General features: G+C 31.9%; 1 pseudogene; it reads left to right on the top strand.

Annotated features, from left to right (window-relative positions):
* Positions 1 to 50180: 50180 nt before the first annotated feature.
* LOC149570573 (cyclin-U2-1 pseudogene) lies at positions 50181 to 54760 on the top strand (annotated as a pseudogene).
* The last annotated feature ends 17329 nt before the right edge of the window (positions 54761 to 72089 follow it).

Genomic DNA, 72089 nt, shown 5'->3' with positions numbered 1-72089 from the left:
CCTAGTGATTCTATGCAAACTAGAATACCGTCTCATGATGATGAGGAGACTAGCCCTACCTCTCAAGGTATCATCTTATTCTCATCCTTAGTCTATACAACCACTCAAGGCATATCTTTTTAATTTATCTCAAGGCATGGAGAAGGAACATATTTTAATTACTATGTTATCACTTGTTACATAACTTACAATGAGTTACCCTGATAGCCACTTTGGGCCTCAGCCCCCATTGCAAGCCACTCCCATAGACATGCACCTAGACTACCTTCACAAAAATCACAAACCACAATTGTGTCACATACCACAAGAGTAATATTGATGAAATTTGGTTCCTTAACAGACAACCCAAAAATAACATTGGTTCTCAAAACCCAAGTTCTCATTAATGCTCAATAGCATAAAACTCATAAAACATAAATTTCAATTTAAATCATAAAGTTCATCATGACATCCAATCAAATAATCATAAAAGAAATCTCAAAAATGCATCTAGTTTACATCCTAACTTGGCCAACTAAACAACCCACAAAGAAAAATTATCATGAAAATAACATCACAAGACTATAAATAGATGACTAGAAAACACAGAGTTTTCAGCCACATGGTTTGATTCCATCAATTTCTCTTGTTTAGTTTGGGTCATAAGGATGTGTTTAGAAGTAATAAGAATATACATATAAATATTTATGCCAATATACTTATTTAAATCGATAAATATTTAAATATTCAATTTCTTTGCATATAAAATATCATGCAATGTTATCATGTTATTAATTTAATTTATCTTAAATCATAAATGATTTAATCAATAACATAAATATATATTATTAGATTAAATATTAATATCAATTTCATTTCTAAAATATTAATTTGACTTCTATTTAAGTCGAATATTAACATTTACTTTTCCTTTGATTCATAATGCAGCTAGAGATAAAATTATAAATTTGATTGAATTATTTATAATTTCTCTCATAAAGTCAAATAGTTATTAACTAGATGATTACAAAGTGAACTCTACCACAACTTCTCTTAAAATATAATAAAATTATAAATATTATTTCATTCATATCATGGCAAGTGAACAACAGGGATACTGTCAATTTTGGTTTGATTCATGGAATGGGTTCCCCTTCCCCCCCAACTTGCCACTATTGATTCTTTAAAGGATTTCTCAAACATAATGATTCAAGCTTAGGGGACATATTTTTCTACTTATGTCTCAGCTATTTATAGATTCACAGGGCTAGTCATTTGGAAAGACCCCTCAATTCTTCCTATATCCCATAATCAGGCTACTTCTTTCAAACAAGTACTAGTTGAAAGGAATGAGGTAAATACTCTATTAAACTAGGATACTTAGCTCTCCAACACAACCAGTTTAATCAGACTACATATCGTGCTTTTGAGCTCAGTTCTGCCAAAAGCAGGATGCTTTGCATGGCTTGCATTAAAGAACCAAATTTTAATTGGTGACTATCTTCATAGATTGAAAATTTCTAGCCCCTTTAACTGTGTGTTCTATCTGTAAATTATAGAAACAAAAAATAACGTCCTCTTAAACTGCTCTTTTGCCCAAGATTGTTGGCATTTTGTCCTTAATAAGATTAATTTCTATACGCCATTACCTAATCCTCTATGGGATTAATTCCAAGCATGTCCAATCTTATACTCTAAATCAATGTTTTCTTGTCTTTGGAAGTGCATCCTTGCATCTATATTATGGGCAATTTGGTGGGAAAGAAACAAGAGAATTTGTAGACAGGCGTCATCTGCAATACCTCAATTTTTGGAAGGATTAGAGAGATCAATTGTTGAGCTTGTTAATGCTTCAGTTAGTAAATATAAGGGTAAACATGTTTTTTCTCCTTGGAATGGCTATATTATTTAATGGTGGAAGGGTTTACTTTTCCCTCATCTTCTTGCTTCATTTTTTCCATCCAAGATTCCTCTTATCCGAATGCAAACAAAGTTGATTCTTCCAAGTGAGGGTTATTTCAAACTCAATTTTGATGGGGCCTCTAGAGGAAATCCAAGCAACTTTGGCTATGGCATAGTCATTAGAGATTTTAAAGGTCATGTGGTTGTAGCAAAATCATCTTCTCTCCCTTAGTGTACTAATAACAAAGCTGAGGCCTTGGCCTTGCTTTTGGTTTCAAATTTGAAAAATCACTTCCTATATATAAGCTACATGTTGAAGGGGATTCATCAGTTATTATTAATGTGTGTATTAAATATCATGTATATAATTGGTCCATATAGTATATATTACATCAAGTATGGTCTCTTCTCGATTCATTCTTTGAATGTTACATCATGCATACTTATAGAGAAGGCAATCTTTTAGCTGATTGTCTGGCTAATTTGGGTACTAATGGGGTTTATATTAACTCTTTACTTTTCCCACTTAACCTCCTTGATCTCCCCAACTTGGTTAATATTATGACAAAGGATAACGTTTAGAATAAGGTTGAGTCCTCCTCATTTTTTATTTTATAGTAAACCATGACTTCTCTATGATTTCATATGTTTTTTCTTTTATGGATCTCACTTATTCTTTTGAGATATTATATGTAGAGCAAGGTCTTGGATTACACGTGCATCAGATGGCTTTCTAATATCATTGTCTTAATTGAAGTTTTGGATGTAGATTAGTGATGGTAATCTCTGTGACATTTTTCGCTGGGCTCTGGGTCTTGTCTTTGGCACCAATCAATGAATTGTATTTATATGAATTTTGGGCTATTTGTAATTACTGTACTCTTGATCTGAGAATCTCTAGGACAAGATTCATTAGTGTTGATAGATGCTCTCTCTTGATGTAGTATTTCTTCTTTTGCATTTCTTTTTTATATCAGGCAATGACTAGAGTTTTTATTTTCTGGTTCTTTTCTCCAGGAGCTCTTTTGAACTAGTTATTATTAATATAAATATAATGTTTCACAAAAAAAAAAAACTTCCTTATTGCATTTATAAACATGAAATTATATATATGCAACTAAGAGTTTAATTAGATTTAAAGAATCACTAATACTAACATTCACTTTATAACTAAATGGATAATATTTATTTAATTTTATAAATTAATAAATAATAATAATTTTATAAATTAATAAATAATAATAATTTTTTTCAAAATAACTTTTTAAATATTTTAATTTTTAAAAAAAAATAAATAATCATAAAAAATTTATTTAAAATAAAGATTTAAAAAATAAATTATCTTTCTATAAAATTAAAAATAAACCTGCAATTAGTATTTTCACATGTCTTTGATCTCTCAAATCATGCAAGCATTTGCAGTTAGTTTTCTATTTTTAACATATTTGTTTTCACATGCATGTAACCATACTATACTTAGTTTTCTAGTTTTAGCATATTTGTTTTCACATGTATGGATATGTTTAGTTACAACATGCTTTCCTCTCAACTAATCATCTGCTTTCCCAATAAATTTTACAATTAAATTATTTTAAATATAAGAATAATATTTTTCCTTATTTAGAAAAATCTTGATAATCACATAGATCTTAATACAAATTTAAAGTTGAAAACTTAATTGTTCAATTTATTGTTTTCTTCCAATTTTCTATAATTGAAATATTTTTCTATAAAATAAAAGGTTCCAAAAGAATACAATCATAATAATCGTCTATAGTTTTTCTATAATTTCTCTTAAACAAGTTTTATTGATGAATAAGTTTTCCTATTCAAAATCTACAATATAACTCTTTATCCAAAAATCAATATAATAAATTAATAAGCATTATGAAAACACCCAGGAAGACACGAAGTAGATAGATATTTCAATAAAATTCTATAATGGATTTTCAAACCCTACCTCAAAACAAAAACTAAAATTTGAGACAATCTGTGAATGTATGCAAAACCAAACCCTTTGAAACATTCAATACTTCTTTTGATCCAATTTTGAAATTTGCTCCCCAAAAACTTGTGTGTCTAGAAATGAGCTTGTAACTCTTAATAAACAGCTTAACTTTACTTTAGGTTTTCAATTTTTGAACATGCAAAGGACTCTCGTTAAAATAATCTTTTACTATTTAATCCTTTCATGCACACTTAAATAACTTTTTAAATAAAATATTCTTTTATATTTTCTTTTCCTCCATTTTATTAATTAGTGCAAGCACTAATTAAAGTGTAGTTTATTATTTAAATTAATAATAATAATCAAAGCTCATTGTTTAAATGCAACTCTAATTTAATTATTAAATTAAATAAATAATTATAATAAACCAATATTAAATCTTTAATATTTTAATATTTTAATTATATTTTTGTCTAACTTTTGAAATTAGACTTTTGAATTAAATCTTTTAACTGAAGTACATATTTAATTAATTGTAATTAATCAAATATAATCATATTCTAATTTCTCTTTAACCAGTTTTCCAAATTTAGACTTCTAAATTAAGACTTTTAAATTAAATCACATATTTCATTAGTTTTATAATCAATTAAATATTTTCATACTTTAATATTTTCTTTTTAATAAAATAATATTTAATTATATGATTAACCCAAATATTATAATTAAATTATTTACAAATAATTCACATAGCAAAATTCGCATAAAAGCAACCTTACCAAAATAGACCAAAATACAAAATCAAACAACACATACAAAGATAAACTCATAGGTTTTAAAAAGGGTGGAAAGTCCGTTACGAGTCCTCCTTGCAAGACAAGTATTTAGGCTATGGCTAGGATTGGATTTGAGCATTATCTCCCCATTCTTACAATTTAGTTATTGCAATAAGGCATGTTCATTGTGGCAATTCAGGGAAGTTGATTCTCGATACCTACAATTCTGCATAGAATCCAAACATATACACATGCATATATATCTAAACTAAGCAGACAATGGTTGGGAGTGGTACATCATGTAGATCCTGACTAGTAGGTGACTACAACTCCCTCCTTTAACCACATTAGATAGGTCAAGTAGAAAAATAAAATAAACATGCACACCATACACATACAAGTATGGGGTAAGTACTATAATAAGTCTTGACTACAAATCATCACATATTCAAACATGGAAAACTCATCATTGTGAATATAAAATATGCATCATTTGATATCTTCTAGAAAAACAATCATATTTAATAAGAACCATTAAAGCATCATTAATGCACTAGTAATCATAATCATCAATCAACATGTGACATATAATCAACTAAGTAATTCTTTATTGATATAATGCAATTCAAGACACGGAATAATGTCATAATTATAAATCTAATATCCTTGAAACTAACAGATACATACAATAGGCATAAAAAAAGTTTAGTAAATATAATGGAAAAGCAAACTATATGTGGGCACTACAAAGTTCGTCCTCTCAGTGCCTCTCGAGTTGGGTTGTAATTTTTTACTATTTTAATCAATGGCTTTGGGCTCTCGCTTATCAAAATAATAATAATAATCTATCATATAAATTAAATATTTTACACTAAAATCAATTAAAAGCTAATTAGAGATTAAATATTTTCTTTCTCAAATGAGTAAGTAGCAACATTAGTAAGTAGAATATCTTACTTTTAGTGTAATATTCTATCATTCTAGATTAGATCTTTTAATTTTTTTATAGAGGTAAATTAATTATCCTATGCTGGAACAAATAAATAACAAGACCCCTTACATCATCTCTAGTTGACAAACCCTTCTCATTTAAACTCTTAAGACAAACCTTGCCTTAATTTCCAAACTTAAGTATTAGAAAAAAATTATGCATTCCTCCTATGATCCATGTTTTCTTTCATAGTATAGAATATTTTAATCTTTGCTAAAACTTATAGGAATTTTAAAATTATACACAATATTTTCCCTTACAAATCTTTTTACTAGAAATACTCTAACTATTTTGCAAAACTTCAATATCTCTTCTCATAAAGATGTCATCACTTTAATCTTTAATGTTCACCCTTGCAAGATAAGCTATTTATCTTGGACAAAAAATTGTTTTGGTAACAAACTAAACTCTAAACCTTTCATTATAGGATGTAACTCTTATTTAACAAGGTTTCTCCTTAGCCATGGCTTCCTTGCGGCTTTGCATACTGATTATTTTGACTTCATATTGATTTAGTTATATTCCCTATTATCCATGGGCATCCAACTCTCCAAATCATATATTTTGGTTGTCATATGAAACTATGATTTCAAATAGTAACATAAATATTTGGATAAGTGTAAGAAGTTGGGTCTCACTTTTGGGCAAAAAGTGGAACTATTTTTCCTATTTTTGAAATTTCTTGTCAATTGATATCAAAATTTGATGCATTTAGAGATTGAATACAAAAAACTTCAGAAATAAAAATTGTAGTGTTCGAAATCTAGATTTTGAATTTGTAATTTATTTTTGTACCCACATGGTAGATTTTTTTTTGTATGGATATTAAAAACCACTTTTCTAAAATGCCTATTTTAAGACCATACCACTTGTGTATGGACACCATAATTTGACACTAATAAATAAATTTTTGTAAATCCTTTTAAACAAAGTTACCTAACACACCAAAGATTGATGATAATATTTTTCCTTAGTTTTTTATTGAATAATTTTATTATTATTAATTTTTAATTGGCTATAAAGGTAAATTTTAAAACCTCTCATGTACAAACACCATAATTTGATCAAAATTTCACTTTTTTCATTTTTTTTTTATTAACTTCAAAAGAATTGAATGTAGATTGATGACATATAAATTAATTTAAGAAAAATCATAAAATACAAAAGTTATTAAAGTTTTAGTGAACATCATTATTTTACATTTAGCTACCATCTTTGATTAAAAAATAGTAAATAAAATCATAACACTATAAAATTTATATATCTGAAATCAAGACAGTGAGAGCTAAAATGGGTTTTTGTTTTGTGAAAAAATTGATAGTGGAAGACCCACTAATAAAAATTATGTCAAGGCATGAATTTGTCAGTTCAATGCCTTAGTGAAATCTTGAGAGGCCAAGGCATAGGCTTGTTCTCACTAAGCCTATTCCAAACCAAAATCTGAGGCAAGAAAAAAAAATCTCACCTCATGTTGTAAGAAACAAACGCCCGTTATTTAAAATTCAAAAAAGGGTTACTTATTTTGAAAAATTAAAAGCGACAATAAAATCCCGCCAAAAATAAAAAATTTGAATTTTTTAGAAATGGGTACCTATTTCTAAAAAAATCAAATTTTTTTCAAAAACATGTGCCCAGTTTTTGAAAATAAAAAATGGGTATTGAATTTTAAAAAAATGGGTGCTTGATTTTTAAAAACACGGCTACCCATTTTTTAAAATCGAGTACCCATTTCTAAGAAGTCTCATTCCACTGATTTGACTTCCGTGGAATTGCGACCCAACTTTGTGCATTCACCCATTTTCAACATCAACACTCCTTTAGGTTATTCTCTCTCTAACTACTTTAGGATTTGATAACATGAAAGAAAACATTGATTAGAGAAAAAAATCATTAAATGATATTTTATATCATGATAAGAATCATGGCATAGAGTATAAACTTATAAAATGTCCTCTAAGAAATCTATTAGTAATAAATGGAATATTTTGGTACTATAAATGTGAAGTCAAGAAGTCTTCCATTTGGTATAACAATTAGGTAATGAACTTGTATATTAGGAAAATAACTGAATGTTATTAACCTTTGTTAAATGGTAAAATAATAATGGAATTCTTACAAATAATTGAAAACTTTCTTGTCATATTTGTAAAAAGGTATGAAGGATTTGATAACGAAAAAATCCATAGATCCCTCAATATCCTACATGTAAATAACTTGCTGCAAGGAAGTAAGAAAGGAAGAGAGAGAAGGGTTCATTCAATAAATAAGAAGATTGTATTTACTTGTGCAAAATAGAATGAATAAATTTACAACTGATCAATCCTTATAAAGGAGATCAAGAACCTAAAAGGGAAACCTTAAGAGGTAAATGACATTTAATAATTACTAATTAATTATTAAATATAAATGCAAGTGCATAAAAGGAAATCTTAAGAAGGGAGTAAAGGTAATTTAATAAATTAAATTAAATTAACTTTTTACTCTAAAAACCCCCCTTAAGATGAGCAACAATGTTAACACCCCCACTTAAGATGAGCACCAATGTAGCTACAAACAATGTAGGAAAAGCAAGAAAACTACAATTCAATGTTGAAAGAAAACTTGGGTCCCAGTAACAAGTCTTGATTAGGTACCCAATCATAGACAAATATCTATGAAATAGAGAAACGTGGAAAATCACATGGGAAAAAACCTACTCCAAAAAGAGATGGAAAAGAAAAAAGTATAAATGATCTGTCTCAAGAGACCTTGTCAAGCCCATAAGTATAATGAAACTCCCCATGATAGAGACTTGAGACTCCATAGCCCCCCCTGAATGGCAGAACTCCTGTGTCAATGAACATACCAATGTGGCTCCAATCTGAAAGAAAAAAAGTTAGTGGACAAGAAGGGTGAAACACCTAAATTTAAGGTGAAGTTAGAAGTCCTAGCTAATGCTAAAAGGAGAATGCATGAGAATCCTAAAATGGAATCTCCAATAGAGATGGGATAACAAGTGTGTTGAATCTATCATCTGAGAGGAGATGTTTGTTCTTTGATATATCCTCAACAAATGCAGTAGGTGGCTCAATTACTAAAGATACAATGGTAGGAAATGTTGTAGAGAAATTATATATAATAGATGGAATTTGATTAGGAGGTGGAGGTGTAGAAGTCACAACACTGGTCTCAAGAACAACACATAAGTTTAAGTGACCTGATTTTACCTCAATAGTCTCTCATGAAGAAGTAGAGTGAGCCTCTAATAGTGGAGATAGTGGAACAAAATGAGAGAAAGTGTACATAGGTGGGAAGAGTGAGCAATAGTCCATACCAAAAAATTATTGCATGTCTCACTATATCTGATGTGCACTAAATCTTGTGTCAACTCAACGGTCTTCCATGTCCCACTATGTGTAATTTGATAGATAGAGAGAAGGTTAGAGGACAAAGATGGAACACAAAGTACATCATGAATGTAACATCATAAATTTCAATAGAACCTTTCTCACATATAGCCATAAAAATATTTTGCCCCATCAAAATGTGAGGAGTAGGAGAATCCTCAAAACAAAAGAACTAATCCTAAGAAGATGCCATATGGTGTGAAGCACCTAAATCCAGTAACTATCTAGAAGAGGGTGGAGTATTTGTTGCACATAGTGCATGACCCTTTCCTATATCTTTACCATCACACTGAAATAATGATAATGTAGAAGATCTACGAGAAGTAGAAAGAATATCAATGTTGCTCTTCTCAAGGAGAGTTGTCAAATTTGAAACCTATTTGGCATAGCCATCTAAATTCTTCTCATAGAAGCATGACTCATCATGATTGGTCTTATAAAAATAACAAAACTTTGGTATTTGGATTTGGTTTATCTTTCTTAGGAGGAGGTGGGCTTGATATAATGTGAGGGCTAGGATCAATCTGGGACTTTCTAGGATGTGACTTTTGTTTCTTCTCCTTCATCCCAAAAGATGGCTGAGATACCAATGCATAAGTTTATGAGCCTGTGAGAGAATCCAACTAAGAGAGCTTATCTTTCCCTTGAATCATCACAAAAAACCTCAAAAGACAACATGGTAAATCTATTACCCAAAGCATCTTTGGTCAAATAGAAGGTAGAAGTTAAAATCTAAAAGTTTCCATGAAGCTTAGAAAGAATCAGGTAAATGTAGTTAGTGTTAGTCTTGGTTTTCCCACAACCCTCCAATAAAGTTCTTTATTGTTTGAACTTCATCAAGAATTTCTCAATGGAAGGAAAAGAATTTGGTATAAGAGAGGTAAGCTCTGCCTCAATATTAAGTGCTTTGAACTTGTTGATGGTACCAAACAAGTCATTGAACTTGTCCCACATTTCTTGAGGAGTGGAACACTCATTAAGATGAAATTTTAAGCTATTTGAAACACTCAAAGAAATTAGACCCATGGCTTCATCTATCTTATTATTATGCTACAAAGTCTGATATTGACTCTAAAATATTGGCTATACTATATGTAAACAAGACCACAAACCCTTTGAATGGAGAAGTCATTGCATATGAGATTTCCATGTGTGATAGTTGTGTGGGTTTAGAAGTTCTAGACAAGAAGAGGTCTCAACCATTATTTTGAGAACATGTTTTGAAATTTTTTGATATGTTGATGTTGTAACAAAAAATAATGAAAAAAACCCACAATAATGCAAAAATTGAATCCCAGTTGAGCAATAGGAATATGCATACAAGAAAATAGAAAAAATGCTTTAGATTGAGAATCACATGCACCTTTGAGAAATAATGATGAAAATAATAGAGAATTTGGAAAGTTCTCAAGAAGATATTTTCAGCTCAAGTTTTCTAGATAAAAAAATGGAGATATAATGAACAAGTTACGCCCCCAAAAGATTGAAGACATCATCTGAATTTGACCAAAAAAATAAGTACCAAACTAAAAAAAAATCCAAAAATACTTGCACCATTGTCTTTATCTGTAAATCATCTTTATGACACTTCTTTTGGATCGAAAAAATACCCCAGTGTGCTCAAGTTAGTGAAAAAACACCTTTAAGGCCTCTAGAAGGCAAGAAAAAGATATATATTTTTAAAAAGTATATAAAAAATAGCATTGAGCGAGCTTAGGCAATGCGGCTTGGTGGCGGTAGCTCCTGGGTGACACTCTAGCTAATCATTGGTTGAGTGATGGCGAGGACAAGGGAGTCGATGGTGGTTGTGATGTGGTGGAGCTGCAACGATAGGATGGCAACAGTTTTGGTGGCTGTGGGGTGCGGAGGCTACTAGGGTTAGCAATGACCACAAGTGGTTCCAGTATGGTTTACAAACCTTAGAGGTGACCACTATGATTAGCATGACCATGATGTTTAAAAATACCCCATCTTTACAATTTTTTTTTTTGATTTTTTACCTTGAAGTGTGCACAAAGGTTGTATGGCCCTATTTTGCAAAATTATTTTTGCCTCCCTAGTCAATGTTGTCCAAAATTGTCAAATTTTATTTGAAAATGGGAGTTTTGATGCCTTCTAAAACCAATTGTGAGGTCTGTTTGGCCTCAAAGTGCTCTGAAAATTAGAAACCCCCTATTTTCAAAGGAAATACCCAAAAAATACCAGTTCTATTTTGTCAAACCATTGTTCTTCTTTTTCTTCAAATAGGAATAGGCAATCACATGCAAGGCTCTGATACTATGTAGGATTTGACAATGAAAACATCAACAAATCCTTGGATATCTTGCTTGCAAATAACTTGTTATAAGGAAGTAAGAAAGGCAGAGAGAGAGAAGAGTTTGCTCAATAAACAAGATGATTGTATTTACTTGTGCAAAATAGAATGAATAAATTTACAACTGATTAATCCCAATGAAGAAGATCAAAAACCTAAAAGGAAAACCCTAATAGGTAATTGATATTTAATAATTACTAATTAATTATAAAATGGAAATGCAAGTGCATAAAGGGAAATCTTAAGAAGGAAGTAAAGGTAATTTAATAAATGGAATTAAATTAATCTTTTACTCTAACAAGTAAAACACAACATATGCAAGAATTCTTACTAATGATTGAGTTTTAGTCACCTTTTTCGAAAGAAAAAACATAATGTATGTTGGAATTCTAATAAATGATTGATTTCTAAAAGTATTTATAAAGCTTTTATGAAAATAATCCTTCCTAATTAGTTGTAAGGGTCCGTGACTAGTTGTAATTAACATCAAGAATTGTTATAGAAGAGATTAAAACACTGAGAAAACATGTCGGTGAAAAATATTCTTATGGAAATAGTGATTAAAGTGATTAATTACCAATCTATCTTGTTGATAATCTAAAATAATTTATGTGCAAAATTTGAAGCCAACTAAAATAAAATAAAATTTGTATTGGTTAGAGGTAAGATATAAAATCCCAAGGTGATTATTGTTAGACCATGCATATTAGTTTCTCTAGGAATATTTTCATATGTGGCATTAAATAATTGCACACAATCTTAATAAGGTTCTCATGCATATTCTTATACATGATTGTTCACATATTCACACAAGAATGCCTACTTAAATTCAATTAATTGAGTTAAATCTAGTTTAGTCTAATCTAGTTGCACCTATAGTTTCTATATCTATCTCGAGTTTACCACTATTGATTTGAGTTAGATTTTACATACATTTACAAGAATCACTTTCTATGAAAGAAATTTATATCTTCATTATAGTGAATCTTTCAATCTTGTATTATTTTTTGCACATCATAAATATATAAATTCTTTCTTTCTACCCTTTTTTGTGGAATACTTTTTTGTATTGATGTTTGATCCTTTGGTATTTGTGTTGAAATCTTCAACATAATATCATGGCATCGATTAAGGAAAACCTTCTCAAGATTGAGGGATTCTTTTCTCAAGGGAATTACAAGGTCTCAAAATTTTCATCTTATGTGGATTTGGATTTAGGTAAATTTAATCAACTTTTTATTTTTTTAACTATTTTAGTTTTTCCAATAAATATTTCATTTATTTAGAATGGTTCTATTTCTAGAAAGTTTCCAATTTTAAAAGTTAACATTTTAAAAAAGTATCTATTTAAAAAAAAAAATCCATTTTTAAAAAAGAAGTATTTCAAGCCTTTTAAGTCCTAATTGACATACAATTGATTTTGTTGAAATGAAATTTTTGAAGTGGAGAAGATTGATGAAACTATCATGGAACAATCATTATTTTTTCATTGATGTCAAACCTAGTACTTGTTGGTGAGACAATTACTTACTTTCATCTAAATGTTATTATTTGTTTGATTGATGAAGAGGATTTGAAAAGAAAGGATAACAAGAGAAGCTAGATAAAGGTTGAGTTATTTGGTGTATAAAAGGAGCACTAAGACAAAAAAAAATACATTGATGATATTATGTATTGTTGATCTACTCAAGGCTAAATTGAATGGTTAATTTAGCTAAGCCTATAAGAAGTCTTTTCATAAAAAGTGTCTACCAAGCCTAGCTCATCAAATAGTGTAAGCCGAACAAACTTAGTTCAGACCGAGCATAATTCATTATGTGTCAAGTATCAGAAAAATTATATATGATGAGCATTAGAAAAATATAATTACTATCGAGCATTAGGGAAATGATAGTAATGAATGAGCAAGGAAGACTTAGTTGATGTCAAGCAACTCAATGTTAGCTGAGCATCAAAAGACTATTATTGCCAAGTGAACAATGTAGATGTTGAGTGATAGTAAATTTTGTAAGATAAAAAACTTAACGAATCTGAGCTAACAAAGTTGATTTTTTGAATTGTGTGAAGCATGTGGAAGATTTCTATGATGAGCTAGTGGCACAAAATTCAAGATAAATCATTTTGAGGAAAATTCAAAGAGGATTGTAGAAGAAGTTTTGAGAAGGGACTAAAATGGAAAAGTGGGTAGATTCATTGAATCTTACCTAACGCTAGAATGGACAATTGTGGTTAAGTGGAAAAAGACCTACATTCTCTATTTATAGAGATAGCAGGACAAAAGACATAGTTGTCATGTGTGAGAACCTAAGGAACACAAGAAGTCTAGGATGTTGCTATATATAGTGGCCAAATAGAAGAGTTTACAATTGGCATCAAGGTATTTTTTAGTGGATAATATTCATAAATTGGCTAATTTTAGATTTTTTTTGCTAGTTACTTGGCTAATAATTTAAGATTTAATGCAACCTAAGTCACCATATTTTTGTTAAATTTAGTTCTAAAATATTTACAATCACTCAATAATTTATTTTATTAAAAAATTTAAATTCAAATATTTGCGACAATATTTGATACATGATTAGAATTGATTCACCTAAATATTATATATTATCAAAGAAATTAAAACTACCAATGTTTATAATAATTATTAGTTAGGGATATATCACCAATATTTAGTTTCCACTATTGATTTAAAATATAATATAATTATCCTCATAATCTCCATGAGGATAATTAGTGAACTTCTTATTATTATTGATTAGCAAACTTCTTGTTATTATTGAGATTCGACAATATTTTCTACTCAAAATTTATGATTCCAAAATAGTTGCCAATGTAAATAATTTTTTTAATTTTTTTTTGAGAGATTCACTAATAAAAATAATTTGGTTATTCAAAATAATGAATGATTCACCAATATTTTATATCTTTTTCTAGAAGGGGGTTTCTTAAAGTTTACCCTGATTGGCATGCAAAGCATGAAGGATAAAGAGGATGAATTTTTGAAGGGTGAACAAGTTGTCAAAGATGAAGAGGATGAAAGTTAAGAAGAATGGAGGACTAAACTAGAGATCTATAATCTACAAGTGAGTTGTGTTTTATTATCAAATCAAGTCTTGTTGTTAATTTCTAACAATTTTATCAATTTGGATAAATTCTTTGGATTAAGGTTGACCTAACAATCATTAGTAAATCCTTTAATAGGGTGAATTCCAATGGAATGTTGTAAAGTCCTCTAACAAGGCTCACTTCTAATAGGGTCATTGAAATCCTATAACTAGGTCACAATTAGCACTGTGTTTTGTTACCTTTAATAGGGTTGGCTCCTCACGGAGCTCACTTCAAAAGAGTGAAAATTAGTAGCAAGTTACTGATGGTTTTTCCCAAATTGAGTTTCCACATAAAATCCTTATGTCAAAATGTGTGATTGATTTTTAAGTTTTCCATGTTTACATTTTTGCAAAGTTATTTTGACATAGGACAAAAATATGCATATGTTTAGTGTATTGAATGGTCAATGCATGCATAAGGATAAGTTTCAGTACTAAATTTTTTTATTTGTACATTTGAACCTTGGATAACTAATTCACCCCCCCTCTCAGTTATTCTAAAGTATTCCAAAAATTGGTATCAGAGTACCAAGTGCTTGTGAAGAGAAAGTTTGAAGGTACTTAAAGCTAAAGATCAAGATGTATAGAAAGGAGGTGCCCAAGTTAAGCAAATAAAACTTTCTTGCATTGCAAAGCTTGATGAATCTACATCTAGGAGGTCTTGGAGATTATGCACATTCAACTATCATCACTAAGAATGTTGATCTAGCCAGAGCCCCAACTACTAATTGATTGAAATAGAAGAAAGAACAAAATCGGGCAATGGTAGAGATTGAATCTTCCATAAGATACTTAGATTTTGATGAAATCAAAGGATGTGATATTGCTAAGAAGATGTAGGATTCCCTACAAATGATCTATGGAGGAGACAAGAATGTGCTGAGAGCCAAAGCTGAAATCTGTAGAGGAAAATTTGATGAAATGAGAATGCAAGAGGGTGAGACTATAGTCCAGTATTATGCAAGGATCAAAGATAATGTTAATTCTATTCGAGGATCTAATGGAAAGATTGAAGATGAGATTGTGATCAGAAAACTATTGAGAATCTATTGCCTCTGTTATACAAGAACTGAGGTGTACCCCTAGTAAGAATCTGACCCTTGAAGGAATGGTTGGTAGACTCACTGCTTTTGAACTTTCAAATTTTGATAATTTCAAATCTAAAAATGTTGAATCTACTTTTAAATCTAAGTTGACACTAAAAGATCCAAAATATAAGAAAAAAAAAAGCCCAAATATACTGCTAGTGGTAGTGATACAAATGATGAAAAGCCAGAAGAACTGGAAGCATTGTTGGCTAGGAAGTTTCACAGAGGTAAAGAAAATACAAAGGTAAGTTACCTATCATATTCTTTAAATTTCATGAGGTTGTTTATATTGAAACAAGATGTCCTAATAAGTAAAACAACATGAATGAAGACAAATTCAGAGGTAGAAAAGATGATAGTAACTAGGGCCATAAGGACAAGGGAAAGAAAGCTTGTTACAATGGTGAATAAGAATCTAATGATGAATCTGAAGATCATGATGATGAAGTTTTATATATTGCTATGAAGGATGATTTTGATGAAGATGAGGCAATCACATTGATATCTTATGTGAACAAAAGTGATATATGCATAATTGATAGTGGATGTTCACATCACATGACTGGAGACAAAAGTAAGTTCATTACCCTTGAGTATTATAATAGAAATAGTGTTAGATTTGGTAATGATGCACCTTGTCTTATTAAAGGAAAAGGATCAATAAGATTGAAAAATAAGATCATGTATTACAATGCATACTATGTGGAAAGACTTAACTCTAATCTATTATGTGTGTCATAATTAAATAGTTTAGGTTGTAAAGTTGATTTTGATAACAAAAATGCTAAGACCTATGACACTGAAGGAAAAATAATTGGAATTGGAGATTAGGCTAGAGGTAATCTATTTTATTTCAATATGAATGATGCAACTTGTCTTGTTGTATAATTTGAATATGTGTGGCTATGGAACAAGAGGTTATGTCATGTAAATTTTGATAATTTGGTCAGTATCAGTAAGATGAAAAGAGTTAGAGGTTTGAAAAAATTGAAGAAACTTGATAATGTAATTTGCAAAAAATGTCCATCAGGAAAGATGATAAAGTCTAGTTTTAAAAGTAAGACTCATACTTCAAAAGAAATTCTTGAACTAGTTCATACTGATTAATGTGGATCAATTGATGTGAAAGGCTACAAAGGTGACAAGTACATTATCCTATTTGTTGATGATTACTCAAGAGTGATGATAGTAATGTTCTTAAAAGAAAAATTTGATTCTTTTAAAGTGTTTAAATGGTATCAAGAAAGATTTGAAAAGAAAACTGGGAAAAGCTTGAAATTTTTGAGATTTGACAGATGTGAAGAGTTCACATCAAATGAGTTTGAAAACTTCTATAATGATAGAGGAATCAAGAGAAAAACTTATGAACCTAGGACCCCTCCACAAAATGGGATTGCTGAAAGGAGGAATAGATTGTGCTAGAACATTGATGATGGAGAGGAACATTGCTTTGAAATACTAGAGAGAAGTTGTCAATACAACTGTCTATACCTTGAACCAAGTACAAGTCAATAAAGGTACTTTTGAAAAATGGTATGGATACACACCCAATGTTAAATATTTTAAGGTATTTGGAAGCATGCGTTACATTCTTAAGGACAATAGAAATGGTTAACTTGATGCTAAAAGTGAAGAAGGTATATTCCTAGGCTATTCTATAAGAAGTAAAGCTTATAAGTATTTAAATACTAATACTAACAATGTTTTGGAAAGTGCAAATGTAAATTTTGATAAATATACAGAGGTACATGAAGCTATACCAAAGAAGGAACTTGAAAACTATAGAACCTTCATGTACTACTATGAAGACATATCTTTTGATGATGATAATTTTACAAACCAAGTTGCTAATCAACAAGAATTAGTGACTGTTGAGTCACATACAATGGATATCGAGTTGCATTCAAGAGCCAAGTTGTAGTCAGGAGCCGAGTTGTAGTCAAAAGACAAGGTACATTTTGATACTAAGACTAGTGTACGTAGAAGGAATACCAAGTTACCTGATAGAGAAGTTCATAGTGACTTTGAAGTTGATAGACCCATTGTAGGAAGAAGAGCATAATTGTAAAAGTATGTCAGAAGAAATCATCCTACTAGAAAAATTATTGGAGATAAAGAAGTTTGCATGAGCCTAAGTCAGTGAAAAATGAATTAGATAATGAAGAATGGAGTAAAGTCATGAATGAAGAGATTGATCAGATTGAGAAGAAGAAAACATGGACTCTAGTATCCAGATTAGAGAAGAAGAATGTGATTGGAACCAAGTGGGTGTATAGAAACAAACTTGATGAGAATGGTGAAGTCACAAGGAATAAGGAAAGATTAGTTTGCAAGGGATATGCACAAGAAGAAGGAATGAAGGAGGAAATTAATGAACCTATGGTACTTTATTGTGATAATAAAAGTGCTATAAACATATCAAAGAACCCTATGATGGACACAAAGACAAAGAACATTAGAATCAAGTGTCATTACTTGAGAGAGTTGGTTCAAGACAAAGAAGTGAGAATGGAACATGTGAATATAAAATAATAGATAGTTGATAAATTCAAAAAATCTTTACCTAAGGATGCACATGAATATCTTAGAGGTAAACTAGGGGTGATACCCCTATCCAAATCTACTTAAGAAAAAAGAGTAGTATCTTGCATCAACTAAGTTGAATGACATATTTTACAACTTGATGCAGTGGATCTTACTTTAGGACATGCCTAAATTAAGGAAGGAGTTTAAAAAAAAGATTTACAGTCACATGCAAGCTGACAAAGAGAGAACCTAAATTGATTATATTTGCATGTATAGATGACAAGTATTTGATATTGTTGTCAAAAAGGGAGATTTAAGAAAGAGGGAGATATAAGATATAAGGCTAATGGAGATATAATAGAAAGAGAGAGATATAAGAGAAAGAGGGAAACCTTACTGAGAATATATTGATAGAGAAATTAGAGGAAGAGATTAGAGATCAGATGAAGGTACACATATTGATAAAGGGAGAGATTTCAATATAAGGTATACAATTTTTTTTGGTATTGTTGTTGGGATTTGTTGGCCATCAATGCAAAAGAGGGAGATTCTTGAAATAAGATTTATGAAGTAAAAAAGAAAGACAAAAAATATCATGGAACAATCATTACTTTGTCACTGATGTCAAACCTACTACTTGTTAGTGAGACAGTTGCTTATTTTGGTCTAAATGATATAATTTTTTTGATTGATGAAGAGGATTTGAAGAGAAAGGATAACAAGAGAACCTAGAGAAAGGTTGAGTTATTTGGTGTATAAAAGGAGCACTAAGACCAAACAAGATATTGATGATATTATGTATTTTTGATGTACTTAAGGCTAAAGTGAATGGTTACTTTAGCTAATTCTAGAAGAAACGTTTTCATAAAAAGTGTCTACCAAGCCTGGCTGAGTAAACAATGTAAGCTAAGAAAACTTAATTTAGGCCAAGCAAAATTTACTATGTGCCAAGTATTTGAAAAATAGTATGTGTCAAGCATTTGAAAAATATAGTTAGTGTTGAGCACCAAGGAAATGATAGTAGTGACCAAGAAAGGGAGACTTAGCTGATGCCGAGCAAGTCAGTGTTGGTCAACCATTAGAAGATTATTATTGCTAAGTGAACAATTAGATGTCAAGTGACAAAAAAATATGTTAGATCAAAGATTGAACAAATTTGAGATGACAAAATTGAATTTTTGAATTGTGTGAAGTACGTGGAAGATTTCTATGATGAGCTGGTGGCACAAAATTCAAGATAAATCATTTTAAGAAAAATTGAAAAAGGATTGTAGAAAAAGTTTCTAGAAGGGACTAAAATGAAAAAATGGGTAGATTAATTGAATCTTACCTAACCCTAGAATGGGACAATTGTGGTTAAGCAACAAAATACCTAAATTCTCTATTGATAGAGATAGCAAGCTAGAAGCAACATTTGTCATGTATGAGAACCTCAGGAAGACAAGAAGTCTAGGGTGTTGCTTTATATGGTTGCCGAATAGAAGAGTCTACAATTGCCATGAAAAGCATGAATGCTTAAGAGAATGAATGCTTGAAGGGTGAACTAGCTATCAGAGATGAAGAGGATGAAAGTGAAGTAGAATGGAGGACCAAAATCAGAGATCTATAATTTGCAAGTTAGTTGTGTTTTATTATCAGATCAAGTCGTGTTGTTACTCTCTAACAATTGTATCATTTTGGATAAATCCTTTGGATTAAGTTTGATCTTTCAGTCATTATTAAATCCTTTAATAGGGTGAAGTTCTAATGAATTGTTCTAAATTTCTCTAACAAGGCTCACTCCTAATAGGGTGATTGAAATCATTTAATCGAGTCACATTTAACATTGTGTTTTGCAACCTTTAACAAGGTTGGCTCCTCACAAAGCTCACTTCAGAAGAGTGAAACTTTGTAGCATGTTATTGGTGGTTTTTTCCAAATTGAGTTTCCATATAAAATCCTTGTGTCAAAATGTGTCATTGATTTTGTGGTTTTTCATGTTTACATTTCTATAAAGTTATTTTGACATAGGACAACAATATGCATATGTTTGGTATATTGAATGGTCAATGCATGCCTAAGGATAAGTTGTAGTATTGAAAAGTTTTATTTGTATATTTGGACCTTGGATAACTAATTTAATGCTCCTACCCCACCCCCCTTGCCACCCACACACCCCCACACCCCCCCCCCCCCCCCCCCCCCCCAAATAAAAAAATTCTGAAGTATTCAAACAAATTTTTACCATAACATCTAAATTGATAAAAATCTAATATTGATGTTTATATATTTCAACCCTTGGGGGATATTATAAGTTGCTAAATTTAGTCTCATTTTTAGTGCTTCTGACCATAACTTGATAAAGAAAAAAAAATCTATTTTTTAGCTTCCACACATCATAAGAAAGATGTCAAAGTGTTATACCAAGATCTATAGTCACATATTATAGATTATGTTCCAAATACATTTTATTTTGATTTTTGATTTTTTACTATTTTCTTAATTAATTGGACATTTTAGAACTTGGAATGAAGTTATTTATGTGGGATAACTTCATTTAGGTTTTTCTACATGTATTTTAAATAATTTTCTCTATTTTGATATCTTGATCAATCTTTGGCATACACTTCTTTGTTTTAAGAAGCACCAAGATGATGCGCTACCTTTATGTATGTGTTGGAAGATTTTGCATAATTTTTTGTAACTTGTTTTTGACACACACTATATTGCAAATTTCCATTGGGGTTGTGTAGCTACTTTTGTTTTTAAACCACACATTATCTAATGAGTATCCTTCTACCAAAATATAAAATTCTTAAACTCTTTTCCAATTTCTATGTGCATTGGATACATATATATTTTTATTTGTAAACACTTTCTTTTTCATAGTTAGATTCTTCTTCATTCTCTACTTGGTGAAACAAAATTTTAGTGGATTTTTAATGGTTCTTCCTTTTTCAACATTGTGGGTGTATTTCAATTATTAATGTTAATGCTTCCTTGATTCCACTTTGTGGTTGGATACATATTCAATATTTATTCCTATATACTAGTCTCATGCAATGACTATATTTTAATAAGATGGCATTTCTGCCATATAGAAACTTCTTACCTCCAATTTTATGGAGACCCAACATATCCTTAGTTAATTAGTTCTTTGGACCATAGGTACCTATAGTTTTGATTGATAACTCTCTATTGCATGGCCATATTTTTATTAGGGTCACTCATTCAAATTCGTGTACAATTTGTATCATTAAGTGGTAGATGTTTTTCATTTGTTTATCTATTGTTGATATTACAAGTAGTGTCATCGGAGGCACTCACATAGATTTTTTTTTTCTTGATCATGATTATTGCCATTTTAAGAGGAGATTTTTCATTTAGCACTAGAAAACATCATTCAATAGCTATCTAAAATTCTTTATTCTTTAAAAGATGTTCTTTATGTTCTACTCTTTTGGGAAATATCATAGAGGACTCAATCCATTCTTTTGTATTTCATATTGTTCTCATGCAGCATGTATCTTAACTTTGGAAAGGAATTTATTTCCACATAATTTTTTTCTCCATTTTCACCATTTAAGAGGCTTTATCGTACATGAATACCCAACCAAACCTTTTACTTGTAATATTAATTTATGCATTTCATGCTTAGACTTCTAATTTATTTATTTTCCTAAGCTTTCCTTATGGAGGGGGAGCATATCATTTGCATTAGGAGTAATTTCAGATTTGCTCAAGAATAGTCTCATTAGTATTCATATGAATATTTGAAGATACAGTTTCATAAGTATGCATAATTGTAGCTCATCTAGTTGAGCTAAACCTAGCTTAGGAAGTATAGTTACACATGTGATTTGCATAGCTAGCTTTAGTTTTTTATTTTTGGTTTGATTTAGTTTTGGGAAATTTATATGACACATTCTCTTAAAAAAAATTGATCTCCTCATTGTAATTCATCTTTCAATATTATATTTCTTTCTTTGCTTGAGAAATATAGCATTTTTTTCTTGTTGCACTTAGTTATTGAAGGTGGTTTTATTTTGTTGTCTAATATTAGGTATTCCCATTTTAAGTTTCAAAAATTATGATATGGGGAAGTTAGCAAAATAAAAATGGTACAGTAAAACCTAGTTCTATAAAAGATGGAATTTGATAAGTGATTGTCAATGGGTGCCTTATTAGGATTTAGGTTAGGACCTATATTCTCTATATAAGGATATCTAAAAAATATAGTATGATTAATTTATGGTGGGATGTTAAACAAATAGATTAATTATCTTATGTTTGTACAAAAAAAGACATAATTGTTCACATCATCTCTAGATGACAAGGTAATAAATCTTATCATCCAAACCATTAATGCCAATATTTTCCCAACTACCCAACATAAATATAGTAGCTAACTCTATGATCATCATTTACTATATATTCTCGTGTGAATTCAAATCTTGAATAGAGCTCATTTTATGAGTTTATTCCTTGTACCATGTTTCTTTTCAAAAATGAATTAGAGTTTTTCCTTTTATGTGTAATACTTAGAATCCATATTAAATATTTTTGCACTAAAATTAATAAGCAACAATTACTAAGAAATCGAACCTCACACTCAAATAAGTTTACAACAACCTTTGTAAAAAGGAGATGCTTCTTCTATGTTATGTACTCTTCTAGAGGTTAGATGATGTCTTTTAATTATCAGATCTTAAACATGAATTAAGTTTGTCCTTTTATATAAGGTTTTTTTTTATATATTATCTTGTGAATATTTAAATATGTATCTTAATGATCAATGGATAAAACCTAAGTGTACTCAGTGCACCAAAACATGACATGATGAGGATCATACAATGTCTTGGTGCATTTAGCACACATAGCTTTGTCCTTGCAATAAAAACTCCTTAAGACTTTGAGCTCTATAAAATTGTGTTTATATGTTATTAAAAAAATATCATAAAAAATAGCAAGAGTTATTGAAACATCTGTTTTTTGAAATATATATTTTTATTTAGTAATTGGATACTAACTACTATAAAATATGCATTTAATAAACATTTCCAATTGGAAAAGTGTAAGACCATATATAACTTAGCTAGAATAAATTTATCATGATCATATGTTTGAAAAAAATTGATTTTTAAATAAAAATACTCAAATTCAGTTGTTCTGATAAGTCAGCCTGAAAGGTGACACATCTTTGTACTTTCACCCATAGGATGCTCCCCTTTATACCATAAACACATAATATAAACAAAAGAATAATAACAACAATTTGCAAGAACAAAATATGGGCTTATTATTATCAACGCAAATGTAGAATTATAGAATTTAAAATTACAATATGCTAATGCACATGGGCACCTTTATTATAGTAATTTGTGACACAAAGTTGTGAACTATCACCCAAAGTTGTCCTAGACAATGTTTGGGCATTTCTTAAATAGGCAATTTTATGATGCCCGAGAAGCTTCTAGATACTCAAAATTAATACCTAGGGCCAAAAGACCCTAATGGTACATATAGAGTCGACCAAATACATTTTTGACATTTAGTTTGGAATTTTTGGTCGGCCCAACTTTGGAAGACAATAACTCTCGAATCATTGCTTTGTTTGGCTATTATAACTACTTTTATAAAACCTTAGCTTTTGATCTCAAGACTTTGATTAGTGCAAGCACCCATCCATCAAGTTTTTGAGTCTCATTTGGGCACATTTAGGCCTTTGACAATGAGCTTGAAATTTTTTATACCAAAATTGTACACCAATTTTTTTTAATAAATCCATGAATACTCATGATATGGCATTGAGCCTCAACTAGTAGGATGATATATCCAAGATGAATATCCACCTCTAAAATTAGGACATTCTAAGCTTTTATAACTGACTTACAAAGAAGCAAGCCTCTAATGACAACAACTCTACATTAAGATAACCCTTATTCAAACCACTAAAATGAAATATTTTTGGTTGATGCAAGATTTCTCTTACACCCAAGATGCTCCTACATCAGACACCCAGGGTAATTTGAGAAATGACCCCATCATATCTCAGGTATTTAGAGGAAAACCAAGATGGTTAAACTCCTCTCTTGCTATCCATGATGAATCTCCTACCAGACTCCCTTTCCATTTGACTAAGTATTCTTCATAAGTTCCATTCCTTATACTTTTTCCAACATGACTATCCAATATCTACTCAATCTCCTTTGTAGTCAAACTAGCTGCTAGAATGCTCCAATGCACATTAGCAACTTCATCTCCAACACCTCCTTCATAATAGTCTATCAAATCTGAAATATCAAATAATAGTGAATAATTTAATTCAACAAGGAACTCCACTTCATAGGCATTTCTAGAATCATGCATTTCACTATCTTGTATGGTCTAAGCTTCTTCATTTTTAGCTTATTATATGTACCCATTGGAAAATATTCCTTTCACAAATGAACCATGACTTTATCTCCAATCTAAAATTCCTTATAACCCCTTTTCAGATCTTCCTTATCCTTGTACTATGTATTCATCTTTATAATGTGCTTCCTCACCTCCTCATGGATATTCTTCAAATGTTCAGTAAAGTCTTCATCATCATTACTACTTATTTCTCCTTTATCCAATTGCCTCAATTCAAAAGCATTTCTAGGACTACTCCCATATACAATCTTGAATGGTGATTTACTATTACTCCTATTTAGAGAATTATTATATGAAAATTCTACATGTGGTAAAATCATATCCCATGCTTTTATTTTATCTCCAACCAAACATCTGAACAAGTTAATTAGGCTGTGATTCACAACTTTTGTCTATCCACTAGTCTATGGATGATGTGATGAGCTGAACTCCAAATATGTCTTCAATTTCTTCCATAATGTACACTAGAAATACCCAAAAAATTTGGTATCATGGTCTAAAACTATACTCTTAGGAAAACCATGCAGTCTCACCACTTCTCTAAAAAAAACTTTGCCACATGAACAACAATACTAGTCTTCTTGCAGGGAATGAAATGTGTCATCTTTAAGAACCTATCAACCACAACAAAAATATAATCATGTCATTTTTGAGTCCTTGGTGATCCAAGAAAAAAATCCTTGCTAACATTCTTTCATGGCTTCTCTAGTACATGTAATGGCTAGTATAACCCAAGAGCTCATTCTGCTTAAATCCTTTTTCCATCTAACATATTCTACAAATCTATACAAACTTCTTCACATCTTTCTACAACTATGGCCAATAATAGTTCTTTGCAACCAAAGCAATAGTTTTATCTCTACCAAAGTTTCCAATTAATCCTCCACTATGGTTCTCCTTGAAGAGATTCTCTCTCAATGAACTTCTTGGAATGCCCAACTAGCTTCCTTTGAACAATATACTATCATATTGGATTATGAAATCCAACCACTTCATCCTCTCAAGTATAATAGGTTGTATACAATCCTTCAGTACTTTACCAAAATCAGGATCCTCTGGATACCAATTATTGAGTTCCTTCAACCCAACAACCTCAATTTGCATTTTTGTCAATAAAAGTTGTCTTCTACTAAGAGCATCTATAACTCTATTAGAATTCCCATTTCTATGTTTAAAAAAAAATGTATAATTCTGCAAAAAATCAACCCACTTCAAATGCCTTTGGTTAATTTTTCCTTGACTATTCAAATATTGCAAAGCTTGATGATCAATATATAAAAAAAAATCCTTACGAAGAAGATAGCATTGCCACTTCTTCAATACCATAACTATAACATAAAATCATTCATCATAAATAAAATATTTTCTCTAGCATCATTCAAATTCACACTAAAATAAGCAACAAGGCTACCTTCTTGGCACAAAACATCTCCTATTAGAGTACCACTAGTATCACAATATACTTGAAATACCTTGTTAAAATCAAGAAGCGCTAAAATAGGTTGCTCTGTAACTTTATGTTTTAACAAATTAAAACTCATATCTACTCCTATAGTCCACTTAAATTCTTTCCTATCCCCTATCATTGTTTCAATCAATAGTCTACAAATACTACTAAAACCACTGATGAATTTTTTTTATAAAAACTAGCCAATCCATGAAAAGATCTGACTTCTATAGCACTTTTTGGAGTAGGCCATTCAAGGATAGCCTTCACATAGTCTAGGTCCAGTTTTACACCTTTTTTTGAGATTAAAAATCCCAGGTACACCAACTCCTTCATCAAAAAACTATACTTCTTTAGGTTTATCAACAACTTTTCTTCCCTCAACTTACCAAACACCTTTTTAGTATGCATCAAATGATCTTCCAACATCTTACTAAAGATCAAAATATAATCTATGTAAACAATGACAAACTTATCCAGAAACTCATTTAGTACCTCATTCATGAGCTGCATGAAGGTTCTTGGTGCATTGGTTATCCCAAAAGGTATGACTAACTACTTGTACAACCCTTCCCTTGTCTTGAAGGTAGTCTTCCACTCATCTCCTTCTCTGATGTGAATTTTATGGTACCCAATCTTTAGATCTATCTTTGTAAAATATATAGCTCTACTCAAACATTCCACAATACCATACATCCTTGTCCATGGAAATCTATACTTGATTTTGATCATGTTAATAGTGTGATAATCTATGCACATCCTCCATTCTCCATTCTTCTTTAGTACTAATATTGTTGGTACAACACATGGACTCAAAATCTCTCGAATCAACCTTTTCTGTAACAACTCATACACTTGTCTGTTCAACTCCTTACTTTCTGCTGGTGTGATTATGTGCACTACCTTGTTTGGGAAACTGGCTCCTAGAATCAAATCCATTTAGTGATTGATCTTCCTTGCTCGGGGTAATCTATCAGGTACATTATCAAACATAATATCAGGAAGCTCTCCTATCAAATTTGCAAGTTCTATTGGTACCCCCTCTACTTCTTCTTTATCATCTTTTGGAATTACAATAAAACATATATCATGCTTCATGCCTTGGAGAAAATCCTTTCCATCAATAAAACATATTTTGGGAGAACAACATACCTTTTCTTCTTTCTCCTTCAATGGCTTCAACTTATTTTTCACTTTGGATCATTTTTCAGAATGTAGGTATTTACTCGCCCATCATGTATAGCTCTTGTCTATCAAATTTACATAGCATACCCAAAAACATATGATATATTTCCTTAGATATGATATCACATAACACTTCATCCTAGCAGCTTCCAAACTTGAACTCCATTGAGCATTGATGAGTGATGATGACCTTGTCATCATCTTGCACCCAAGCAATATATTGTGGATGTAGGTGTTTCTGCCTCTTCAACTTCAACTTTGTAACCATCTTTTCTCACACCATATTTGTGGTACTTCCACCATCAATGATAACATCACAACACTTATTTTCACTTTTGCAACTAGTGCAAAAAAACTCCTCCTTTTGTCAGGTTTATTCTCTCCACTCAGCAAGACTCTCTTATTAACTAGGAATTTTCCTCTTTCAACATCTTCCAAATGCAACGATTTGACATCTTCATAAATATGCACAACTCTTTCCTAGTCTTTGATTCTCCACTCTATCCTTCCTTGGGATTGGGAAAACTCAAATGTTTTATGCCCTTCTTCTTCGTAGTGAAAACATTTTCCACAGAAGCTTCCTCTTCTAGATCCTTGCCCTCTTCCTCTTCCTCTTTGATCTCTATTATTCTAATCATGGAAATGATTGGAATTATTTCCCCTTTGGTTTTGATTGGTACTGCTTCCTTCATCCTTATTTTTTTTATCATTGTTTTGACCTCTATAAGAGTATCCTCCAGATCTTCCATTGCGACCTTTTCCACTATTATTGCTATCAAACTTTGTGCTTAGCTTCTCCTCAATTCTTAGGGAAAACTAACATGTCTCCTCAATACTAGTCATTCGAACTAGACTCAGCTCATCTTGAATGCTTGTCCTTAACCAATTAAGATAACATAAAACTTTTTGTATATGAGCTTTTGCATAGCCAATTCTTATGAGAACTCAGTAGAACTCCTTAGTATACTCTTGAACAGATCTTCTTGTTTGTTTCAACACTTGCATTTTCTTTAGAATTTAATAAAGCTCATAATCCATGGGGATGACTTGTCACTTCAATTTAGCTATCATCTAATCCGATCTGGTGATTTTTTCCTCCCCTCTTCTATTTTTCTCTAATTTAATCTCTTCCCACCAAATCTTTGCAAACTTGACCCTATCACGATTGTAAATATCTTCATACTCAAAGTATACCTCCAATTCATTGATCCAATTAATCAAGTCCTCTAGATTAGGATTTCTAGAAAATTTGGTCCAAACCTCAAACTTAGGTCTTTTTCAAAGCTTGGAGATAGCCATGAAAAGTCTTTCTTCTTTTGGGTTTAAAACTGCCTCTACTTCATTATTTTTCATCTCCTTTTCCTTCATCATCACTTTCATCTCTTACAACAAGATTTATTCCTTTGTGAATTTTTTATTCCAATGCTTGCATCTATCTTTGGAGGGATCACAAACTCTCAGGTATAACACCTATGACTCTCCCACGACAATCTTTTTTTGCAAGCATCTTTGCTCTTCTACTAAAACCCTAGTCTAAATTGCCTCACAATTGGTGATCTGTCTACACGCGTAGCACAAACCATGGTCTTGATGTGAACTACCTCACAATTGGTGATCTATTGAAACACTTAGGAAATCTAGCTATGATACCACTTGATGAAGGGTGCTCCCCTTAATACCATAAACACATAATAGAAACAAAGGAATTTAATAACAACAATTTACAAGAACAAAATATGGGCTTCTTATTATTGCCACTAATGTAGAATTACAGAATTCACAATTACAATATGCTAACCCACATAAGTGCCTTCATTATATTAGTCTACAGGGAAAATCTACCTACTATCACTCAAAGTTGTCCTAGACACTATACGAGCATTTCTTAAATAGGCAATTTTATGCCATCTAGGAAGGTTCTAGATACTCAAACATAATACCTAGGGCCAAAAGACCCTAGCAATACATATAGTGTTATCCAAATACATTTTTGACATTTATTTTGGAAGTGTTGGTTGGACCAACTTTGGAAGAACATAAGTCTTGAATTGTTGCTCTATTTGGCTATCACAACCAGTTTTTGGAAACCTTAGTTTTTTATCTACAAGCTCAAATTGGTGCAAGCACCCATTGAGCCTAAAAATTTTCTATCAATAGTGAACCTAAGTTTTTATAAAAAAATTATACACCAAAAATCTACAATAAATCCATGAATACTCATGATATGGTAGTGAGCCTTAACTAGTAGGTTGATATATCCAAGATGAGTATCCACCTCTAAAATTAGAACATTCAGAGCTCATATGATTGACTTAGTAAGTTACAAGCCTCCACAAACAACAACTCTACATTAAGACAACCCTTGTTCAAACAACTAAAATGAAATATTATTGGTTGATGCAAGATTGCTCTTGTAGCTAGGATGCTCCTACATTAGACACTTGGGGTAATTTGAGAAGTGACCTCGTCATGTCTCAGGTATTTAGAGGAAAACCAAGATGGTTAACCTCATTCCTTGCTAGCCATTATGAATCTTCTATTTGCCTCCCTTTTCATTGGACTAGGTATTCTTCATGGAAAATTAGTTCCTTGTACTTTTTCCAATACGACTATCAAATATCTTCTCAATCTCCATTGTAGCCAAACTAGTTGCTAGAATACTCCACCACAATTTTGTAACATCATCTACATCACATCCTTCATAATACTCTATCAAATCTAAAATATTAAATACTATTAAAATATTAAATTCAACAAGAAACTCCACTTCATAGGCATTTCCAGAGTCATCCATTTTCACTATCTTGCATGGTCCAAACTTCTTCATTTTTAGCTTATTATATGTACCCACTGGAAAATGATCCTTTCTCAATTGAACCATGACTTCATGTCCAATATGAAATTCCTTACACCTCCTTTTCACATATACCTTAGCCTTGTACTATGTATTCATCTTTATAATGTATTTCCTCACCTCCTCATGGATATTTTTCAAATGTTTAGCAAAGTCTTCTACTTTAGCACTACTTATTTCTTTTTTATCCAATTGCCTCAAAATTATTATATGAAAATTATACCTATGGTAAAATCATATCCCATTCTTTTGGTTTATCTCCAACCAAACATCTCAACAAGTTCATCTGTCCATCGGTTTGTGGATGATGTGATGAACTATGCTTCCAATCTATCTTTAATTTCTTCCACAGTGTACACCAAAAATACACAACAAATTTGGTATCATGATTTGAAACTATACTCTTGGGAAAAATATTTAGTCTCACCACTTATGTGAAAAAAAATCTTCCACATGAACAACATCACTAGTCTTCTTGTAGGGATTGAAATATGCCATCTTTGAGAACCTATCAACCACCACAAAAATAGAATCATGCCCTCGCTAAGTCCTTGGTAATCCAAGATCAAAATCCATGCTGACATCCTCCCATGGCTTCTCTGGTATAGGTAATGGCTGGTATAACCTTGTATTCTGCTTCACTCAGGTTTCATCATCTGACATACTCTGCAACTCTATACAAATTTCTTCACATATTTCTGCAACTATGGCCAATAATAGTTCTCAATAACCAAAACAATGGTTTTATCTTTGCCAAAGTGTCCAACTAATCCTCCACTATGCTTCTCCTTGATGATATTATCTCTCAATGAACTTCTTGGAATGCACAACTGGATTCCTTTGAACAACATACCATCTTGGATTATGAAATCCAATCACTTAGTCTTGTTGAGTGTAATAGGTTCTGTAGAAGCCTTCCATGCTTCACCAAAATTAGGATCCTATGAATACAAATTATTGAGTTCCTTGAATCTAACTACCTCAATCTTATTTTTTTGTCAACAAAAGTTGTCTTCTACTAAGAGCATCTGCAACTCTATTAGACTTTCCACTCTTATGTTTCAAAACAAATGTATAACTCTGCAAAAGCTCAACCCACTTAAAATGCCTTTGGTTCAATTTTTCTTGAATTTTCAAATATTGTAAAGCTTGATGATCAGTATACAAAACAAGCTCTTCAGGAAGAAGATAGTGTGGCCACTTCTTCAATGCGTGAACTATAGCATAAAATTCTTGATCATAAAATGAATATTTTCTTTTGGCATCATTCAGGTTCTCACTGAAAAAAGTAGTAGGTCTACCTTCTTGGCTCAAAATAGCTCCTATTGTAGTACCACTAGCATCACAATCTACTTGAAAAACCTTGTTAAAATTAGGAGGTGCTAAAATAGGCTCCTCTATAACTTTATGTTTCAATAGATTAAAACTCTAATATGCTCCTATAGCCTACTTAAATTCTCTCCAATCCCCTTTCATTGTTTCATCCAAGGCTCCACAAATACTGCTAAAACATCTTATGAACTTTTTGTAAAAACTAGCTAGTCCATGAAAAAATCTTACATCTATAGCACTCTTTGGAGTAGGCCATTCAAGGATAGCCTTCACTTTCTCCAGATCCATTTTAGACCTTCTACTAAGACCACAAATCCCAGGTACACCAACTCCTTCTTCACAAAACTGCACTTCATCAGGTTTATCAGCAACTTTTCTTACCTCAACATATCAAACAAATTTTAGTTATGCATAAAATTCTCCTTTAATGTATTACATATATCAAAATATTATCTAGGTAAAAAATGAGAAACTTACCTAGAAACTCATTTAGTACCTCATTCATGAGCCGCATGAAGGTGCTCGGTGCATTGGTTAGCCCAAAAGGCATGACTAATCATTCATACAACCCTTCCCTTGTCTCGAAAGAAGTCTTCTACCATATCCTTCTTTGATGTGAATTTGATGATACCTACTCTTTAGATCTATCTTTGTAAAATACACAACTCCACTGAAATGGTCTATTATATCATCCATCCTTGGCAATGAAAATCTTTACTTGATTGTGATATTGTAAATAGTGCAAGAATCTGTGCACATCCTCCATTCTCTATTCTTCTTTGGTGCTAATAGTACTAGTACAACAAATGGACTCAGACTCTCAAATCAACCTTGTCAACAATACCTCATTCACTTGTCTATTAAACTCTTCACTTTCTACTAGTGTCATCCTATGCACTACCTTATTTGGCAAACTGGCTCCTAGAATCAAATCCATTTGCTAACAGATCTTCCTTATTGGGGGTAATCCATTAGGTACTTTATCTGACATAATATCAAGAAACTCTCCTAATACATCAATAAATTTTGTGGTTACCTCCTCTATTTCTTCTTTACCATCTTTTAAATTACAAAAAAACACATATGCTCATGCTCCATACCTTGGACAAACTCTTTCCATCATCAAAACATATTGTGGTGGCACTATATACATTTTCTTCTTTCTCCTTCAATGGCTTCAACTTATGTTTCACTCCATCCTTTGTTAGAGTGTAGGTATTTTCTCACCCATCATGTACAACATGCCTATCAAATTGCCATAGCCTACTCAACAACATATGACATATGTCCATAGGTATGATAACACACAACACCTCATCCTGGTAGCTTCCAATATTGAACTTCACTAACCATGACCTTGTGGTCATCTTACACCGAGGCAATATGGTATGGATGTGAGCGTTTCCACCTCTTTAGCTTAAACTTTGTGACCATCTTTTTTGACACCAGAGTGTCCGCACTTCCACCATCAATGATAACATCACAACACTTATTTACTCATTTTTACCTAGTGTGAAACAAACTCCTCCTTTTATTGGGTTCATTCTCTCTACTCAATGAGACTCTCCTATTAACTAGTGTAGACACTCAAAATTATCCTAAACACTATATTAATTGATTTAATATCTCCTTTGACACTATAATTAATTATTTATTATTTAAGTATATTTTTCATATTCTTCTACTTATTTAATTAAATTTATTTAATTAACTAGGTTCATTTTCCTAATGTATTTAAATTTAATTTAAATGCATCCCCTCTAATATATTAAATTTATTTAATACATAATGTTCCATAAATCTCCTTTTAAATAAATTCTAATTTATTTAATTTCCTCCACTTTATTAAATTCTATAATCTTGTAATTAAGTTAATTTTTATTTAATTTAATCCTAATCCCATCCTAAAACCTAGTCTACACCCATCACTCTCATTCTTTTAAGCCTACTCATTAATTAATCCCACTTTATTATCTTAAACCTCTTTAAATCACATTTTAGCTCCTAAGTGTTTGCTTATACATGTGAGAGAAGCTCATGATCCAATAAAGCTTCCACTTCATTTACACCTCTTACACCTTTGTCCCCCCACTCCTTTCCCCAAGGTTGCTCACAAATGTGTGAGCACACCTTGAGCCTCTCAACCATAAAGGCTCCTTTTGACTTTTGCATGATTTGTCCTTTAGCCCATGTGTCTCCCTTGTGGCACCTATGTGGATGCCACATAGATGCCACCTCCTCATGACCTCTCTCAAACCTATAAATGGAGCCCTTGTCTCAAGCATTCTACATCTCCCTCCTTTGCATTGTTATCATGCTATTTTAGCTTTTGAGTTTTCTAGAGATTTTATGCTTAGAGCTAACTTTTGGTAGTTGTTTGTATTGTTTGAATTTATAGGCTTTACATTAGTTTCATGGTTGTATGATATTGCTAGGTTTCTTTCTTCATTACATTCAATTCACATTCACATCTTAGAATCCTTTGAGGATTGTCTCACTCATAGTCATTTCTTGAAGGTATTCTCCATTCATTTAGTCTTAGATTCACTCATCACATTTTGTATATTCATTTATCAATCAAGGGATTCAATAGTTGTGTTTTGGGAGAGCACATCCACATCCCTCCAATCTAAAGCACACCAACAGGGCTTCTCATGGGTGCCCCTTGTTGAGCTACTTTGAGGTTACATGAGGACTCTAACATTTTGGTTGAAAAGTTTTAAAATTGAAGTAAAATTAGTAGTTTTCCAATCTTATTTGAATTTTTGATATGCACATGCTACTAATGTTTGCTTGTTTACTTGTGCTCCTGACAGGTTAGGTTTTCATGTATACATTTTGGCTTGCCTGGTGGGACCCACATCCCTTTTCAATTTTCAAAATCTAGTAAAAGCTCGACACTTTTTGTAAAAACTGCACATTGTCATCTTGTTAGGACGTAGTGTTGTTTGCGTAGACATTTTTTCATCTCTACAGATTTTCGTCTTTGTGTTTTGGTGTTTCCATGAAAAAAAATTGCTATTTTTATTTATTTATTTTTTGTTTTGTTGTCTTTGATGATTGGACATCTTCTCATACTAAACTATCATGTTTGCAACTTTTTTTTTTTTTTTTTTGTCTGTGTTGTGAGTAGCTAAAAATTAGTAGTTCACTTAACTATCGTCTCTACCTCTAAACTGGCGTCTCTGCTATAGATTGTCATCTACACTTTTCTAGTGACCTATTTTTTCATCTATGCTTTCTGACAACCTTCTATTTTGGCATCTACAATTTACCAATGGCCTTCTATTTTGTTGTCTACATAGTTTTGTGTCTCTACTTTGCTTCTTGTCATCTGCGATCTACAAATGTAAGTAATAGGTATATCATACTTTCTTTTTATTCTGTTGTTTATGTTTTTCTGTCATCTCCATGCTTTGTCATTTTTGCCTGCATTTTGTTGTTTGCAATTTTTTATAATTTATTTTTGACTTTTGGTGGTTTTGTAGGATTGGAGTCATTCTAAGCTTATTTACGTATAGAAACGTAACGAAAAAGTTTAAACTAATATTTCTCATAGTTAGCTTTCATTTTTTGGGGATTTTGTGGAGACTAATCAAGTTGTTTATGGCAATATTTGCAGATTTGAGCATTTTGTAAACAACTAACCATGTTTCTTGCAAGTTTTCCTTAAATTTTTTAAAACTTTTTTTGGGAAATAAACTTGAATGCTTAAACACTTGTCTTTGAATGCATGTTGCACTTGGTTGGATAAATCAAATACACTCTTGAATGTGTCGAAGCTAAAACAATCCAAAACTCAATCTTGAATGCCTTAAGGTAACGTACAATCTATCATTGGAATGAATGTGGTAAACTCAATCTTGAATGCCATAGATTAAAACCTACACATTTTTCATTAGAATGTATGCTAGTGAATACACTCTTGAATGAATAAAGGTTAAAGAAAAATGCTATGATACACATTTCAATTTGGTATTAAAACATACACTCACTCAATCTTGAATGCATAAAGGAATTGACTCTTTCCTTATTAAATTTCTTATGTTGATGATGCTCAATTTTCTTATGTTGGAGAACTTTCAATTTTTATTATATTAACGATGTTGTTAAGTTAGAAAGAACATTGTATGCTATAAACACAAGTGTCTTTTAACCCCAAGATCACTTACATATTCACTCCTCTCAAGCCTTTGGGTAATCTTGAGTGCACAAGAAATAAGTGGCTTTGTTTTACATTTTTTTTAGGAGGCCTGCTTGGGGATTTTATCGCCTTTTGGGATGACTTCAACTCTAGCATGCTAGTAGAGTATAAATATCAAGAGATGAATTGAAAGACACCTTGCTTGGAAGTAAAATCTTGTCACTCTTGGCTAAACCCCAAAGAACTTTATACCTTTGGGAAGTGAAGGTGGAGATTTGAGTTACTGTCTCCTCCCAACTGTGCAGCACTATTTTCTTTCATCTACAGATTTGGGCCTCATGTACCTTGTGTATATTGAGGACACCCCTAGCTGAGCTTGTATATCCTAGTCAAAACTGTATAGGATTGTTGGTGTGTTTGATGTGCTAAGTGTTAAAAAACCTCCCCATTTGAAGGGGAACACACCATCTAAACTTTTCTTGTATATATTTCATTGTATGCTTTGCATGTTATGTTTCAAAAAATCCAAAAACATCATAAAGTTAAAAATCCAAAAAAAATTCAAAAACAAAAAATAACAAAAAGAAGCTTTAGTGTTCCATATCACTTCATCTATCCATCAAATTCATCACCATGATGCATCTCTTGTCTTAATCATTTAAATCATTCCTCAAAATCTTAATCATCTCTAGTCATTATAATCATTTCCTCATCTTCGTAATCATTCAATTAAATCCATAATCATCATCCTAATCATGGTTCATAATCCAGATCAAGACCCAATTCCCTCATTCCATGATTCATCTTCATGATTCTTAATCCAATCCCTTGTTGAATTCATTTCTTTCTAATCAATTCCTAATTCAATCCATTTGCATCTTCATCCAAAATCAATCTTTCTAATTTCATCTATTCACATCTTCTTCTAATTAAAATTTTTATAAAATCCTCTACTTTGGATGTAGGAGAACCATCTTAATCCTTGGACTTTAATGATCCAAATCTTATCAAGGTTATCTCAAACCTTCATCCAATATCAAATCAAATAAAATCAAATCCAATCAATATCAAGTCAAATCAAACACAAAGTCCAAAATTGCTCCAAGTCCTAAGTTCATATATCATCCATCATCAAATCTTTCATCATCCCTCATCTAAGTTCAATGGATAAAAATTGGATTAACCAAATGGTTGGCGAACTTCAAAGCCAATATGGAGTCATACCTCCATCACAAACCCCATATCAAATCAATCCTCAAAACTTCATATCATTTTCTTATCCATCTCATATTCCTTATTCTTCTACCTTTGACAAAGGAAATCCACCTCGTTATCCTTCATCAACACACAATTCCATTCATAGAACACACAATTCCTCAAATAGAAATGTCATGGCCAAAGAAATTGAGGAACTCAAGAATTCTATCTTGAGCCTAGTGAATCAAAAGCAAAAGTTCACCTTCCATGACATATGTCCTCTTCCCCCATGTTTTGAAGACCATAATCCTCATGTCCCATCCAACCCAAATCTTCCATGTAGTTCCCCATACTTCTAGCTTAATGTCCAAAACCATCATCCCAATCCCATACCCATACCTCCACCTCCACACAATCCTAATCCTCCAAAATCAACATCATTTCTGCCTTGTAATAGGTTTATCTCACTAGAAACTTTTTCTAAATACAAAACTAAAAATAAAGTGATCCAATCACCCAACATCATACACCCAATTCCATCTCAAGACCTTCCTCCAAAGCACTCCTTTTCTCCTCTAGATCTGAGCATTTCTCCATCCCATTATTCCCTTATCCCTCAAGATCCATTTATCCCTCTAATTCAATCTCATGATCCCCTTCCTAATCAAAATTAAGACATTCCATGTACTGCACACATTACTGATTTCATTCCATCTCAAGAGTTAGCATCCATAGATCCTCCACTTCATAAGAGGTTCCTTCCACTTTATCCACTATGATTCCTCCATTTCAAGATCAAAATGTTCCATCTCATAATTCCTTTTCATCCATTCCATTATATGATCCTATCCCACTAGATGATCCAATAATTCCTTCCATCCCACTATATGATCCTCTTTTAAGTCAAGATCAAGGTACCCCTTCATTTACATTTCATGATCCCAATCCATATCAATATCCTATTATCCCTCATAATCTCCCTCATAATCCTAATCGTTCACATGATCCTATGACACCTATCCAATCCACTCATGAATCCCATATACATGGACTCGCATCTTGTATTGAAAATGATAAGTATCCATTTAAAAAAATAATGTCTTCAGATGTTGGCACACCTTTCACTCCTTCCAAACCTAAAACACCTAAATGTTCCCATCATCCATATTCCAAGTCCATTTTGGGACCTTATATCCATAATCTACTTCCTTCCTCAATTCCATCCATTTTGGGTCCTTACATAGATCCATCCACCATATCTATATTTTCCATTTCATCCCCTCATATACCTATTAGAGATCAAGAAAGGCACACATCCTTGAATTCCTTCCAATGTTCACATCCATAAGCTCTCCATACCATTTATCCTCATACACCCCAACCATGGCCAATGGAAGCAAATTGGATGCCAAAGATAAAGAGAATAAAGCAAAAAATCTGCAAAAATCCAAGGATCAACATGTCCCTTCTAAAAGACACATTCAAGAAAAGAAAAATATGATCCAAAACAAAATCAAAAGGCCACAAAGGCTCAAAATTAAAAGTACAAAAATTATGTGGATTCCAAAGCTACTTAATGAAGCAATGAATCTAAAAGAAAGTTTCAAAATGACATCCAATTTCGCTAATCCAAAGGCTTCCCTCATTCATAAATTCTCAAATCTTCCATCTTCCAACTCCATTTTGGGTCCTTATGCCCCAAAATCCACCATCCTAATTCCATCATCTCCTTCATCCATTTTGGGTTGTTATATCCCAAAATTCAAACTTTCTCCTACATATCCTCTAAAATTCCCTCATTTCCATCACCCTTCAAGGTGTATGTCAATAACAATCTTTCCACCTCCTTCATCCACTCATTCACAAGTCTTCCAACCTAGCATCCATCAACCATGTCTTCCTCCCATCCACTCCACCCCCTTAATCCAAAAAAATTCGTAACTCCTTGACCTTGATTTACCAATCCACTTCATATTTATTTTCCCTATCCTAGCAACATCTATCAGAAAATACTCAAAACTCCTTGAAAATAACAAAGAAAGAGAGATAAATATCAAGGGATACAATCCATGTATCTAGATGCTTGAGTCCTCCCTTTGTATCCAATGTCTTTCGATTCCACTTATCAATCCATTCACTTTTCCTCTTCCATTTGCACACTATACTGGGGGCAAGCTCCATCCATACTGCATTGCCTTATATATCTTCCATATTCCTATCTACAATTCATCATCCTGGTCCATCTTTGATCTCGACTATCATTTTCCTTCCATCCATCCATACTCACTTGACATATCCCTTCCACATTATTCACACATTATCCGATATATTTCCATCCACTTTCATATCTTTGATCTTGACATCCTATCCATATCTTGCATCCCATATTCCTTGTCATGTTCATTTATTCCATCCTCCATCCATACTCCTACCTACTTTCATCCTTCTTTTATCCTTCTTTCATATGTCTTTGATCTTGGTTATCCCATCAATTTCATTCATTTCATATCCCACCTTTCTTTCATACTCTTCATATCATTATCCCTATTTCATACCCTCCCTCCCATATCCCATACTCCTTCCACTTTCATGCCTATGCTCGTGATCAATACTAGAGGCACAACAACATAATGTTCATACACACTTTGCAAGATACACATGCCTCCCCTTCCTCTATACAATAGCCTTCACACCATCTATCCATGTTCATGCATCCTTTACGACCATATTTCCTTTCATTTTCCTATCTTCGGTATGGGGCATTTAAACTCCTTTAAAACATGGTCCTTGGCTCTGTATTATCGTATACTAGATCCTTTGGTCCCCCTTATTATTCCTTCACTTAGATATCCCCACCCTTTCATCCATTTACCATTCCTTGGATCTCTCTTGTCACTGGTCTCAATCTAGTCATTTTCATCAGTTCAATCAATCCATTTCTCCTCTAATTTAATCATATTCCATTTTTGTAATCATTTCATACAAATAATTTTCCATAATCAATTGTTTCATTTTTCCATCTATTTGCATATATCTTGATCGGATTTCTAGTCTTCCATTAAACGAACTTTCCTCTAGAGAAAATTTATCACTTGCTCTCTTTCATTCCCCTTCCATTCTAATTCAATTCATCCATCATCTCATCATATCTTATCCAAATTCTTGTATTCATCATCTAATTTCATGAGACTAAGCTTCACCCCATCAAACTGAGCTTATCAAAATAGTGATTGCAAACAAACTTACACAAATTCACACTAAGAATGAATGATTTGAGAACCTTGTTCCTTTCACACAATTTCCACTGAACAATCACAAACATTTCAGTACACGTCAATCAAACAATCAATTTTTTTCCTTATAGGATGCATCCTTCCTACATAGGCTTAACAAACTCGCCATCAAGATAAAGTTCATGGAAAGAACTATGGATTGAATGACTACTTGGTCATAAGGTCTTTTGTTGATTTTATCTTTGTGTATCAGTGATAGTCTCCCCAAGTGTGCCTCAATCTTCAATATATTGGTATCATTTGAATGACTTAACCTGATTAGTCATATCATTTTGTAGTATGATCTATTTTCAAGACACTTTAACACATCTATGATGGTTTCAAATTATTGTTATGCATTGCTCATAGGGGGCAATGGGTCAGCACACTTTTTGCTAAGACCCTTGAAAAGACTTTGGTTGTTCCTAGACCTCTCTAGTGCATATATGTCATTTGTTCCATCATGACTCTGAAACCTATGTCTATTATTTTGAGAGTCTAGTCCACGCAAAGGAATCTTGTCATCTATGCTACTATAGCATATGATTCATAACTCCTCTCACAATATTAAACTAGGGTGTGCTCTCCCATATAAACACAACTAAATCCCATGGATTCATGTAGTTAAGCCACATTTAGATTAATCATTATCCAATTCACCCTGATTCATCCACTCTTACCAACAAGTCATGCAAGGTCATCTTTTTAAGCCTTTTCTCTTTCCCTTTTCCTTTCCATGTCTATTTTAGAAAAAATGGGGAAAAATATATTTTTTTCACCCCATTTCCTTGAGGGGTCACCCTCTTCCCTTTTCGTTGCTACGACACAACTCATAGGACTCCTATCCTCTCTGGGGCAACCTATATTTTCTTTTCTTTGATATAATGTCGTTCTGACATCACATCAAAGAGAGGCAAAATGCAGACACTTAAAATTGTCCTAAAAACTATATTAATTAATTTAATATCACCCTTGACACTACAATTATTTATTTATTAATTAATTATATTTATCATATTCTTCTACTTATTTAATTAAATTTATTTAAATAAATAGGTTCATTTTCGTAATGTATTTAAATTTAATTTAAATACATCCCCTCTAATGTATTAAATTTATTTAATACATAGTGCTCCATAAATCCCCTTTTAAATAAGTTCTAATTTATTTAATTCTCTCCACTTTATTAAATTTTATAATCTTACGATTAAGTTAAATCTTATTTAATTTAATCCTAATCCCATCCTAAAACCTAGTCTACACCCATCACTCCCATCCTTTTAAGCCTACCAATTAATTAATCCCACTTTATTATCCTAACCTCTTTAAATAACTTTTTAGCTCCTAAGTGTTTTCTCACACATGTGTGAGAAGCTCATGATCTAATAAAGCTTTCACTTCATTTACACATCTTACACCTTTGTTGACTTTTGCATGGCTTGTCCTTTAGCTAATGTGTCTCCCTTGTTGCACCTATGTGGATGTCATATAGATGCCACCTCCCCAAGGCCTCTCTCAAACCTATAAATAGAGCCCTTGCCTTAAGAATTTTACATCTCCCTCATTTGCATTGTTATCATGCTATTTTAGCTTTTGAGTTTTCTAGAGATTTTATGCTTAGAGCTAACATTTGGTAGTTGTTTGCATTGTTTGAATTTCTAAGCTTTGCATTAGTTTCATGGTAGTATGATATTTCTAGGTTTCTTTCTTAATTGCATTCCATTCACATTCACATCTTAGAATCCTTTGACGATTGGCTCACTCATAGCCATTTCTTGAAGCTATTCTCCATTCATTTAGTCTAGATTCACTCATCACATTTTGCATATTCATTTATCAATCAAGAGATTCAATATTTATGTTTTGGGAGAGCACATCCACATCCTTCCAATCTAAAGCACACCAACAAGGCCTCTCATGGGTGCCCCTTGTTGAGCTACTTTGAGGTTGCATGAGGACTCTAACATTTTGGTTACATAGTTTTAAAAATCAAGTAGAATTAGTAGTTTTTCAATCTTATTTGAATCTTTGATATGTGCATGCTACTAATGTTTACTTTCTTATGCATGCTTCCAATAGGTTAGGTTTTCATGTATACATTCTCCTCTTTTAGCATCTTTCAAATGAGATGATTTGGCATCTTCATCAAGATGCACAACTTTGGCCTAGCCTTTGGTTCTTCAATCTATCCTTCCTTGGTGATGGGAACACTCAACTGTTCTATGCCCTTCTTCTCCATAGTGAAAAAATTTCCCACAAAAGCTTCCTCTTCCAAATCCTTGCCCTCTTCCTCTTCCTCTGTTATCTCTATTATTCTGATCATGGAAATGGTTGGAATTATTTCTCCTCTAGTTTTGACTACTATTGCTTTCTTCATCTGTGTTCTTTTGATCATCATTTCAGCTTCATAAGACTGTCTTCTAGATCTTTTTTCATGACCTCTTCCACTATTCTTATTATCAAACCTTTTGTTTAGCTTCTCCTCAACTCTTAGGGAAAACTAGTATGCCTCATCAATACTGATCATTCAATCCAAACTCATCTCATCTTGAATTCTTGGGCTTAACCCATTAAGACAACATGAAACTTTCTCCTTACGATCTTCTGCATGATAGGTTCTTATGATAAATCGATAGAACTCCTTGGTATACTGCTGAATATATCTTTATGCTTGCTTCAATCTATAGGGATGAATTGTCACTTCAATTTTTATATCTTCTAATCCCATTTAGTGATTTTTTCCTACCCTCTTCTATTTCTCTTCAGTTGAATCTCATGTCACCAAATCATCAAATGTCCCTTCAGTTTTGCCTTTGCAAAGTTGACTCTATTAGGATCCTCAATATCTTCATTATCAAAGAATTCCTCAAATTCATTGATCAAATCGATCAGCTCCTCTAGGTTAAGATTTCTCAAAAATGTGAGAACCTCAAAATTAGGTAATTTTCCAATCTTGGAGATGGCCTTGAAAAGTCTTTCTTATTTTGGGTTTAAAACAACATCTACTTCAATATTTTCTTCTTCTCCATCTTCATCCTCGCTTTAATCTCTTATAGCAAGATTTATTCCTTTGCACATTTTTTCTTCCAATGCTTGCATCTTTCTCTATAGGGCTCAAAAACCCTCAGGTGTAACATCTATGAAACTCCCACCATGCTCTCTTTGTGGAAGCATATTCATGCTTCTACTCAAACCCTAGTGAAAACTGCCTCACAATCTAAGATCTATCTACATGTTTAGCCAAAACCACAATCCTTGTGCAAGCTACCTCATAGTCGTCGATTTTTCTACAAAATTAGGAACTCTAGCTCTAATACTGCTTGATGAAGGGTGTTCTTAATACCATAAATACATAATAGAAACAAAGGAATAATAACAACAATTTGTGAGAATTGTTGGCCATTTTTGCCTCCCCATTCATCCCATCACTGCTAACTAATTTGAGAGATCTTCAATGGGCTAGATTTTTTGATGTGGGTGAACACACTTTTTGGTTGGGTTTAACATCTCGTGTTGACTTAGTCTCTTCATGAGCTTAATTGGCCTGGTTCCTTCATTGATCAAGCTAGTTCAGTTTTTTCTTTGATCAAGTTGTTTTATTTTCTTTCATTTGTCAAGTTTATGGTTAACATGCATTTTCTATTGGGGTTAACATTTTGCATTAAACATTCTCACTATTTTGAGGAGTGACTTTTCTTTCTTTCACAAAATTGCAAAATCGCTATTGCCTCTTTAACTGAACATTTGAGAAATGTGTCAACCAACCAGTTTCATACAACATGGTAGATCCTTCTTTTGTTGGGCTATTTTTAATCAAATGGTGGTTGTATTTTTGCATCATTTCTTGGGCTTCTTGCAAAGATATGATGGCCATTCTATTTTGGAGCATCTTTGGATATTTTGAGTGCATCTCAGTCATCTATGGTTATAAAGGAAGTTCTTGGATCTATGGTGGGGTTTTATTCATTAGTTTAGGAGATTTTTGCAGTTTCTAAGCCATCCATTTCAACGAGAAGATTTACACCAATGGTTCACATCTTTTCAAGGAAAATCATATTTATTCCACATAGGTCAACCTTATAATTTTTGCGGTGGATTAACATTGCGTGTTATCCCATCCCACATTTTTTGAGAGTGGCTCAAATTTTTTTATTGTGGCCATGATGACAAAGATTGTTTCTTTAATGTTGAACAATATTCTTGGGGCCTTGTTTTCATGAAACCTTTGCATCTCCATACTTCATTAATAATTGTAATGATCAAATCTCATGGGATTCAAATTCTTATAGTTGGATGCACTTATTTTTTCCTTCTTGTCACTTCATTACAATAGATTGTATTTCATTATCAAATTTAGTTCTAATATTCATTTATTGTTGCTCTTTACAACTTGACTCCACCTTGGTTGGGGTTTGAACTTCAAGTCTAAATCTAAGTTATGCATGAACTCTATAAAAGGTACTTGTAAATATATTTACTGGGTTCTTCTCTTTTTATTAGTTGCACTAACATTATGCTCTTCAACTTGCCTTCCATTAATGAAATCTTTTTTCCTTACCTTCTCTTTCCATTTTACTATCTAGTGCATGTATATCTCTTGTAGTAAATGTTTTCTTTCTATTTTCTTAATTTTACATGTTGTGTTTAACCTGTTGGCAGTTGTTGCATAAGTGAAAATTATCTTTGCTTTCAACATTTCATTAGTTTTAGACCTGCATGTCACTTTGGGAGATAGATTGAAGTCAAATTTATTGTATTTCAAGCTTTCATTAATGTTTTGTGCAGTTGTGGATAGAGTTGCAACCATTTCAATTAGGTGCATCACCCTCTTTAGATTAGATTAGGTCATTTTCTTTCCTGCATATCCTTCTCCCTTTTCCTGTCAATAGTAGTTAAGTGCATCTTGATTGTAAGGAAGCCAACCTTCTCTAGAGATTTAGCCACAGAGTGCAAGTACCACACTTGGAGTTTGTTTACATGTTACATAGGGTTGCTTGAGGGTCATACCTCAAGCAAGGGTGCAAACTTTTGTGTCAACAATTTTTGGCACACCTAGTGAGACAATCATTTTCAGCTACATAAGTCTGCTAGAAGCCAATCCAATCTTATGCATTGAGAATTTGGATTTTATTCTCAGTGAAATCAACCTTTGGAGGTATTTAATCAAACACCATGGTAACTCTAACTACATATCTATTGGTTTCACACAGACACGGTCCTAGTATTTACAAAGGTCATCTCTGATCTTTTATAATTTTTAATTTTTTCTGTGAAATTGCAGCTTTATTAAAGTTTTAACCATGGATCCATATCATATAAATTCATTATATTTTCCCCCATATCATGAAAATGCTATTTCACATCCCTCTTTCTATCAATTTCAATCTTAGCCTCAAGCTGGTTATAGCCAGTATGCTCAAAATTTCTATTATCCTTCCACTACTATTCATCCAGCCCCAACATCTCCATATAAAGAACTTAAATATATGATGTTAGAGTTCCAAAAGAATATGGACATTAAGTTTCATGAGTGGAGTGAGGATTTTCTAGCTTTCAAAAGTCAAGTGAATGAAAATGTTGAGCAGTTGTTGGCCTGGGATAGGTAGCTTGAAGAGATTGCAAGGCAATAGGGGATTGATTTGCACCTATGAATAGAGGTCCAATAGGGGAAATATGGACAAGATTATTCTTGTCAGGCCTCTCCTCAACATCAAAAACCAGACAATTAGGCCCCGTTTCACTCTCCAAAGTGAGAGTTGAGAAAAGCCCAAACTGAGGAGGATCTTGCAAGAGGATCAATTGTTGTGGAAGAAGAGACAAGGCTCGAGCTTGCTCAAGTGCAAGAAACTGAAGCATAAGAGCCTCCAAGGAGAAAATTTTCTAGCTTTAGATAGAGTAGCCCTCCTATTCTATAAAAAAAAAATGCAAGAGCCAAAGGCCCACTCACAAGAAATATTGATGAATCCATTTGAATAAGAGCCACCCAAATGAAAGTTTTCTAGCTTTGGAAGGAGTGAGCCTCCCTAGATTTCCATTCCTTTCTACAATAATCAAGAGCCTACACTTCCTCAGCTTAATTTTGAGAAAATTTCAATGGAGAGGAAGGAGATAGAAGAGGATGAGGTGGTTCCTACCCTTAAGAAACCAAAGGTAGTTGATCAAGCTTTAGATGGGGAAGAAAGATCAAACCTGCTGCAAGGAGAAGAAGAGAAAGATTATCAATTGCAATAAGAAGACAAGCATGAGAAAGAGGAAGAAGAAAATATAGACATAGGTTATGATTTGGAAGAGGATTTTTTAAGCATCATAATGAATTTTTGCTCAATGTTTGATGCCATACCAATAGCTCCCAAGGAGATGGCTCATGAATACAATGAAGATAGGGTGGAGATTCTTTGTTCACAAAAAAATGAGGAGCCACTTCCAAACTAGTTGAAAGAAAACATTATAGAGCACAACATGGTCAAGGCTAACTACCTAGACCCTAAGCCATCAAGAGGATGCCCCATAAGGCATCTAGCTCTATAATAGATCAACATGTTGCCCCTTGTCATGCTCATTCTAGAGCATGAGCGTGAAGACAAAAAGGAGGACCAAGTTTTTCTTGCTCAAGATCAAGGCATCTTAGTGCTGGAGAGAAGCTTCTTTGTTTTCAGCATTGGGAAGGAACTCCATGTAGTGGTGTTCTTTTTTTGCTTGCTGCTACTTTCAGCTACCCAGATGCATGGAAGAAAAAATCAACTTGTGAGGAAAGGCACCTACTTCAACAAACTAGTCAATGAATTTGCTTGATATACTTTTACATAGTAAAGTAGGAGTTTTGCGCTTTCCAAGAAGCACAAGAAAATATTTGCTCCCTTTTCTAGAGCTTTTTGGAGCTCTCCAGAGTTATTCTACTTTTTGCTAGTTAGAGATATTTTGTGAAGTGCAGGTGGGATAACACATCAATTCTTGGTAGTGACTCCATGCCTAATGGATTTCTTAAAGCCATTGATCTATGCTTAGTAGGCAAGCATCCCTTTTGAGTCATCAAGAATGTTGGCCACTTTTTCCTCCTCATTCAATCCATCATTGATAAGCAATCTAAGAGATCTTCAATCCGATGGATTCTTTGATGTGGGTTAACACATTTTTTGTCTAGGGTTAACATCTCATGTTAACTCAGTCTCTTCATGAGCCAAGTTGGTTTGGTTCCTTCATTGAATGAGCTAGTTCAGTTTGTTCTTTGATTGAGTTGACTCATTTTCCTTCATTTGTCAAGTAGTGGGTTAACACACATTTTTTGCTAGGGTTAACATTTTGCGCTAACCATTTTTGCTTTTTTGGGGAGTGACTTTTCTTGCTTCCAGAAAATTGCAAAATTGATGCTACATCTTCAACCAAACATTCGAGCAATGTGTCGATTAACTAGTTTCATGCCACAAGGTAGATCCTTTTTGTGCTGGGTTGCTTTTAATTAGACGATGGTTGTATATTCACATTAGTTCTTGGACATCTTGTGAAGATACGATGACCATTAGATTTTGGAGCATCTTTGGATATTTTGAGTGCATCTCAGTTGTTCATGGTTATAAAGGAGTGCCTTAGATCTACAGTTGGGTATTATTCATCAGTTGGGGAGATTTTTGCAATATCAAAGCCATCTATTTCAACAAGAAGATCGACATCAATGGTTCACACCTTTTTTGCACAAATCAGATTTATTCCATGCAGATCAACTCTGTAATTTTCACGGTGAGTTAACATTGTGTGTTTTCTCATCCCACATTTTTTTACAGTAGCATGAATTTATTTATCACGGCCATGACATGTGACAAGGATTATTTCTTTAATGCTAAATGATATTCTTGGGGCCTTATTTTCATGACAACTTTGCATCTCCATGCCTTATTAATGATTGTAACATTTGATAAAATCTCATGGGATTTGATTTCTTATGGCTATGTGCATTTTTTTCCCCCTTCTTGTCACATCATTACAAAAAAATGTATTTCATTATTAGATTTAGTTTTGATGTTCATTTATTGCTGCTCTTTACAACTTGACTCTACCTTGGCTAGGATTTGAACTTCTAGTCTAAATTTGAGTTATGCCCAAACTCTTTAAAAGGAAATTGTAAATATGTTTTCTAGGTTCTGCTCTATTTATAAATTGCAGCTGCATTATGCTCTACAACTTTTGCCTTCCATTAATGAAATCTCTATTCTTTACCTTCTCTTGCCATTTTTCTTTATAGTGCATGTATATGCCTTGTAGTAAATATTTTTTTTCTATTTTTTTAAGTTTACATGTTGTGTTTAATCTATTGGCAATTGTTGCATAAGTGAAAATTATCTTTCCTTTCAGTATTTCACTAGTTTTAGACCTGCATGTCACTTTGGGAGATAGATTGAAGTGAGGTCTAGTGTATTTCAGGCTTTCATTGATGTTTTGTGCAACTATGGACAGAGTTGCAGCTATATTTCAATTAGGTGCATCACCCCCTTTAGATTAGATTAGGTAGTTTGCTTTCCTCCATCTCCTTCTCCCTTTTCCTCTTAAAAGTAGTTAGGTGCATCTTTATTATAAGGAAGCTAGCCTTCTCTAGAGATTAAGCCTCAGAGCACATGTCCCACACTTGGAGGCTATTTTCATGTTACACAAAGTCACTTGAGGGTCATATCTCAAGCAAGGGAAAGTCTGCAAGAATAAAATATGAGCTTTTTATTATCGCCGCAAATGCAGAATTACAGAATTCAAAATTACAATATGCTAATCGACATGGGCTCCTATATTACAGTAATCTGCAAGACTAAGCTGTGAACTATCACCTAGAGTTGTCCTAGAGAATGTTTGGTCATTTCTTAAATAAGCAATTTTATGCAGCTCAGGAAGGTTCTAGATACTCAAACTTAATACTTAGGGCCAATAGACCCTAACAATACATATAGAGTTAGCTAAATATATATTTAATCTTTATTTTGGAAGTTTTGGTTGGCCCAACTTTGGAAGGCCATAGCTCTCAAACAGTTGCTCCATTTGGGTATCATGCCAACTTTTCAAAAACCTCAACTTCTAATCTACATGCTTGGATTGGTGCAAGTGCCCATCCATCAAGCTTTTGGGCCTCATTCGGGCACATTTAAGCCTTTAATGGTTAGTCTAATTTTTTTTTATACCAAAAATGTACACCAAATATCTGCAATAAATTCATGAATACTCATGATATGGCACTGAGCCTTAATTGGTAGGTTGATATATCCAAGATGAATATCCACCTCTGAAATTAGGACATTTTGAATTCGTATGACTGACTTACTAAGTAGCTAGCCTATGTAAACATCAACTCTACATTAAGACAACCCTTATTCAAAAAACTGAAATCAAATATTTTTGGTTGGTGCAAGATTGTTCTTATACCCAAGATGCTGCTGCATCATAATTTGTAAAAACAAAATTGAAAAAATAAATAAATGTTATCTTAGAAGGAAAAATATATGAAGCCTCATATAATTTTTACAATTAATGTCCTAGTCAATTCATAAAGTGTAATTACGACATCAAATTTAAAAAAAGATTCTCATTTATCATTTTCCAATAGTTAAAAAATTACATATAATCATACAAAGTATCTCAATTTAAACAGATAATACACTTAAACACCATAAGAAAAAAGAAATTGCACAATAACAAAAGAATTATATTCAATAATATAAGATTAAAGGGAAATAGAAGTAAGTGCAAGACGTTGAGTTTTCAACCCCACGTTGAAATGGAAGTGGCTATTCTCCCTACAAATTGCACCATTGACTAAATTTTAAAAAAATAAAAAAATGAAAACACAATGAATTTTTATGAAATTTTTAACATTTGATCTTCATGATCTTTATATTTTGTGATTGAAAACAACAATTTTTTAAAAATAATTTCACTATATTTTTGTAACTCTGAAAAATAATCATGTTTGACTTTTATTTTTTTGTTTTTTTATGTAAAGACTAACCAGCGGACAATAAAAATGAAATCATAAGATTTAAAGAATGCCTTTTGGACCACTACGTAAGGTCTACTTCCTAGGAATCATCCCACTTAAAAGAAGTTTTGATCTTTACCACCGTCTGTCATAATGCTAAATTTATTGAAGAGGCAATAATACGTTACTATCTGCCAGCCGCTATGTCCTTGAGTGAAGGACCAAGTTTCTTTTCCTGGAAGACCGTCTTCCAATCGATCACCAGATTCCCGAATCTTCAGAAGAAAGGACAACTTTTTCATTCTCTCCTCCCTTTTATGTTTTCACTACGTGAGACCTCCAAGTCACATACTCTTCTCGTTCACTTTTCTCAAGGCGATAATGGGTTCAAATACCTTGATCTTATCAGTGGTTGCTTCTATCCTCCAAAGGCTTGTGGTTAGGAATGAGAGGCTTCTTTCATCAGGCGAAAAACTTTCAAGGGAAAATCCCTCTGTTTTCTCTGCAACCCTAATTCCTGCCATGAGCATAGCCACGTACTTGGATAGAATCTTCAAATATTCTCATTGCAGTCCTTCAGCCTTTGCTGTGGCATTTATTTATATCGATCGCCTGCTTCTCGATAATCCCAACTTTCTCCTAACATCTCTCAACGTTCACAGGCTTCTCATTACCAGTGTCATGGTAGCTGTCAAATTTCTTGATGATTTGTGAGTTTTTTCTTCTTCTTCTCTGTCCTTGTGTTGTTTTGGCTTTAATAATAATACAAATGTTTTGAGAGTATGTTCTTTATGTATCTACGTTTCTGATCAATAGAAACAGAATTGTTTATTTTGTTAATCCGCATCTCAGATTGCGTTCAATAATCTGTCTTCAATGGAATCCAAAATATCGATTACAAAGAGTGCAAACAACATGAGTGTGGAGACTTTATGCCAACTATGTTTACGATTCTTGTTGGGTAATTTAAAATGGTGTTTTATTTTTTGGTGGGCAGGCATTATAACAACTGCTATTTTGCACAAGTGGGAGGCTTGACATTGAGGGAGATTAACAGTCTGGAAGTAGAGTTTCTGTTTATGCTGCGGTTCAGATTGCAGGTGAGAGTAAGCGTCTTTGAATGTTATTGTTTATATTTCCAGAGAGAGGTTCGAATGGGCAGAGATATTCCGATAGAAAGAAGTCATATTTTCTTATTAGAGAAAGAATCAGACCATTCAAGCAGGGAAGATGAGAGAAATAGACACGGATAGTTTTTCAATTTCTTCAAGTGATCTCAAAATAGTTGTCAAATAGGGAAGATTGCTAGCCAACAAGTAAATAACTTTCTAACTTTCTTCATTTGTAGTTTCCTATAGGTACATTTGTGTGTAGTTGAACATGCTTTTGGATTATACAGTATTATAAGGAAAATAAATCATGTAAATCTTGCATGTACATTCAATGAAATATTTTGAAAGAAAAATAATTATGTTTGAATGTTATGAAAAGGAATGTTTTGAATATTCCTTATTAAAATTCTATATCTATTCAAGTGTGTTGCAAATTTGATTAGGTAGCATTTTTAACTTTTACCTTCTACCTACATCTTAAATACAAAAGGTTTTTATTTTACTTTTATTATTATCATGCCTCATATTGTAGTTGACATGTTTATTTTACATTTTATTATTATTGTACAATCCTCACATTGTAGTTGACACGTTTAAAATGATTTTTTATGGGTTCTACAAAGCTATAGTGTGACATTGTTACTAGATAGGAGTAAAATTGTTTTTGTCTATCCATAAACACTCATTCTATTTTGTGCTGGTACAATAGATTATAAGGATTTTATGATCCATAACATATTATGCATGCCATGGAGAGGGCAATAAATAAAGCATGTATACTTAAATCTAAAATCTAGGGTGACACTCTTATTCTCATTCATATTACTTTCCAAAGAATTTAGTACTACTAAATCGATTTTTTTTTTGAAAATAAGAAGGTTATAAACTACATTCAATTTGCTACATATTTTTTAAATGATGTCACTAACTTATTCAAAATTTTATTTCATTTTCTACTTAAATCAAGTGGGGGAGGGGCAGAACCCAATAATAGTTCAAGATAATATCAAGTTTACAAATAGATGATAGAAAAAGAATTCACAAGAAATGAATTCAAGGAACTAGCTAACAATAGGAAAATAACAAAAGACTAGGACCCACAAATGAACAAAAAGAAAAAAAGACTAGCAAACCAGGTTAGACAACTAGATCAAAAATTAATGATCTGAAAACTTAGACCAACTACGAAGTGCTACTTAGTACAAGGAGGTACCCTCTTCCCATCCTCATTGAGCTCCTTCATTTTGTCTAGAAAGGAGGCTTGCTTCAGAGAGTAAATTTAGCTATAGCATCCATAGAGATTGTGTCTCCCCTTAGCACAACATGCGAAAAATTCTCCCTCCTATTACACTTCATCTTTATTTCCTTCAACACATCCTAAAGAGAGTTAATAGATTGAATGGTCTTCTAAAGCATCTCAATGTTGTAGGTTACAAGGTTGTACAAATATTTGTTCAAATGAAAGTGGTTCTCCTTCACATTGGTGAGGGCACTCACCATCTCATTTTTCTCTTTCTTCATGGGAATATAGTTCTTGAACTCGTTAATTTAATATCCCATGCCTTTTTGAGTTATTAGGTAAAAAACATCTATGACACCACACAGGTTCTCATCACCCTTCCCTCGAGTCTAATCAATCACCTTTCTTTTAGCATCGACTCTAACCTCCAACATGTAGTTTTCCATGTCATGTTGTTAGCCCTAATTTTATGAATTTTCATTGCCATTTCAAGGCCTAGATTAGTCCACCATAATCACACACATATACATCATTTCAATGAAAAAATAATGTAGAATTTCAATTTGTACTTTCCATAATTAGGACCAAAAATGAGATTCCAACCACATTGACATCGGTAACAACTTGTGAGGTTAAGTATGAACAAGTAAAGATTAGTTTAGATCTATCTTTAAGTACAACATTTATAGAGAAAATATAGAAAAAAGAGTTGGTTTTTCTAACAATGATTTCGTTATCCCTATAGCTCAAGGGGAGACCAAATGCCCTAACCCAACTTGGGATTAAACTAGCAAGGTGCTGAAGGGTCCATACCCAAGATAAATTTACATAAAAGAAGCCTTTTCTTTCCGAATAACAAAGGACTAGACATCTAAACACGAATTCCATTTTGCATATGAGAGAGAAAAAAGAAACAATTGTTCACTAGGAAGTGATGTCACATAAAATATTCCTTGAATAACCTATTGAGATGAAGACCATTTTTTAAGTGTAGCAATACTCTAATGCCTCCCCAAGATTCTACCAACCAAAGAATTCTCTAGTTTAGGCAAAGGATGATAGAGAGGGGTAGTTGATTTTAATAGTCTTGTAGCTCTCAAAATGTTCAATATAAACCTCATTAGTAGAAATGAACTAGCTTCTATTGAAAAGATACTTCCATAGCAATCAAGAGTGTGAATTTTTTGGCACATTGAGAGAAGAAGATGACATTTTACCTTATCATAGGGTTTAACATCTTTTGAATCTTCTAATCTATTGAGCTCAAATTGAAGACAAAGTGGGTCTAGTAGGGACAACCCACAAATATATTTCTTGCTGCTACTTATTCTTAATTCTTTAGTAGCTCAAGATATTGAAGAACTTGCTATCCTAGGCTAAGGATATGACCTTTTGCACATGGCTACAACTGATTATAAAAATTGTCTCAAAATATGATCTCATAGACCCTAGTCTTGAGCATTCAAACTAGAGTGTTCCTCCCAACTTCTTGCAAAGCTCATTTAAAAAAAATTATGATATTTCAATGTTTCAACAAACAAAATAAAAAAAAAATATATATATATATATATATAACTATAACGTTCAAATGAAAATCATAAAGATTTGATGAGCATTCAAGATTAATGATTAATTATTATTATTTATTAAGCTAGAGTAGATTTGAACTGAATACCTCATAGATAAGAGGCTCGTTTACCATAGATTCTTGCAGGAAAATAATATGACAATTTATCAAGATTCAACTGATTTTATACGATGGCTATGCAAATGTACTAAGCACTGCAGGATTGGTATGTATGTCCCAAATGACAACAACATCTAATTTATAGTGAACAAAAGATTTCAAGAAACATGTCTACTGGATAATTAGATATTAATATAAAAATAAATAATAATATCTCAGATAATAATATATTATTTAATTAATATATAGATAAAACAACTTAGAATGTAATTGATAAAACGCCTTAGCTGCAAACTGATTTCAAAGTGGTCCATCAAAATCTAATAGACACAAACACTTGCTCCTCTGTTCTACTCTCGTGAGAATAAAGGTTGTCAATCTGCCATCTCTAGACAATATAACTAATAATAATAATAGGTTATTCCTAGGCAAGTTCAGGAAAAGTAGGTTAAAGGGATATATAAATGAGGTCTGATGTAGAAAGACAGCTTGCATGCATTGCTAACGAGGAGATAAAATGACATCTCTGAAACTTCTGTAATTATGTAATATGCTTGAACAAGACGTGACTGCAAAATGAGGATCTTTTATTTTCGTAATTATGTAAGATAAAATGACATCTCTGAAACTTCTGTAATTATGTAAGATACTTGAGCACAGTGCAAAATGAGGATTTTTTATTATAAGACTTGACAGATATACTCATGCTCAGAACCTAGTACATGTGTTGGAAGAGGCTATTAATTAAAGCAGTTTAAATACACTCCATAACTTTCATGTGGATACGGAGAACATGACTCAAGCTGTAAAGATGCAAAGTATTCATTAAAGATGTGAGCTGAAAACTTTCATTTGTGCAGGTTACCTCCGCAGCCCAGTTGCCGCCATGATAAAGAAAACAACAGGAAAAAACTTTATGTGAATTTTGCCGACCGAGCTCAACACAAATCACATATAATTGCACCTGTGATATAACTCGCTTTGAACGCTATAGAATCTACTGTGAGTTTAACTGAAGGCAAACTGAACAATGAATTTAACTGTTGCATTTCCCTTGTGCGAAAGTGGTCAACAAAATATTTTAATACCACTACAACTTAACTATGACCACATGTCAAATTGCCTCCAATATCTATTCCATCCTAGGTTTCCCTATAATGTGATAAATCTCACAGTAATAAATCTCCATCTGAACCCACTGAAATTATGGCCGTCAGATTTGGCATAATGTTTGTAGACTCACTTGGCATAGCGCTGGGTAAGGAGCCAATCAGACCCGGTGGTTTGGAGGACATTTTTGCCCACTTGCCCATGTTTGAGAATAGGTGTTTGAGTGATTCACATTTCGCACTTTTCAGAAGAGCAAAAATTAAACTCTTTTCAATTAAAAATAATAATAGACTTCTTAAATCCACCCTAAATTTAAAAAAAGAAGAATTCATTTCTCATTTTTAATTGTACTAACAAGATGCATGTATTTATATATGTTTATATTAATTTTATATTATGTGGCACTTGTTAATTATAGTTTATAGTTTAGACTATCCCATCTATTATAATTACTAAATATCAATTTTAATACATTATATTTAAGAAAATTCTCTAATATAAAGTACAAAATAATTTTACAATCTAATTACACTAAAAAGAATTTTGGTTCAAAGACATGTATACAATTTAAGCTGTTTAATTGATCAAATTGATTAGCTTTAAAACGAACTTCCAAATTCGAGTACGGTTGGTGGTCCATTGAAATTATATATAATATTTTACGCTATAAGTTTAAAATTATATTGCGATTTATCAGGACAACTAATAATATATGTCCGTAATATTTAATTGACTGTAATTTAGAAGAATCGATTTCTCTTGATTATGAAGGATCAACGATATAAAATGACATCTCCTCGAAAGTTTCTGTAACGATGTAACATGTTTGAGCATAGTACCACAGTGCAAACTCAATTTGTTTTACTAAATGATGGGCAAATCTATTCATGCTCACATCGGAGTACATCTTTTGGAAGAGGCTATTATTGTTATTGATTAATACAGTTAAAAACCACTGAATAACTTTATGTATGCCTACGGACCTGTTATAATAGGTAAAAAGTTTAATATGCCTGGCCTATATATAGCAAGGGCATGATAATCGCAAACAAACAAACAAAGACTTCCAATGTACTTTGCTGACAGTACTCAATAACAAGGACATATAATTAGCCCGTAAATGCTATCAAGGGGGGACACGGAATTTGGGAAAACACAAAAACAACTGTGTCCCCTTGGTAGCATTTGCGTTTTAGTTTAGAGTATAGCTGTTTCCGTTGGCTTTGTACTCTGTAAATTGTCAATTCTGCAGTCCTAAGATCCAAGATGTCATGGGCTCTCCTAAGATCCCATCCATTTTACCTAAAAAAGGAATGTGTCTTTCCACCTTCAAATGGAATGAACTTTTTAAATTAGTAAGAAATATTAGTAGCGATATTGTACTCAATGTACCCAAATATATACACCTACAATGTACTCAATGAAAGGAGAGTGAAGAGTGAAGGTACTCTCAATTGCTTCAAGTCTAATGGTGTCTTTCCTCAAGCCCGTAAATCTATGAGGTCTTGTGGCAAGGTGATCAACGACAACGTCTTGACAAAGGGACCGTACAAGGAGGACGAAAAAATAATACGCCCTGCCTTTAAATAGTAAGCAAACAAACAGCTACAATGAGTTTCGGTTGTTAAAAAAGGGTAAGCTTTAGGTTGAACAAGGGTAAGTTTAGGATAGTCAATTGTAACATTATTTGTAAATTTATAAATTTGGTATTATGTTTTATTTGGTATGAGAAAGATATTGTATTGGTTGAGTCCAATCTATTTTGTATTGGATTTCCGATTCACCCCTTTTCAGCATGTTACTTTCTCATTAGATTTCTAACAGTTCGTATTAGAGATGAGATTTCTAATCAAGAAGTCTAACCACTTAAGAGTGAAAGATCTTGGAGATGGAAGCATATAAGATGGGAAATGTGATTTAAGAATCAGAATCTCGATTTTGTGTTGGAACAAGTTAAGGCTGCAAAGGAGGAGCTGAATAAATCGTTGAAAAGAAGGAAGGATATGGCAATCTAGTGAAATGACACACAATATTAGGAAGAAAGCATTGATGACTTATATGATTAAGGTCAATCTAGTGAAACTGATGCAACCATAATAGATCTATTGGAGAAGAATGACATTTTGAATGAAGAGGTAAGAGCACTGAAGAGAGAACATGAAATACACTCAATAAGGCTATGTGAAATCACTGAAGACAAGGTAATGACCAATGAAGATAAGAGGTAGATGGATACAAGACTTGATGAAAGGATCAATGAATTACATAAGCTAACACACGATCAATTTGACATGGTGAATCAGTTAATGGATACAAGACATGATGAAAGGATCAATGAAGTACACAGGCTTGACACACAATCAATTTGACATAGTCAATCAATTATTAAGTAGCAATCATGAAATTGCAAGTAATATGGAAGATTATATATAGGATAGTGATTGATGATGAGAAGAAGGATGAGGTTGAGAAATTTGAGCCTAGATATGTAGAGTTGGACAATACATAGGATTTTAGTGATGGTACTATTAAATAAGGTGGATAACAAATTGAAACTGTTATAATTGAGGATCAGTTGGAGGTCAACCTAGTTAAGGATGTAACACAAGAAGAAAATGTTATGGCTAAATCTAAGCATAAAATTGCTGCCCTAATTGAGCTAGAGATGAAGGAGGACATTTGATAATCAAAGTCAACACATGAGACCTTGATGGATCCAAACCCCATGATTGTACAAGTCAAAGAATATACTAAGGTTGACATATAGGTTAGCACACAAAAGGTAAATTTAGCACCTAATATTCCAACTATTCCTATTGTTTAAGTTATTCATGTTACATCACTAAGTCCAAATGTTGGTCAAGTATATGTGAACTTTGGTGAAGCCGAGCGACAAAGTGTGGTTGCTAATGAAGGTAAGAACACCCAAGACCTAGAATAGAAAGATGATGTCATAAAGGTAAATACAAGTGTTAATACTAAGGGTGAGAAGAATCAAAATAGTCAAGAAGATAAAGTAGATCAATGTATTACTAGTGCTAGATGAAGTGCCTTAGGAGCTCTATGTGAGGGAGAAAAGGAAGTGGGACATCAGATTTCAACTAGTGAACTCAACGTTCGGGATGCGAAGGAAAAGAAAAATGAATTTGTACAATAGGCATTATTTGAGGAGAGTAAAAAGGACAAATGAGGAGCCTAAGAAGGTCAAGGAAACAAAAGAGGAGACTCAAAGGCTGAGTTTAGAAGTCACAATATAAGAACAATCAATGCCAAGCTCTAGCATACCAGACTCGAAAGGAAAAATATTGAAGAAGAAGGTGAAGCACTCACCACAAGCCACAAAGGGGAAGATTATTACTCTAGATGAGGAGATTATGATTCCAAATTGGGACACATCTATGTTGAGTGTTGAGTGAATAAGGATGGTCAATAAATTAATGGGTAGGAAGGCCAAACAAGACGAGTTGAGGAAAGAGCATCAATAAAGGAAGTATTATATGACATCAAAGATATTTTTCTTGATACTATTGTTGGTGATGAATGGTTAGAGAAGAAATTTGAAAATAGAGTATTGGAGAAGGTTGCTATTGAAATTGCAATAAAAAAGGTTGAGCTCTACACTCTTATTGCATATTTGGAGAAATTAGTTAATAATGCTAACACATTGTTTGGTAAAATATGCAATGTTCCAGGATTCAAAAAGAAGATAAGGGAGAAAATAAATAAAATTGATGCAGATCTACTTAAGTGTGAATCAGATTTGAATATGGATCCTATTTCTAGTTTAATTTATTTCTCAAAAATGAGATTTTTGTAGGGAAAAAAGTTAGAGTTGCTGCATGAGGAGTTCAACATAAGGAATCATGATGCTTCCATAAAAGGAATATTATTACTCCATTTGGAAGTAATTCAAGGACACTTATAGGTTTCTAAGGATCTTGTGAAGAGTCAAAAAGTGTCTATTGTAGACAACACGATGAATCTCATAGCTCAATTGGAGATTAAGAGGTAGGTTCTTCAGACACTGAAGAACGATTCGGATAACACAATGTCTATGGTTATGAGATTTCACCACCTTTTTTTGAAAGATTTTGGTATACTCCCTAGGACACAATTGAATGTCACTACTCAACATAAGTGAGAAAAACAAGGGGGAAATGTATAAGGAGTGATTTTGATTGAGTATAAAGGGGGAAATATATGGAGATTATATATATTATGTCTAACGAGTATAAGGAGTATAGAGTAATATTGAGTGATTTTGATCACAAAAGTAATTTTGGAAAAGATTAAAAAATGTAAAGTTACAACGATATGATGTCTGAGCTATAGCTATGTAATACACCCTAAGGAGGAATTCAAAATTTTGAAGTTTTTTTAATGACAAGGGACAACATAAAAAACCAAGCATAGTCGAGAGTTAGTAAGGTATATGTGTTGAGATACAAAGTTTTTGTATGAGTTTGAAATGACACAAAATTATATGTTAACCATTTTTTTTGAGCTGGAAACATATTTTTATGTTTGAGGAGAGAATGAATTAGGTAATTACACCTATGATTATACATCATTAACCCCTATGTACTATGATCAACCAATAACAAAAAAGGGAAAAATAAGTGGCAAAAAAGATGAATTCTAAATGTTGATCAAGATCTAGAAGCTTCATAAAATGGTTATAAAAGAAGTGTCTCAAGCTAGGAAATATTGTTGCAAGTGAGAGGAATGCATGATTACAAATTTGAAGGTGAATCAATGAGTTAAGTGTTGATATTGAGTAAGGCGATCAAGTAGTGTAGCGAAGAGATATTGCAAATTAGTCATACAGAGGTAATTACAGTTTGGATAGAGAAGATATGTTATTAGAATATCATTGCAAATTGAAGAATCAAGGTACTATATTACATTCTAACAAGTGTATCAAGTTTATTACTTAATAGAGTGGTCCTAGTTGGCCTATTGTAAATATCTTAACAAAGTGCTCACTTAATTGTGAAGTTTAAATTATTTAGTCAAGGTAGATTTAACAGTTGAATAAGCTCCTAATAAAACAGACCCCTCATAGGGTAGATCATTGAAAGTGGTCAAATTGTGCCCTAACAAACACTTTGTTGCAATAGTAGTGAAGATTTTGTGAGTGTCATCCCCATCCTAGCTTTACCTTTACCTTAGAGGGTTTCTATGTAACAAAATATTGTATCATGTGTTGATTACATATTTGTGTGTTTTATTCATGCAAGTAGATGGTAGATGTTATATTAAATGTTATTACATGATGATACATGGTTAAGGTTAAGATATATATATATATATATATATATATATATATATATATATATATATATATATGGTGAGTCAAGTTAGATAAGGTTTATCATTTGAAATAGAAGATCTTTGAATATTCTTATTCATCCCCACTTTCGGCATCTTACTTTCCCATTAGATTTCCAACAACCCCTCCCATTGGACCTATGAAAGTTGATGAGATGAACTAGAAGAAGGAACACAACAATCTCATGATTGAGATTTCTTTTGTATTAATTGATATTGCCTTTGATGATGTGAAAATTTGTGATACTGCTAAAGAAATGTGGGACAAGCTAACACTTGTGAATGGAGGAGATAAGAATGTACTAAGAGCCAAAGTGGAAAGCTTAAGAGGAAAATATGGTGAGATGAAGATGAGAGATGGAGAAAATATTGTAAAATATGTCAATCAAATCAAGAGGGTCGTTAGTTCTATAATAGCTGTTGGAGGTTCCATCAGTAATGAAGAAGTTGTAAATAAAGTTCTCAAAATACTTTTACCTATTAATGCTATAAGAGTATCTAAAATTCAAGAATTTATAGCTATGCCTTTCAATGATCAAACTCTTGATGATTTAGTTGGTTGTTTGACAATATTTGAGTTAAGTATTTATGATAATAGTGTCCACTAAGATTGATAATCGTTGGAAGTTCAAAGAAGGAGAAGAATCATAATGATGAAACTTATTCAGAATTAGAGGAAGAATTAGATGAGATGAAGCTTTTTTTTCAAGAAAATATTGAGAGTTAAAGAAAAGTTCAAAGGTAAAATACGTCGATATATTTTAAATGCAATGAAGTTGGTCATTTTGTTGCTAGATGTACTAACAAGAATAAGAGTGATAAAAATGACAAGGAGGGAAAATACAAAAAGAATAAGGACTACAAGGACAAAGGGAAGAAGTCATGCTACATTTATGAGGAAAAGCACATTGAGTCTGACATAGAAGGTAAAATGAAGGATCAAGGTACTATTACATTCTAACAAGTGTATCAAGTGTATCACTTAATAGAGTGGTCCTAGTCGGCCTATTGTAAATATCTTAACAAAGTGCTCACTTAATTATTAAGTTTAAATCATCTAGTCAAGGTAGATTTAATTGTTGAATAAGCTCCTAATAGAGAAGACCCTTCATAAGGTAGATCATCAAAATTGGTCAAATTGTACCCTAACAAACACTTTGTTGCAGCAGTAGTGAAAATTTTGTGAGTGTCATCCCCATCCCAGCTTTACCTTCACCTTGGAGGGTTTATGTGTAACCAAATATTATGTCATGTGTTGAATACATATTTATGTGTTTTATTCATGCAAGTAGATGGTAGATCTTATATTAAATGGTATTACATGATGATACATTGTCAAGGTTAAGGTTGATATATGTGGTGAGTTAAGTTAGACAAGGTTTATCATTTGAAATAGAAAAGATTTGAAGATTCTTATTTATCCCCACTCTTAGCATTTTTCTTTCCCATTAGATTTCAAAGAACCCCTCCCATTGGACCTATGAAAGTTGATGAGATGAACTAGAAGAAGGAAGAAAACAATCTCATTATTGAGATTTCTTTTGTATTAATTGATTTTTCCTTTGATGATGTGAAAAATTGTGATACTGGTAAAGAAATGTGAGACAAGATGAAACTTGTGTATGGAGGAGATAAGAATGTGCTAGGAGCCAAAGCACAAAGCTTAAGAGGAAAATATGATGAGATTAGTATGAAAGATGGAGAGAATATTGTACACTGTGTCAATCAAATCAAGAGGGTCATTAGTTTTATAATAGCTATTGGTTGTGCCATCAGTAATGAAGAATTTTTAATTAAAGTTCTCAGAACACTTTTACCTATTTATGCTATAAGAGTATCTAGAATTCAAGAATTTATAGATATGCCTTGCAATGATCAAACTCTTGATGATTGAGTTGGTTGTTTGACACTATTTGAGTTAAGTATTTATGATAATAGTTTCCACTAAGATTGAGAATCATTGGAAATTCAAAGAAAGAGAATAATAGTAAGGATGAAACTTATTCAGAATTATAGGAAGAATTAGATAAGATTGAAGCACTTTTTTCAAGAAAATACCAAGAGGTAAAGAAAAGTTCAAAGGTAAGATACCTCAATATGTTTTAAATGCAATGAATTTGGTCATTTTGCTACTAGATATACTAACAAGAATAAGAGTGATAAAAATAACAAGGAGGACAAATACAAAAAGAATAAGGACTACAAGGATAAAGGGAAGAAGTCATGCTACATTTATGAGGAAGAGCACATGGGGTCTGACATAAAAGATAAAAAAGAAGGAATATAAGTGTTGTATGTTGTTGTTAAAAAATATTCTAATGAGGTAAGGTACAAGGAACAAAAACCCCTTATTTCTCATGTTAGTAAAAATGACACATGGATTATTGATAGTGGTTGTTCACATCACATGACTGGAGATATAAGTAAGTTTGATAAATTTTGAGGAGTACAGTGGTGGAACTATTAAACTTGAAACTGAAATTCCATTTCCTATGAAAGGTAGATGTAAATTGATGCTAAATGATAAAATTAGATGTGATGATGCATATTGGGTTCAAGTGCTAAAGTATAATCTATTCAGTATTGCTCAGTTGAACAATATCAATCACAAGTTGGAACTTCAGAATAGAAAAAAAAAAGATCTATTGTGACAATAGAAATCTTATTTGTACTCGAGAACAAACAAGAGGCGATCTATTTTATTTTGATCTTACTATTAGTGCATGTTTGTTTGCAAAATTTGAAGATGTTTGGTTATGGCACAAGAGACTATGTCATGTCAATCTTAAAAATATGGTCAAAGTAAGTAGAAAGAAGAAAGTAAGAGGCTAACTGAATCTACATAAACCTAAGAATGCTATGTCCAAACAATATCAACTCAGTAAGATAACCAAATCTAGTTTTTCAAGAAAACAAAATTTAACTAGTGATATCCTAGAGCTATTTTGTAATGCCCCACCAAGGGATCCAAAAGAATTAATATAAAGTTTTACTAAGTTTCCCAAACATTTTTTTTTAAAACAAGAAAGAATGACATACACATCAAACATAAAGTAGTGGAAGCAATAACATACAATCATCAATAAGCATACATAATAGGTTGCATTCCTTAAGGATCCCAAGATGTTGAATCACATTTAAATTTAATAAATACTATGTCAAACAAATACCACATCCATATGAAAGAATAATTAAAAGTCCAATGTCAATTTAAATAATATACATTTGTTTCGAATACCACTTGGCAATAAAATTTAGAATGCTCAATCATCCACTATACATGTCATAGGGTATGAAAGCCTAAAAGAATATGCATTTATAAAAATAGAATTGCATTATCCTTCTCTGATCCATGATACAAGGAACAATACAATAAATGAAACCATCCATCATAATGATACAAAGATAGAATGAAAGGAAATACAGACAAGGAAGCTCTAGTCATGTTGTCAATAGACAGATCTCAATGGTAAGAGTAAAACGTACTACCACCCAACCACGTGGTAACCCAAAAAGGCCCACTCCCACTGCACTAAGGAGACAGTCTCAAGTCCCAAACAGGATATCAATCCAAATAGTCTCAAGTCCCTAAGCTCATGAAATCACAAATCAAAGAATCATAGTAAAATCACCTTAGTCCTATACAAGTGACTAGAAAGCATCAAAGATAAATCATAATACCCATCAATTCTTAACGAGCAACTAGAAAGTATCCCAATAGTATTGATCAAAGACTCAAATGGTTAAGTCAAATATATCATAGCATTTATCTCACTATCCCACAATGACAATGAAAAATAGTAACCAACAATATAATCATACACATCATAGAGCATACCAACACATTACCATGGTTGACTTAAAAATAATCAAGATCAAGTCAGCATACAATCACACTCATAGAACTCCCAAGCCTCTAGTAGACGTCCTAGAACTAGTCAACACTCTAGTCAAACCAAATCCAAAACACAAACAACATATAGACAACAAGGCGTAGGTTCCATAGTTTGGTTTGATTTGACAACACATGGTTGAGTTAAATGTAAGGTTTCAATTTTCTTTTCAGTGTATGTTTCAAGTACATAGGATTCTTAGTTTTACCCTAAATGTTAACTATTCATTTAATTGACCAAAATATAAGATTACCCCCATTATATGTTAAGCCATTTCTCCTAATATGCTCTAAGGGTAATTTAGGCATTTATTTAATTTTTTTTTTACTAAAATAAGCCTCATTGATTTTCAATAAAATAATTGAAATTTATCAAATCAAAATTAAATAAATCTCTAACCTTATTAACTAATTTTCATTATTAAATAAATTTAATTTAATTTAATTAAACTAATAACTATATAACTAACATTTAATTAATGATTAAATATTAAAATTGTTAATAAATTTTATTAATAAAAATAATATTAAATAAATTAATAATAATTAAAAATTAAATAATTTTTAAAAAAAAAAATGTTAAAGCATTTTTAAGCCCATTGACTTTTAAGCTGGCCTCAGCCCCACTGTGTTAGTCGCAGGGCCTGTAACGGCGACAGTACAAAATACTGTCACTGCTGTAGTACTTGCGACAATGGTAATGGCTACATAAATTGGGGGGGGGGGGTACGAGGTTATTCCCACCCCTCCCAATTTATTATATATATATTTTATAAATTTCTTTTTTATATAAATTTTTTTTGTTAAACGTTTTTTCTTAAGAATTAATTTATTTTATAAAATTTTGTAAATACAAAATTGAATAAAATAATTTTTTTATAATAATTTTTAAAAAATCAAAATCCCAACATTAATCTGATGGAGAAAATATAGTGAAGCCACCAATTTTTTTTGTTTTAAAGAAAATTTTCCTTTTAATTCAAACCCTTCCCCGACTAATATCTAATTTGCAAAATTATTGGACAAGGTTTTCTAAGATATTTCAATCTCTATGTATACAGAAGAATTATCATGCATACTAGAAATTCACAAAATTGGAAGCACCCATCACACGAAATATTTAGATAACCATTCAATAGACACAATGAAGACATGAAAAGAAAGAGCATAATAGACTGTGCAAATAACCACAAGAATCTACTAGACTTTGATGCTAATCACTACACCCAAAAAGATTGTAAGAGAAATTCTGTCTCTCAAAACTTTATTTCTTTCAAAATTTTTTTCCCTTTCAAAATTCTCAGTCCTTTAAAAATGAACCCTCAATTGGTGATAAGGAGTTCTCTCCCAAAATTGGGGCACTAATTGTGCGTTCACTTGAGAGGACTCCTTGCTCACCAGACTTTAACTCTTATTAACTTTTCTTTATCTTTACCATGCATATTTTTTGAATTATAAAATAACTTTATTTAATTTTTACTTTACTTCTCTTTTCAATTAACTTATTAAATTTTAATCTCATGCACACATTATGCAATTTTGAAACTTTTAATAAATTAATATCTTTTCACTTTTTAATTTATTTTCAAATATTTAATTGATAAAATATTTATTAACTTAAATAATAATAGTATTTAGCATTTATTTAAAAATGAACTCTAAATATATTATTATTAAATGAAATAAATATTATCACGTTCTAAAATTAAACTTGTAACTTTTACCTTTACATTTAATTAATTTTTTAAAATTAATTTCCCAATTAATTAAATATTAAAATACCATAACAATTTTCTATTAAATTAAATAATCAATTTAACTATTTAATTTGACTTAATTAATAGAAAAACCACCAAAGACTTGTAAAAAAAATATGAAAACCCAACATAGAAAAACACATACAAGACCAAGCTAAAGGGTTATAATTATGAATTAACGTTATCCAACGCATTCGGGAGGTAAACAACTCAGATACTTGTCCTAATTTTCTAAGACCAATGACTTAAAGGTTTAAGATTTGAACTTAAGAATTTATGTACCCTCTCTTACCATTGAGATAATGGAATAGGGTAGATTCATCCTGGCAATTCAGGGAAGTTGATATCTGGTAGCTGTAATATACATAAAATCTACACATGTACAAACACAATATTCTAAGCTAAATAGACTGTAGTGCCTACCCCTAGTTCGCATTTTGTTATCGTTGTTGAACTCTTTCAGAGCTCTAGTTTTATGTTGTTCGTTAGTAGCATTCTTTTGAGATTATCAGATATTGTGCAATGGATTCAGTTTATTATGTGATGTGATTGCTTAGATTTTGCATTTCATGTATGCATGATGATTATTTTCAGCGTTTGCAGTCATTAATGATGATTAGTAAGATAATTTATTATTATATGTGTTTTCTTATGGATACTTATCCCATACTTGCATGTGTATGGTGTGCGTGTTTGCTTTGCGTGTTTGCTTTTGTATGGTGTGTCTAATGTGGTTAAGGAAGGGAGTCGTAGTCACTTGCTAGTCAGAATCTACACGATGCACCACTTCCTGTCATTGCCTATTTAGTTTAGTATATATTGTGTCTGTACATGCATAGTTTTTATGTAGGTTGCAGATACCAGATATCGACTTCTCTGAATTGCCAAGATGAGCGTACCCTATCACATTATCTCAATGATAAGAGAGGGGAGATAAATTCTCAAGTTCAAATCCCAACCCTTTAAGCCATTTGTTCTAATTGGAAAATTAGGATAAGTATCCAAGTTGAGTACCCTCCGAATGTGTCAGATGACATAATTTGTGATTTAAACCCTTGGTTTGATTTTGTATGTATTTTGGCTATGATGGGTTTTCATATTTTTACCTTGTGAGTCATTGATGTATTTTCTATTAATTAAGCCTAATTAAAAGATTTAATTAAATAAAAAATTAATATAGTATTTTAATATTTATTTTATTAAATTAATTGAAAAATTAATTAAATAAAATAATTAAATTTGAAAATAAAAGTTAAAAGTTTAAATTTGGAATATGACAATATTTATTTTAATAATAATATATTTGGAGTTCATTTTTAAATAAATGACTAAATAATATTATTATTAAAGTTAACAAATATTTTAACAATTAAGTTTTGGAAAATGAAATTTAAAAGTGGAAAATATATTTTAAATTATTAAAAGATTCTAGATTCATGTGACTAAAATATAAATATATTAAGATTGAAAAGTGGAATTATTAAAGTTAGTGCATGAGATTTAATAAATAAATAAATTAAATTAGAAAAAATAAATTAAATATTATATTAATGATTGTGCATTATTTTAATATTTAAGAATTTGCAAATTCTCGAAAGTTGTCATGTAGACAACATTGGAGTTTGCACTCTAAGAATGCACTAGTTGTCTACACTTAAGAGTTAGCAATTTTTATTTGAGCACATGGTGTCTACAACCTTAAGACTCATCTAGAAGGTTGGAGAAGACCCATACTTGGTTGTCATGCTTATCTTCTAATTGTTTCTAGAGACACTCTAGATGCATCTTAGATGCATTTAAATAGAGGCTCTCCTAGTGTGTTATGACAAGCTTAATGGAAGCTACAAGATACAAGCTTCAAGCTAAAATGGAAGCTTCAAAGCTTACATTCATTGAGAAGATCGTATACTTCTACATGCTCATATATTTTCTACATGCTTCTATGCTTCTTCTAGCACTTCTAGTCACTTGAAGGATTCGGTTGGTTTGGATTTTGGAGGAATTGTGAATGATGGAGAAGGAAGAGATTTTTTATGGACTTCTGAGGCATGGCAAATTTAGCATCAGTGTCCAGGTGCACTCGTGATATTCTCATACTCTCTTTGCACTATTTCTCTTCCTGTTTTCATCGTATTTGTTATATGTGTTTGAATACTCCTTGTGATTGAATCTACAATTAAATTGGAATCTAGATATTTTATTGGTTGAGAAGAAAACAATAGAAAACCTTAGATCCAATTAAGGAGAAATAATTAGATATGAATCAGGTTTGGGTTCGAATTTATATTAAATTAAAAAGAAAAGATTTGGAATAAAAACAAAAATTTTATGGTAAAAATTCAAATGATTAGATGTAATCTTTCTATTAATTATATTTTTAGATGCGTATGAACAAACCCTTTTATGGTTAAATTTAGAGAACAATTACTTTTTATGAGAAAATTTTTAATTCATCACAAATTGTCCTGTCGCTGCCCCTTGAATAGACCCGAACTCAGTCATTCATAACTTTTTATTGTGATCGAATTTATTCGATCGCTCCAGTCAGAATTGGCGCAACTTGGCCCTTTCTAACATATTTCAATTTCAACTCGATTCAACAGTTCATAAGGGAGATATGGCCATCGTACGGAGACTATTTTATTCAAAGACAGATATTTCTCTATTTCCCATAACCAAGAGTTCTTTATGCTTAAACTTCACAAAAATAATACATCAAAGCATAGAATAAATTAAAGATATTATTGCAATCTTCCCTTAGTAGAATTTTATGCATTAGTTTTATATGATTTATTAACTAATCTAATTTAATTAAGATTAGTTAATAGTAGAAGAAGTATAATTAATCTATTTATCAACCAACATACGAGGTATTTAGTTGAGATATTAATATTGGATTTAGATTTAAATAAGAATTATTATATTGACAAGGAGTCATAGCTACATTATAACATTGTTATAATATAGCAACGATTTGAATTATTAATACATTTGTATTATTAAATAGATTAATGGTACACCTTAATCGTGCTAAGTATTAGTTAAATATTAACCAATGAAGTTTGTAAGGTTTCTTTAAGATCAATTAATAATAGTTTTGATGAGTTTATTATTTATTAATGTTTGTTGGGGTCTAACAAACTATTAATAAATAATGGTGTAAATAGTTTGATTAGATTTAATCTAGTGAAGATTATTTAATGATTAAAGTTTTGTAAAGATATTAGTTTTTGGATTTGAAGTATAATTGATTTTTAATCAATTGATATTCATTGAGTTGATATTATAACTATGATATTAATAATTAAGTTGTGCGATAGAGTCTTATTTGAAAAGATTAATGATAATACGAATTTGTCAAGAGAATGTTGGTATTCTTTGAAAGATGACGAATGAGGTCATTATAGATTTATTCCTAATATAGCTTGCTAATAAATATTGACAAGTTATTATTATTGAATTATTAATATGAACATTTGAGTATTGAATTATAGTTGACTTTTATCTTACAGAATTTTAGTTAGTTATTAGTCAACTGACATTAATTGGAATGTTGCTATGGTTATGCAATTATTAATTAAATCAATTAATGAGAGTTAATTAGATTTAATTAATAATTAAGTTATGTAATATAGATTTAATTGATATAATTCTTTTAATGAGATTTTAAAAGTATTGATATCAAGTTGATAGGTCTTAATCTGATGACTTGAATAATGACTTTAGATATTATATGATTGTCAATGATAATAACGATTGAATTAAGAGGCTTAAATTTTAATAATATTTAATTAAGTCTTAATTAAGAATTATTAGAATGTTGAAAGGTCATAAATTGTGCACCTATGAGAATTGATTGATTAAATTAATCATTTTAATAAAGTTATAATCTTCTTATTCGAAGACTAGTAATTGACTCCCTTATAATTTAGACGAATAATGATACTTGATTTATGTTGGAAGTTGATGTAACCTTAAAGAAGAGTTAATTAATTTGAATATGGATCATAGTTAAATAAAGAGAGCAATTCAATTAAAGGTCAATGATGATCAATTTAGTGAATATCTATCCTTAAGTTATTTTTAGAATGTGGGTATGTGCAAGATCATGGTGTACCAAACTATGGCCTTAAGTGGCAGTGAAAAATCAGCAAATCAGGTTTATGTCAACTTGACACATAATTTTGAAGTGGTTATGGACTTTATATCAAAAATTTGTAAGAAAATAATTTGTAGAAAATTGAATGTAGTTTCTAAACTACTAGGCCTTATCAGGAGAAAAAAATAATTGACTGGTCAAAAGTTTGAATTTTAATGCAGTACTAAGAAAATTTCAGGGCGAAAATAAAAAGTAGGTGTATGTCTGACTACCTTAATCAAAATCAAATCATAATATTTTTTTAATATAATTATAGATATGAAAAATAGACTCATGCTCGGATGTGACGCATATTTTTTGATATTTTTATTCCAAATAAATAATTAAATATGAATTTTCTACCAAAACTTTTTCGGATTAAAAAAAGTCCCGTGTCTGACCACCCTAACTAATAGAAAATTTGATCAAATTTTTGTTTTTTTTGTTTTTTTCTTATACTAGGCGAAGTATAGAATGTGACGCAACTTTTAGATTTAAAAAATGTTACACCGTTTGAAAGTTATAGCTATTTTTCATTCAGTATGTCAATCAGCACTTTACAATAATCTTCATTGATAATTAACTAATAAATACTTATCGAACTCATAATTTGACAGAAATTATATTGATGGAATCTAGAGAGCGATATTAAAAAAATCATTTTGTTTCATTCAATTTTGATCAAAATAACATTGTCAAACGCCTACCCGAAGTTTGAGTATCACTAAAACTCTCTATAAACACGTCTTTGGGGTTGACCGGGCAGGCTTGGTAAATACCAAGCCTGATCGGATATCCGATTTGACATCAGATATCCGATATGGCTCGGTAGTCAAATTCCAAAAATCTTCAAATTTTAAAAAAAAAATCGATTTAAACGTTCTAATTTTTTATTTTTAAATTATTTCACTTATATTAATATGTAAAAGCATATTTTAATATATTATATATATATAATAACGTAATGTAAACATACAAGATATAATCTAGTAATATATAATAATATCTTATGTTAATCTTATTACAATCTATAAATATAATATATATTATTATTATTTTTACTAAATATAATAACGTAATTTATATATATATAAAATACGTATTATATATTATTATATTAATATGTATAATAATATAATATTTATATAACAACGTAATATTTTTATTAAATATAATATATATTATAAATATTATTATATTAATATGTATATATATATATATATATTATTATATTGATATGTATATTATTAATATATAGGAGTCAAAGGGGGTCATAGGGTGACCTATAACCCTCTTTGACCAATTAAACGACGATATATGTCTCTAGGAGTCTTAGGACCTCTAGGGACATATGTCATCCTTTAATGGGTCAAAGGGGGTCCCTTTGACCCATTAAATGATGACATATGTCCTTAGGACCCCCAGGGACATACCTGAATCGTTCATATCGGTCAAAGGAAGTCATAGGGTGACCTATAACCACCTTTGACCCATTAAACGATGACATATGTCTCTAGGGGTCCTAGGACCCCTAGGGACATATTCGAATGGGTATTATGGGTCAAAGGGGGTCATAGGGTGACCTATGACCCTCTTTGACCCATTAAACGATGACATATGTCCCTAGGGGTCCTAGGACCCCTAGGGACATAGTCGAATCGTTCATATGGGTCAAAGGGGGTCATAGGGTGACCTATGACCCCCTTTGACCCATTAAATGACGACATATGTCCCTAGGGGTCCTAGGACCCCCAGGGACATAGTCGAATCATTCATACGGGTCAAAGGGGGTCATAGGGTGCCCTATGACCCCCTTTGACCCATTAAACAACGACATATGTCCCTAGGGGTCCTAGGACCTCTAGGGACATTTGAATGGGTAATATGGGTCAAAGGGGGTCATAGGGTGACCTATGACCCTCTTTGACCCATTAAACGAGGACATATGTCCCTAGGGGTCCTAGGACCCCTAGAGACATATATCGTCGTTTAATGGGTATGACCCCCTTTGACCCATATGAAC

This window comes from Cupressus sempervirens, chromosome 3 (assembly GCF_028749045.1).
Source record: "Cupressus sempervirens isolate cs-2001-9-10 chromosome 3, ASM2874904v1, whole genome shotgun sequence".
NCBI classification, from domain to species: domain Eukaryota; kingdom Viridiplantae; phylum Streptophyta; class Pinopsida; order Cupressales; family Cupressaceae; genus Cupressus; species Cupressus sempervirens.
The sequence above is the reverse complement of the archived record's forward strand: the minus strand, read 5'-3'. Positions and strand labels throughout refer to the sequence as shown.